This window comes from Dromiciops gliroides, chromosome 4 (genome assembly GCF_019393635.1).
Source record: "Dromiciops gliroides isolate mDroGli1 chromosome 4, mDroGli1.pri, whole genome shotgun sequence".
In the NCBI taxonomy this organism is placed as follows: Eukaryota; Metazoa; Chordata; class Mammalia; order Microbiotheria; family Microbiotheriidae; genus Dromiciops; species Dromiciops gliroides.
The window spans coordinates 280423174-280495262 of record NC_057864.1 but is presented as its reverse complement, the minus strand read 5'-3'; the positions used below and the strand labels follow the sequence as shown (position 1 = coordinate 280495262).

The 72089-nt window shown below is 34.4% G+C and overlaps 1 pseudogene; it reads left to right on the top strand.

Annotated features, from left to right (window-relative positions):
* Positions 1-31061: 31061 nt before the first annotated feature.
* On the top strand, positions 31062-52018 carry LOC122755026 (annotated as a pseudogene).
* The last annotated feature ends 20071 nt before the right edge of the window (positions 52019-72089 follow it).

Sequence of the window (72089 nt, the reverse complement as noted above, 5' to 3'; positions counted from 1 at the left end):
GAGTGTCTGGGGAGTATCTAATGACTAAAATGGCCAGGATTTATATAGCACTTTAAGATTAGTAAAGGACTTTCCATTTCTCAAGTCATTTGATCTTCACTGAGAGGTAGAGGCTATTATCATTACCATTTCACATATAAAAAATACAAACAAGAGAAATTAAGTGACTTGCTCAGATTCACATAGCTAGGAAGCTTCTGAGGGCACATTTGAACTCAGATCTCCCTGAACCCAAGTCCTACATTTAGGGGTGTTGTGAGAATCAAATGACTTGAGATATATGCCTTAAAGGACTATATAAATTCTAGTTATTGTTATTGTTATCATCATTATTAATAATTCAATTTATTATTATTATCTGCCAGTTACTAGGCCTTCAGCCTTGGTAAGTTCATTCTCTAAGCCTTCTTCTGCATTCCTGCTAAGCTCAAGGAATATTTATAGAGCATTACAGGGGTATATAGATAAACGTTTAATAAATGAGCTCCCTGGGGAAAACATAATGTATGTAAACACTTTTCTCTTTAGTATTGAATATTATTTTATTTTCCAAAATATATGTAAAAACAAATTTTTACATCAATTTTTTAAAACTTTGTGTTCCAACCTCTCCTCCTCCTTCCATTTCCACCCCCCCACCCACAAGAACTCAAGCAATTCAAAACAAACTATACATGAGTAGTCATGGAAAACATTCCCATATTAGCTAAGCTATCAGAGAAAACAGTCAAAAAACCCCAAAACATCAGATTAAGGAACCATCAAAGAGGAAAAAAAAATTAAAAATGTGTTTCCATCTGTTTTCAGACACTACCAGTTCTTTCTCTGTAGATGGGTTGCAATCTCCATAAGTCCTCCAGGGTTGTATTGGATCATTGCCTTCCTGAAAACAACCTCATGCTTCCCAGCAGATCATCCCACACTATTGCTGTTATTTTGTATACAGTACATTTCACTCCACTTCAGCTCATGCAGGTCCCTCCAGGTTCCTCTCGTAGCATGTTGTTCCTCATAACCTGTACATAGTACCTTAAGCTTGACAGAGAAGTTTCTTCATAATAGCCCAGCAAAGTAGGTACCGTACATTTTGCCATTATAATCAGTCATCATAACTATTTCCCTCCATCCTATTCCCTTCCCATGATATTTACTCTAATCTCTATTTTCTTTTTACCTATTCCTTCTCAAAAGTGTTTTACTTCTGACTATCCTCTCCCCCACTCTGCACTTCCTTCCTTATCATCTTCCCCTCCTACTTTCCTGTAGGGTTTAATAGATTACTCCTCCCAATTGGGTATGAATGATATTCCCTCCATGAGCCCACTCTGATGAGATTAAGGTCTTTGAGCTAATTCTGTGTTCTAAATTTTTCTTCTTCCCTCCCTCCTCAACCCTCCTTATGAGATCAAGCAATTCAATATGTCATACTTGTGCAGTAATGCAGCACATCTTCTTCCTTGAAAGTGTTTCACTTTTTACTGCACTCTCCCCGAATCTGCCCTTCCCTCCTTCCCTCCCCCCCCCTTATCTCCCTTACCTCCCTCAGGGCAAAAACATATTACTATACCTACTTGAGTATGTATGTTAGTCCTTCTTTGAGCCAATTCTGATGATATTAAGGTTCACTCATTCCGCAACTACTTCCTCCTCTTCTCCTCCCCTCCATAAGCTTTTTTATTGTTTCCTTCATGTGAACTACCTCTTCCCAGACCATCTCTCCCCTTCTCCCTCCCCCAGTCTATTCCTTCTACACTGCAACCCTATTGTAAAGATGTCATCATCGGTTAGTTATGTGGCACAGTGGACAAAGCACTAGCCCTGGACCCAGAAGGCCCCAAGCTGAAATCCGGCCACAGATATGAGACGCTCCACCCTGTCTGCCCCACAAAGAACAAAACATAAATGCTTTACAGATATCATCCCTTCATATTCAGTTCAGACCTGTGTCTTCTGTGAGTTCCTTATTGATAAGGTTCTTGTGAGTTAGAAGTATTATCAGTTTGACCTTTTAATATCCGTCATGAAGGCTTTATCCTGTTTACCTTTTTTATGCTTCTCCATGGTCTTGTATTTGAAAGCCAAATTGTTGTCTAAACTTTTGTTTTGGACATGGTTTTCAGGTAGTCCAATGATTTTCAAATTATCTCTCCTAGATTTATTTTCCAGGTCAGCTGTTTTTCCAAGGAGATATTTCACATTTCCCTCTATTTTTTCATTCAATTGCATTTGCTTTACTGTGTCTTGGTTTCTCATAAGGTCACTAGCTTCCATTTGTTCAATCCTAATTCTTAGGCAATTATTTTCATCAGACAGTTTTTTAATCTCCTTTTCCATTTGGCTTTTCAAACTGTTGACTTTTTTCTCATGACTCTCCTGCATTGCTCTCATTTCTCTTTCTATTCTTTCCTCCCTTTCTCTAAATCTTCCTTCTATTTCTCCTACATTTTTCTTCAAAATCCCTTTTGAGAGCTTCCATGGCCTGAGACCAGTTCATATTTTTCTTGGAAGTTTTGGATGTTGGAGCTTTGACCTTGTTGTTATCTTCTTCTTCTGAGGATGTATTGTGGTCTACCTTTCCCCTGCCTACTTTCTCTGCCTACTCATCCTGGCTTACTATTTCCTGGCTTTTAACTCCTTCTTAAAGTGTAGTGTTGCTTTCAGGACACACTGTTTGAGGTACAGAATGGTCCAGGGGATGATTGGGCTTCTTCACAGCCTGCTTGGCTTCACTTTTATTTGATTTTAAACTCTCCACTGGGGTGGGGGGGGCGGTGGGGCTGCTTCTCAGTTCCACTCCTGTTCCCAGCTTCAGAAGGTCCCAGGTGTTTTGGTTTGAGGGGAGGCAGGTTTTAATCTCACCTGGCCTGTTCTCTGGTCTGGAGATAACCTCAAGCCTACTTACTAAACAACCAACCAGCAAAGCTTTCTGTGGTGTGGTTCTAAGCTTCCATGAGCCTGCTCCCCTGCTCCTCTCCCTGACCTGGGCCACCCGCTGCTGAAGATTTCTTCCTGGTTCCCCACTGTGGTGGGACAGTCAAATTCTTACCCCCAGTCCACTGGTACCCCTGCACTTACCCCTCCCCCTCCTGTGCCAGCTGTGCAACCCGTCCACATGCTCAGTTCCAGAAGACACTGGTGCTGCAGCAAATTCAGAGTCACTGGGGCAAATTCCTCAGGCAGGTGTCTGGTATGTTCAGCCCGATATGTATGTACACACTTTTAAATTTAATCTTCATAATTAGTACTTTCTTAAATATAGACAATCAACAAAACAATAAATCCAAATGTGATTGTAGTGCTTGCTACTTTCTGTGGTGTAAATGCTTACACTGACAATTTAACAATGGGCCATTGAGAGCTGGTTTGAGCTGGCCCCAGCACACCCTTGCCTGCACTCTCTCCATGGCATTTCCTCCTAGCTGGATGGCAAGGTCTCTCATAAAGGCACCATGATATAATGAGTGGATAAAGTACTGAATTCCAAATCAGAAAAACCTGAGTTGTAAACATGACTTAGACATTTCTTTGTTATGAGATTATGGGGACATAGCTTAATTTCTCTGGGGCTTAGTAATTAGTAAATTAGGGAGGTTAAATTTATGACCTCTGAGGTCTCTTACCATCATAAATCTGTGTTTCAAATGATTTTATAACCATCACAGATATCACTGGAACTGGGTTTTTAGGAAAGCTAAGGATTCACTGTGGCACAAAGCTCCATTACCCTTCCTTAGTTATTCCTCTTATTACTGTAGGTGAGGACATCCTCTGGCTTGATAAGCATAGCAAATATGCTAATCCTAAATATGAAGTGGGGGGTTGGGGAGGGATGTATTCCATGCTCTTCTTTTAGCTATTGTAAACATATGAGTAGAAAAATTTAACATAGTCTAGTGTCTCACACAAAGAAAGCATTAAAAATAATTTATCGTTGCTTAGATCAATAAATCCCTTTCCTTTCAGGAATGGATTCAAAAGCTCTCTTTTTTTTGTTTGTTTGTTTTTGGTTTTTTTTTTGTGTGTGGGGCAATGGGGGTTAAGTGACTTGCCTAGGGTCACACTGCTAGTAAGTGTAAAGTGTCTGAGGCTGGATTTGAACTCAGGTAATCCTGAATCCAGGGCCAGTGCTTTATCCACTGTGCCATCTAGCCACCCCTCAAAAGCTCTTATTGAGCCTTCTTCATTTAGACACAACCAGGAATGGAGGCTTGCCCTGGGAAACAAGTTGGAACAGTTCAAAAGAGCTCTTTGCTAAGTCAGGAAATTCAGACTCTGGTCTCATTTCAATGTGACCTTGAGCAAGGTAATCCACCTCTCCAGACCATCCTTCAGTTTCTTCATGTGTAAAATTATAGGGCTGGATTAGATAACTGCTGAGGTCTTTTCTAGCCCTAAACATCTCCTCCATTTAGTCCTTTAAAGCCAGAGCTGTCACAAGAATTGTTTGATTCTATGATGCTCTGGGGACACCAGTTGCTAAGTATAAAAGCTATTATTCCCCTTGCTCAACAGTTACTTATCAGTGTGCTCTCTGGCAAGAGTTTTGTTATGCCACATTCGAAATGACTCAGAAAAGCTACTGGAAGCTATAGGAATAAATGAATAAATACATAAAGCATTTATTAAGTGTTTAATATGTATGCTGCTAAGGAGTGAAAAAGCAAAAGAAAATCAAGATACTATTCTCGAAGAGGTGACATCCTTTTTTTTTTTGATTCTTTAGGATTCTCTAAGTATACCATCATATCATCTACAAAGAGTCAAAGTATTGTTTCCTCTTTGCCTATTCTAATTCCTTTAATTCTTTTTTTCTTCTCTTATTGCTAGACCTAACATTTTTAGTACAATGTTAAATAATATAGGTGATAATGGATATCCCTGTTTCACCCATGATCTTATTGGGAATGCCTCTAAATTATGCCCATTCCATATAATGCTTGCTGACAGTTTTAGGTAGACACTGCTTATTATTTTCTGGAAAGCTCCACCTATTCCTATGCTCTCTAATGTTTTTAATAGGAATGAGTGTTGTATTTTGTCAAACACTTTCTCCACATCTATTGAGATAATCAAATGATTTTGATTAGTTTTGTTATTGATATGGTTGATTATGTTGATAATTTTCCTATTGTTGAATCGGCCTTACATTCCTGGTATAAATCCTACCTAGTCATAGTGTGTTATCCTGGTTATGAATTGCTGTAATCTCTTTGCTATTATTGTATTTAAAATATTTGCATCAATATTCATTAGGGAAATTGGTCTGTAATTTTCTTTCTTTGGTTTGGCTCCCCCTGGTTTAGGTATCAACACCATATTTATGTCATAAAAGGAATTTGGTAGAACTCTTTCTTCACCTATTTTTCCAAATAATTTGCATAGTATTGGAACTAATTGTTCTTTAAATGTTTGGTAGAATTGTAAACCCATCTGCCCCTGGTGATTTTTTCTTAGGGAGTTCATTAATGGCTTCTTCAATTTATTTTTCTAAAATGGGCCTATTCACAGGAGACACAGTAGCAAATGATTTTAGCAATGTACTGTTTGATAAATCTAAAGACTCCAGCTTCTGGGATAGCAATTCAGTATTTGACAAAAACTGCTGGGAAAACTTGATGATAGTATGGCAGAAATTTGGCATAGACCAACATCTTACACCTTATACTAAAATAAGATCAAAATGGGTACATGATTTAGACATAAGAGGTAATACCATAGGTAAATAAGGAGAAGAAGGAATAGTTTACCTTTCAGATCTTTGGAAAGGAGAACAGTTTATGATCAACCAAGAGATAGAGAATAATATGAAATGCAAAATGATTTTGATTACCTCAAATTAAAAATATCTTTGTGCAAACAGAAGCAATGCATCTAAAATTAAAAGGGAGGCAGAAGGCTGTGAAACAATTTTTATAGCCAGTACTTCTGATAAAGGCTTCATTTCTAAAATATGGAGGGAACTAAATCCAGTTTATAAGAATCCAAGTCATTCTCCTATTGAGAAATGGTCAAGTGATATGAACAGGCAGTTTTCTGATGAAGAAATCAAAGCTTTCTATTGCCATATGAAAAATGCTTTAAATCACTATTGATTTCTCTAAATGCGAATTAAAACAACTCTGAGGTACCACCTGACACCTATCAGATTGACTAATATGACAAAAAAAGGACAATAATAAATGTTGGAGAAGCTGTGGAACAATTGGAACACTAATGCATTGTTGGTGGAGCTGTGAACTGATCCAACCATTCTGGAGTGCAATTTGGAATTATGCCTAAAGGGCTATAAAGCTGTGCATACCCTTTGGCCCAGCATTACCACTATTGGCTCTCTTTCCCAAAGAGATAATAAAAAAGGGGAAGGGACCCATATGTACAAAAATATTTATAGCTGCTCTTTTTGTGGTGGCAAAAAATTGGAAATTGAGGGGCTGTCCATCAATTGGGGAATGGCTGAATAAGTTGTGGTATATGAATTTAATGGAATTCTATTGTGTTACAGGCAGATTTCAGAGAAACCTGGAAGGACTTGCATGAACTGATGATGAGTGAGATGAGCAGAACCAGGAGACAATTGTACACAGTATCATCAACATTGTGTTGTTCAACTGTGATAGACTTGATTCTTCTCAGCAATACAATGGTACAAGATAGTTCCAAAGGACTCATGATAGAAAAGACTCTCCTAATCCAGAAAAAACAAACAACAAAACCAAAACCAACCAAACAACAACAACAACAACAACAAAAACCCAACCCCACAACTCTGGAATATGGATGCAGTTTGAATCATATTATTTCTTTTGTTTTTGGTGCTGTTTTTCTTTTTTGAGGTTTTTCCTTTCTGCTCTGATTCTTCTCTTATAACATGACTAATGCAGAAATATGTTTAATGCTATTGTACATATATAACCTATATCAGATTACTTGTAGTCTTGGGGAGAGGGGGATGGAGGGGAGGGAGGGAAAATGCAAAAATAGAAATCTTATAAAAACAAATGTTGAAAACATTTCTACATGGAACTGGAAAATAATAAAATACTTTCATATTTAAAAATAAACAAACAAATAAATAAATAAACAAATTAGCGTATTTAAGGATTTTATTTCCTCTTCAGTTAATCTCGACAGTTTGTATTTTTGTAAATATTTATTCATTTCATTTAGATTGTCAAATTTATTGGCATAAAGTTGGGAGAAATAGCTCCTAATTATAGCTTTAATTTCCACTTCATTGGTGGTGAATTCACCCCTTTCATTTTTGATACTGATAATTTAGTTTTCCCCTTTCTTTTTTTAAATCAAATTAACCAAAGGTTTATCCATTTTATTGATTTTTTCATAAAACCAACTCTTAGTTTTATTGATTGAATCTGTAGTTTTCTTACTTGCAATTTTATTAATTTTTCCTTTGATGATTTTCAGGATTTCTAATTTAGTATTTAATTGAGGATTTTTAATTTGTTCTTTTTCTAGCTTTTTTAGTTGCATGCCCAATTCATTGATCTCCCCTCTCTCTATTTTATTCATGTAACCATTTACAGATATAAAATTTCCCCTAAGAGGTGTTTTGGCTGTATCCAATAGGTTTTCGTATGTTGTTTCATTATTGTCATTTTCTTGGATGAAGTTATTGATCATTTCTATGATTTGCTGTTTGACCTAGTCATTCTTTAGGATAAGATTTTTTAGTTTCCAATTAATTTTCAATCTACCATTCCATGGCTCCTCATTACATATAATTGTTATAGTATTATGATCTGAGAAGGATGAATTTACTATGTCTTCCTTTCTACCTTTGACTATGAGGTTTTTCTGCCCTAATACTTAGTCAATTTTTGAGAATTTGCCATTTATTGCTGAGAAAATGGTATATTCCTTTCTATCCTCATTCAATTTCTCCAGGCATCTATCATATCTAGCTTTTTTTTTAACATTTTATTCACCTCTTTAACTTCTCTCTTATTTATTTTTGGTTAAATTTATCTAATTCTGAGATGGTTAGATTCAGATCCCCCAATAGTATAGTTTTGCTGTCTATTTCTTCTTGTAACTCATTTAACTTCTCCTCTAATAATTTGGATGCTATACTACTTGACACATATATATTTAGTATTGATGTTAGATCATTATTGTACTTTTTAGCAAGATGTAGCTTGCTTTCTTATTTCTTTTAATTAGATCTATTTTTGGTTTTGCTTTGTCTGAGATAAGGATTGCTACCCCTGCTTTTTTGACTTCATCTGAAGCATAATGTATTCTGCTCCAACCTTTTACTTCTATTCCATGTGTATCTCTCTGCTTTAACTGTGTTTCTTGTAAACAATATATTATACAATTCTGATTTTTAATCCACTCTGCTATTTATTCCTGTTTTATAGGAGAATTCATTCAATTCACATTTACAGTTAAGATTACAATCTATTTGCCTCCATCCTCTTTTCCCCTTTGTTTGTACTCTTTTTTTCCTTCTTTTACACTATTCCTTCTCACCAGTGTTCTACTTCTGACCACTGCCTCTCTCAGTCTGCTCTCCCTTTTATCAGCCACTTTTCCTTTGCTTTACCCTTTCTTCCTCTGCTTCTGCCCTCCCTTCTATCTGTACCACCTTTTCCCCTTATCCTTTTGCTTCTTTAAAGAGTAAACTAAATTTCTTTACACAAATGGGTGTATATGCTATTCCCTCCCTGAACCAATATGATGAGAATAAGTTTAAAACAGTGCCTACCCCTCCCCGTTGTAATAGATTTTTGTGCCTCTTCATATGATGTAATTAACGGCAATCCACCTCCCCCTTTCTCTCCTTTCCCTATTCTTTGATTCTTCCCCTTAAGTTTCTTTATATCATCACATCAAAGTTGATTTAATAACAATACCATAATAGAGATACAGATCTCAAGAGTTAAAAGTAGTATCCTCCCTCATAGGAATGTAAACAGTTTACCCTCATTGAACAACATTATTTTCCCTGTTTACCTCTTTATACTTCTCTTGAGTCCTGTATGTGGACATCAGATTTTCTGTTCAGTTCTGGTCTTTTCTTCAGGAAACCTTGGAAGTCCCCTATTTCATTGAATGCCCATCTTTTTCCCTGAAATGATCAGTTTTCCTGGGTATTTGATTCTTGGTTGTAATCTAAGCTCCTTTGCCTTCCAGAATATCATATTCTACGTCTTGAGATCCTTTAATGTTGAAGCTACCAGGTCTTGTGTAATCCTGACTGTGGCTCCATGATATTTAAATTGTTTCTTTCTAGCTCCTTGTAGTATTTTCTCCTTCACCTAATAATTCTGGAATTTGGCTACAATACTTTTTGGAGTTTTCCTTTTGGGGTCTCTTTCAGGAGTTGATTGATGACTTCTTTCAATGATGATTTTATCTTCTGATTCTACAATATTAGGGCAGTTATCCTTGATAATTTCCTGGAATCTGGTGTCTATACTCTTTTCTTGATTGTGGCTTTCAGGTAGTCTGATAATTTTTAGATTATCTCTCCTGGATCTATTTTCCAGGTCAGTTGTCTTTCCAATGAGGTATTTCACATTTTCTTCTATTTCTTCAATCTTTTCTTTCTGCTTGGAGTCATTAGCTTCCATCAGCCCAACTTTAATTTTTAAGGCATTATTTTCCTCAGTAAGATTTTGCACCTCTTTTTCCATTTGGCCATTTCTTTCTCCCACTTGGCCAATTGTATTTTTTAAGAAATTGTTTTCTTTAGTCAATTTTTGTGTTTCTTTTTTGAGCATAACTCTCAATTCTTTCATTTCTTTTCACATTTTTTTATTCTCCCTCTCTTATTTGATTTTTTTAGTGAGGCAATTGGTGTTAAGTGATTTGCCCAGGGTCACACAGCTAGTAAGTGTTAAGTGTTTGAGGCTGGATTTGAACTCAGGTACTCCTGACTCCAGAGCCTTTGCTCTATCCACTGCACCACCTAGCTGCCCTCTCATTTGATTTTTAGAAACCTTTCTGAGCTCTTCCAAGAGGGCTTTTTGGTTTTGACCCCATATCATCTTCCCATTTGAGGCTTAACTTGTAGGCATTTTGACAAACTCATCTGAGTTTGTGTGTTTGTCTTCCCTTTCACCATAGAAGCTGTCAGTGGTAAGTGTCCTTTTTTGTTTCTAACTCATATTGTAGCCAATTTTTAAACTTATATAGTTGAGATCTGCTCCTAGTGCATGGGAGTCATTGTTGCAAGCTTCTCGTGCTAGGGGATAGGGCTTTCTGTCCTGAGGCCTCTTTGGCTTCTGGATTCCTCACCACCCTGGGCTTGTTCACTGTATTGAGATAGCTTGGCTAAGTTGCACCTATACTTTAGGTGGTTCTCTAGCTGGCAGTTTGCCCTCCCAGCCAGGGATGGTGGGTCTCACAAGTGGCCTGTTGTTCCACCAGCCTTCTGAGTCAGAACTAAGAGGCCTCAGTGACTAATTTATGCAGTGTCCAGGAGCCTCCTGATGACTTGCCCAGAATCCTTCCATGGCATGCCACTCTCAGTTCTGTTGCTCTCACCTATGCCGCTCTCACCTATGCTGCTCTCAGCTGTGCAGAGCTGTTGCTGTGCTGTGCTGTGTTGTGTCCATCCCTTTAGTCCAAGTGAGACAAAACTTTTCTGAAGTCTTCTAAATTATCTCAAGTAAGAAGACTGTGTCTCTCTCCTTTTGTAGGTTTTGTAATTGCAGAATCTTTTTAGAGGTTTGATTTAATGTTATTTTTGAGGGAAACTAGGGAGAGCTCAGGCAAATACCTGGCTTCTCTCTGCCATCTTGGCTCCTCCCAACACCAAGGAGTTTAATTTCTTTTAAATTTTTTTTAAGTTGTGCAATGAGTGTTAAGTGACTTGCCCAAGGTTACACAGCTAGTAAGTGTCAAGTGTCTGAGTCCAGATTTGAACTCAGGTCCTCCTGACTCCAGGGCCAGTGCTCTATCCACTTTACCACCTAGCTGCCTCCCAAGGAGTTTAATTTTTAAAAGCAAGGAGGTGACATTTGAAGGAATTATATGCATACACATGTGTCCATGCATGCATACACACTTAAGTGAAAGTGAAGACTTGAGTCATTTCTAGTAATGAAACTATAACATTTGCTACTAGAATAGTTTTGAATTGTTTAACCATGCTGTCTATAGAGGAGTGTTTTTATACACAGATATGATGTCTTTAGAAGGCATCAGAGAGTGGTGGTTTCTGCAACAATAGCATAAACAGCATTGGCAGCATTTGGATCAAAATTTAGAGTTTGAAACATTAGGGGTTAAGTGACTTGCCCAGGGTCACACAGCCAGTAAGTGTTAAGTGTCTGAGGCTGGCTTTGGACTCGGGTCCTCCTGAATCCAGGTCTGGTGCTTTATTTACTGCGCCACCTAGCTGCCCTAATTAAAGCTTTTTAACTCATTTCTTGAATAAGGAAAATGAAGCTCAAAGCACTTAAAAATTGGCAGATGTGCAATATTAATGTATAAAATTCCTGGTTTCATTACCTTCAATATTTCCATTAAACTATTGAGCACATTCCTGTAGTTCAACCATTTTCTTCAGATTTAAATCTATTTGGTAAATATATACTATATTTTACTATATGTCAAATGTTTCTTATAGCATGTCATCCCTTGTTACCTTCCCCAAAACCTTTAATGGCTCCCTATTTCATGAAGGATAAAATACAAAATCTTTAGCTTGGCATTTAAAACTTCACAATTTGACTCTAGCCTACCTTTGCAGTCTTATTTTAAAATATTCCCCTTTGCTTGCTAATTATAGGCAAACTAGTGCTAGAAAATTTAATTGCAATTAACAAGTCAGATGATGGGGTTGAAGATCTGTCCAGAGGATTTTTATAAGGTTAGATAGAAGAATTCACAGAGCTTAGGCCTCTTGCTTACTCCTCATGTATTTTACCAATACTAGACTGTTCTCAGGCACTCTTAGGTCACTGTTGTTCTCAGGAAGTAGCCTATATCTACCTCCTAGTTCTATGCCTTTCTGTGTAGTTGTGATTGTCTCACATATGTGAGTACTTGAACTATGAAGATTTATCTAATCTTGGCTCAGCCCTCATCTCCAGGGATACTCTACCTTATTGTATTCAACTGGACTTTAATCATAAGAGCATGACATAATGCACTTGACCACATATAGATTATCTGTATATAGTTCTTCTTTTTAGAAACAAAAGGAATAAAACCAGATATAATTAAAATGGCATGAGGAGAGGAAATGTGTCATAGTTGATTAGAAAACTGGAAAGATCCAAGTTCAGGCTCTACTTTTGACTCATATTAGCCTTTTGACCCTGGGAAAGTCATGCAACTACTCATTGCTCTAGGCTCTTCTCTAAGGCTAAAAGTTGGAGGTGTTATATGAAATTATGAGTTAGAAAAACTTTCCACACTTGAGAGACAGAAAAAGAACAAGATTATTTAAAGAGCATGATGATTGAAGGAATTTTCTAGGTTATTTAATTTTTTTAATCTACAATTATTTGCCTTTGCTTCTAGTATTTGGTTAGAGTTGCCAGAAATTTACTGAGTCTTTGAAAACTTGAAAAGGTTGAAATCTCCACAATTGTATTTACTTTCCCAGGAGGATCTATGAATAAACAGCTTCCAGATTCTGAGACCAATGATATCAGGCTCTTTCCGACCTGATTTCTATCATATGATGAGTAGAATACTAACACTTGCTGCTGACTCATCACATGGTTTTCCTGAACTTCAGTGAAAAAAAAAGAGAAATACAACAACAAAACTCTAAAGATGGAACTTATGTTTTGAACTCAATACCTAATACCCCATTTTCTTCTCATTTTGAGATCTCTCACACATCTACCTTGTGATTTTTATCCTTAAATTAATTCTTAAAGGTGTGAAACATTTTCCCTCTTAAGGATAATTGAAATATGAGAGTATAACACTTTCTATATAATTTTGAAATTAGGTATCTGCTACTTTCATTAGACTTTTAATAAAGGGTACAATTACAATTTAGTACAAATCTTTATCACAGAAAACTAAGGACTCATATTTAAATGATTTACATAAGAATAAATTGGCATCAGTTTTTCTACAAGATGTCAAAGTCCCCTTCATTTTTACCTTTATGCTTCAGTATTTCCTTAGTGCTGCAATGCTATAGCTTAACAATGGTTTATCATTCATTTCTTCTTATGTTTTTTGTCACATTCCCAATATGTAATCTGTGGTTAGATCTTGCCATTTCCTGTTCTACCATGTTTCACTTTCCAATTGTACAGCAACCTCTCTGATTTGAGCCCTATCACTTTTTGTTGAAATTTCAACAGTCTCATAAATGGACTCCCATTTTATATTTATTTAAATATCCAATTTGTCCTCTATGTAGCTAATAAAATAATCTTGTCTGACCATGTCACTATCCTGGTCAATAATCTTCCATGATATCCTATGACCTCTAGGATGAAATATAAAAAAAAATAATAGTTTGAATCCTTCATGATTTGGCTCTACCTAACTTTCCAGTCTTATTTCACACTACTCCTTGTCACATACTAATTTATAGCCAAATTAATACTTTACTGTGTATACCATTTTGCACCTTCATGTCTTTGCAGAGTTTGTCTACAATGGTTGTAGTGCATTTATTACTCATCTCAACCTCTTAAAATCTTACACTTCCTTCAAAGCTCAATTCACTACATCTTCCATTCAGCTTTTCTTGAACCTCTTATTGATGCTTTCATATTTATCAAATAATTATCTGTTTTCATGTCATAGCCTTCTGATGCCATGTAAATTCTTTGTTCTAAGCATTTGCCTTATATCTCCCCTGCCTAGTACAGTGCCCTGCATATACCATTGGCTTAATAGATTCTTGATGAATTGGATTGAATTGGATTAGTTCATGGAAATGGTAGATGAGATGAAATGAGATATTTATAAAGGTGTTGGGTAAATTCCATAGTATAATATGTTTGACAGGTTCTCACATTACAAAACTGGTATTAAAGGTAACATTGATATAACACTTTAAAGTTGGCAAAGTGCTTCACTTATCTCCTTTGATCCTGACTACAACCTTATGAGATAGATGATATTATCATCCCTGTATTACCAATAAGGAGACTGAGGCTTAGAGAGCTTCAACAATGTGCACAGGGTCACACAGCTTTTAAGTATTTGAGGAAGCTTTCAAACACAGGTGTTCCTGACTCTAAGTACAACATTCTATCCACTTTTCCATCTTAATATGTGTGTGTGTATATACATACATATATATGCATTTATATGTATGTGTGTATGTATGTATGTATACACACATATATGTAAATACATATGTATATATCTATCTATCTCCAACAACAGGGATGCTTTTATTAAGATGCTTTATTTTTCAGAATTCATACTCTTAAAAACTTTGTTAGCATTCTTCTCAGATATCTAAATTTTTTATTTCTATATTTTTTGTTTTCATCTTATTTGGAATTTACCTCTTTCCTGTTGAGGTTGAAAAGGATTGCATCTATTATTGCCTTGATTTTTGACAGGTTTTCTTCCATACAGTTTTTCCTCCTGTTTGATCACTGACTTGTAAATTTTAATGTGTAGGTGCTGAATTTATTAGTGTCAAGTGGGTCTATTTCTTAAGAATTTCATTTTCCCTCATTCCCATCCCTTACTCCCCTTGCCTTCTTTTGGGTTTTCATATCAAACAAATTCCATCTTTTTCTTTTTTTGATTTTTTCCTTTACTATTAATCCTTTTTATTATTTTCATCAAATAAGAATTCATTAATTTTTTTCCAATTAGTTTTACCTCTATTCTAAAGGAGAACAATCAGAAAGGAACTGTATCATGCTATTATTAACAAGGAAATGCATTTTAGGAAGATACTCTGGATTGGTCATAAGTCAGTGTTAGAAGACAGAGACGGAATACTTCATCATGTTGGGAGAGAGTGAGACCCTCCAATCCATTAGGTACACTCTCTTTGTCAAACATATTGAAGAAAATGGAAGAGTTACATGGATGACTGATATGCGAGATTAGAGGGAACTACAAAATCAGTGTGATCACAGAGCCATTTGAGTTTTTTAATATTAACATCTATTACATGGTCAGCAGTGAAAAGAGGACTTGAGTTACCAGTAGCTGAGATAAATGACACATTTTCATAAAATATAGAAGCACTGCTATGAAGGGTTTTATTTCCCTGTGTGATCTGGTAAATTCTATTTGACATCAAATAACTTTTCCTCACTTTAAAAAAAAGGCCATCCATCTCAAATGTATGAACTTCAATAGATTTTCATGCCTTGGAGAAACATGAAACAAATAATTCACTTAAATAAGAATCTGATTCTGCTGTAAAGTTTTCAAATTACACCATATGATAACAGATAATAACATTTTAATATAAATCATTTCATAAGCTGATAATAGTGGACAATACAGAACTACCTTCCTTCCCTTTCCTTCCTTCCTTCCGTCTTTCTTTCTTTCTTTCTTTCTTTCTTTCTTTCTTTCTTTCTTTCTTTCTTTCTTTCTTTCTTTCTTTCTTTCTTTCTTTCTTTCTTTCTTTCTTTTCTTCAGTGTACATAACTCCCAGAAATACAGAAACAGTTTAAGAAATCAGATTGGCAATGGTTTCTATGAATTTTTCCTAGAACGCCGCCTGAAATACTGGAAGTTTGCACAGTCAGTATGTATCAAAAGTAGAATTTAAACCTGTGTCCATGTGAAAATCTCTCTCCATCCACCTCTCCAAAATAACTCTTATGATTATTATCAAAAGTAAGCACACAATAGTTAATAAGCAGCTAAGTGGTCTAGTAGATAAAGCATTGAACTTGCATTAAAAAATAATCCTGAATTCTCATTCTCCCTCATAGAGTAATAGCTATTTGACGGGGACAATTGCTGAAACTCTCAATTTTAAGTTTTTCATTTGTAAAATGGTTTAATGATTGTACTTACCTCACAGATTTGTTGCGAGGATCAAATGAGATAACGTGGGTAAAGCTCATTGCAAACCTGAAAGTGATACATGATACATGATAGCTGTTGTTGTTAATTGGTTAACTGTTAAATAAATGTTAACTAAATCTAATTGAAATGAAAACTCCCTCATTGAATATCTTAAACTTAAAAGAGAAAATATTGATGTAGACATTCACATAGTGAAAATGAACACTAAAACAAGATAGGGAAGCAATGCATGGGTAGATAGCAAGATATTTCTAATATACCTAGATCAAGAGCTAGTGAAGTTTGAGGATAAAGGACAGAGATGAGAACATAGATGTGAACATTATTATGAAAAGCCATGGATGACCAGAAAGATTTTCAGCAAGTAGATATATTTATGTACATAGGATTAAAAAAAAAACTTCCTGGAGATAGAATTTGGCTGATTTCATTATAGATAACACGCTCATATTTTTATTCTTTCTCTGTCTACAATATTGTACAGAATAAAGCAATTGATTACAAGATTAATACAAAAAATAAAAATAAACTATTTTTCTCAATTATATGGATATTTCAAGATAAATTGATATTTTGTGATGATCTACCATGGCAGAGCTCAGGGTTGCATTGGAGCAGTAATTTAATAAAGCGCTAAAAATTCAATGACAGAGCAGTTACCTTTTGACCGTTACTCTCAATTATAGCTCTAACTATCAATTTAAATGACAGTTACTAAAGTGTCATTTAAAACTAACAGCTTAGCCAGTGTTTCTCAATTATTCTCAAGATTAATGATTCCCTGGGGCTCCACCAGAATGGGTAAAAGAAATGTAACTCATGGTATTTTACTAGTTGAGTTGAAAGAAAATCAAACCAAGAAGTTTTAAGACAGAAATTATTTATCTCATGTTCATGTCAATGAAATATTTAGAATATCAAGTTATCTAGTATTTTCACGGATACATAGATATATTTACATAGATCCAAATTTTCTCTCCCCTCCCCAAAGAAAGAGATATTGAGGCATGAACATTTATGTTCAGAGAGTAATTATGGGGGAGTGAAAAGATTAGAATCTATGTCAGAAGAGCTGAGTTTGAGTTTCTCAACAGGAGACAAAATAAAAAAGGGGGTGTGTTTCATACTTCTTTCATTTAAGTATTTATGTGCATATATAGGTATATGTGTGTATACATGTCTATGTGTTATGTATTTTATATATGCATATATACATCTAAGTACATATAGATTTTCCCCTTGAGGGAATCCAGATGGTATAAAACTGATAAGTGAGAAAAAAGCTATTTTAAGTTTTATATTAGGTGGACCAAAATAATGAGTGAGAAAACAAATAGTTTGTATAGGGTTGAGTATATACATACATGCATACATACACACACACACACACACACACACACTCCCAACATATACATGAAAACTCCGTCATTGAATATCTTAAACTTAAAACAGGAAATATTGATGTAGACATTCACGTAGTCAAGATAGGGAAGCAATGCATGCATAGAGAGCTATGTTCATGTCTTACCCCAAAAAGACCCCCCACACACATCATGTGTTTTTAGTCTACTACAAACAAAATTCATTTTCTCACTTATCAGTATGGTGAAATATAGATGTTCTGATCTTCTTAGGGAAAAAAAAACCCAACACAACAGAGTACACTAAAAAACACAGAGTATATTCCATTATGTAACAAATGTACACAAACACACACAAATACATGTATATATGTAGTTTTCAATTCAATTCAATAAATATACTAAATATTTGCTTTTGCTAATAACCGTGTTACTAAGGATATGAAGGAAAAAATGTGTCTCTTCAGGGAAAGAGCTATATAAAGTTAATCAATGAAGAAGTAATTTTTAAAAAACGATGCATTTATTTGTTGGTGATTAGTCCTTCAATCCTGGCTGACTCTGCCTGACCATGTGATGTAGACAATAGCATGCCAGACCCTTCAATCCTCCATTATCTTGCAAAGTCTGTTGAAGGTCATGTTCTTTGTTTCCATGACACTATCTTTCCATCTCATTCTTTGCTGTCCCCTTTTCCTTTTGCCTTTAATCTTTCACAGTATCAGGGTTTTTCCCAGTGAGTCCTGCCTTCACATTATGGGGACAAATTATTTAATCTTCAGTAATTGACCTTACAGTAAATAGCCTAAAGTAATTTCTTTAAGTATTGATGGATTTCATCTTGTTTTCCAAGGGACTCTCAAGTCTTCTCCAGATCCACAATTTAAAAATTTTGATTCTGTAGTGTTCAGCTTTCTTTATAGTCCAACTGTCACAGAGACACATTGCTTACTTAGAAAAACCATAGCTTTGACTAAAGAGACCTTTGTCAGCAAGGCGATGTCTCTGCCTTTTAGTATGTTATCCAGATTTGCCAGACCTTTCCTTCCAAGGAATAAACATCTTTTACTTTCATGACTGTAGTTGCTGTCTGCAGAGGTCTTTGAGCCAAGAATATAAAATCTGACACTGCTTCCATTTCTTCTCCCTCTATTTGCTAAGAAGTGATGGGATCGGTTACCAAGATCTTCAGGTTTGTTTGTTTGTTTTTTTTTTAATGGTAAACTTCAAGTCAGCTTTTTACGCTTTCCTCCTTCACCCTCCTTAAGAGGCTTCTTAGTTCCGCTTCACTTTCTGCCGTCAGACTGGTATCATCTTTACATCTGAGATTCTTGAGATTTTTCCTGGTAACCTTAATTCCAGTTTTTGATTCACCTAGCCAGGAATTTCTCATTAAATAATCTGCATATAAGATAAATAAATGAGGTGATAATATACAACATTGTTGTATTCTTTTTCCGATCTTAAACCAATCAGTTATTCCATGTTTGGTTCTAACAATATGCCAACAAATTTGAAAAACTTAATAGTGGCCATTGGATTGGAAAAGATCAATTTATGTCCCAATCCTAAAGGAGGATACTGTAAAAAGGGTTCAGATTACTGAAAAAAATTGCACTTATTATGCCATCAAGTTTCTGCTTAAGATTCTGCAAATTAAGCTTTAGCAATATGTGAACTGAAGATGAATTTAAACATACATACACACATGCATACATACCTATACATAAGCATGCATGAATATATACATGTATCTATGTACATGTTCTAGGAGCTCTGAATATGCATAGCTGCTTACTTGCATGTGCATATTTATACCTGAACCTATGTATACATAATTTAGGTGAGCATATATATATGTAGTATATATGTACATGCATCCATATTGAGAAATATATGTAAATATACACACATCCATGCATATGTAAATATATCTCTATAAGCATACATGCTCAAACATATCTATGTCTGCATTTATTAGATAGCCATACATATCCATACAAGTACAAGTTGATTCATGACTAACCCCTACAGCCCAGAATGCTATATGAAGGTCACCTTAACTAAATACACAGTGAGCCATCACCAATGGGTAAAATTTTGATGATGAATTCTTAGACCTTGGCAACCCATGAAAACAAGAACATGACCCTTCATACCTGTGCACCAAAATTGACTTGTCCAGCAGCTATGGAAGAGTGGCATGAAAGTTGACAGCAACTTTTCCAAGAGCAATACCATGTTCATTCAGAAACATGTCCATATTATCATAACTTCTTAGGAAATTAAAGTTGATGGTAATCAAAATGCTATCAGCTTCAGTCTAGTTTTTCACTGAAAGTCTTTCCAGAAGATTCAAGTATACCTAGGAAAGGAATGGGAGAAAAAATTCAATGGCAAGAAAGCAAAAAAAGTCATAAAAATGGTGATGATTGGGATGGTAGTGGTGGTGGTGGTGGTGGTGATGATATCCAAGAATCACTTCTTTCTGTGGAAAATAAAATACTTGAAGTCTTAACCTCCTTAAGAGAAATAGTGGGTGAAAAAATCTGCATGAAACCCAAAAAGTTAATTTTGATAAAGCACAGTAGACCCAGGTGAAGTGTAAGGTCGAATAATTTTCTCATAAATATAACAGGCTAACAAGTCATTAATGTTGATTTTCAGAGTTCCAGTTATAAAAGCAGAAATAACTAAAGACATATATAAAAAATAAAATAAAAGGGATAGTTCCAAGACATGTTTTAGATTGACTTTAAACATTTATTTTCCTCAATACTGTGTGTGAAATTCTCATCTAGTGACCATGCTGATATACAAGTGGATTAATTCTTTTAATTTCAACATTCTTGTTGCAGTAGATAGAGGGCTAAGTGGGCTTGGAATCAAGAAGATGAGTTTAATTCCTGACTCAGACAACTATTAGTTGTGTGACATCAAGGTAGTCTCTTGCCTTTTAAGTCTTATTTTCCTCATTTGTAAAATGAGGGAGCTGGATTCAGGTCAATACCAGGGATCCTTTGAAACCGCACATGAAAACAGAAGAAAAAAATAGCTTGAAGGTAAATGGAAGGATCATTTACAGGTGCCTATAGAGATAAGTAAAAGAGTTGCTCATTCTATATTGCAGTGGCAAAGACTGTAACAAAGAACACTAAAAATGTCAGAATTTGTTTGAGGATGAACAAGTAAATACATTTCACAAAAAATTCAATGTGATCTTCTTAATTAAATCATGATATACTTTATTACTCAGAGACTCTGCAAAGATGATTATAGAAGATGACAAGAGATATTTTGAAAAATATGCTTCAGGAATAAACAATGAGGGAAATGAAGGTCTTGTAGACTATAAAGAAGTCTCTTTACTTTTTATGATCAATATTTTTTTTTTCAAGAGGAGAGATGGGAGAAACTGGTCATGGTAAAGAGGAAATATCACATTGAAATTGGTTTCAATAGACAGTCAAATACTGGTTAAAATTTGTACCATGAATCATATTATAATCAACTGCTTACAATCATTCTATTGTTACTTTTTAGAGGAATGATCAAAACAATAGCAAATTAGATAAGAAGATATGGTATAATATTGAAAGATATTGAAATAATTTAATTTTGATCTACTTAAATGAGTTATTTATTAAAAATATGAAGATCAGGAATAAAGAAAACAGACACTGGTAAAGACCAACACTATTTCTTAAGGAAGTTTTTTCAATGTAAATCAATCATCACAGCAAGACTATTGTAGCTTAAAATCATATTAGTTAAAAGGCAGTGAGTCATAATGGGGAAAGAAGTGACTGGAGTCAGATACACTATATTAAGATCCCACTTCTAATGCTACTATCTGTATGACTTTGGTCAAGACAGCCTCTTTAGTCCTTGCTTACTTCATTTGTAGAGAGAGGGAATTGTATTAGATGAATCAGCTGGGTGGTGCTGTGGATAGGGCATTGGGCTTGGACTCAGATGGATCTGATTTCAAATCTGACCTCAGCTACTTATCAGTTTTGTGACTTTGGGCAAGTCATTTAAGGATTGTTTGTCTCAGTTTCCTGAACTGTAAAACTAGATTTAAAAATAGGATTTATCTTGCAGGGTTATTTTGAGCATCAAAGGAGAAATATTTGTAAACAAAGAAGAAAAAAGAAAAGCACTTAGGACCTTGTCTGTCACATATAGGTGCTATATAAAGGTACTATATAAATGTCAGTAGTGGTGGTGATGCTGGTGGTGTAGTTGAAGAAGAAGAAGAAGAAGAAGAAGAAGAAGAAGAAGAAGAAGAAGAAGAAGAAGAAGAAGAAGAAGAAGAAGAAGAAGAAGAAGAAGAAGAAGAAGAAGAAGAAGAAGAAGAAGAAGAAGAAGAAGAAGAAGAAGAAGAAGAAGGAGAAGAAGGAGAAGGAGAAGAAGAAGAAGAAGAAGAAGAAGAAGAAGAAGAAGAAGAAGAAGAAGAAGAAGAAGAAGGAGAAGAAGAAGGAGGAGAAGAAGAAGGAGGAGAAGAAGAAGGAGGAGGAGGAGGAGGAGGAGGAGGAGGAGGAGGAGGAGGAGAAGGAGAAGGAGAAGGAGAAGGAGAAGGAGAAGAAGAAGGAGAAGGAGAAGGAGAAGAACAAGAAGAACAAGCACAAGAACAAGCACAAGAACAAGCACAAGAACAAACTGAGGTCCCTTCCATCTCTAGATCTATGAGACAATCAAAGCTCAAGCTATATGACAATCAATAAGAACTCTGGGAAGAAAATTAATATTATGCTATATCATTTCATAATTACTACAACTCTGTAATCCATTCTTTCCCCCATTTTATTAAAACCCTATTTCTTATCTTACTTCAAAATGACACTTCTCCCAGTCCTAACCAAGGCATGGCTGAGGAATTTGATCATACCTTGCCCCTGGGGTATCCTCTCATTTACCAGTTTAAAGTGGAACTCCTGCTTCTGTTTACTTCTTAAAGAAAGATCTTCCCCACCTCATATCCCAGCCCCACCCCTACCGGCCAAGCTGCCCAGCTACCTAGCTACAGACTAATCCTATTACTTAAGGATTACTCACAACTCATAATCATGAAGTACTAAGGAGGAGCTGAGGTAACTTTCAATGCACATCATTAAAATGTCTACCAATAGGGATTGTTTTACCTTTGCCAGGGGAGGTCCAAATGATGTACTGTTAGGCCAATCAGAAGGAAGACATACTTGAGTTTAAAACACTTTCTTAACCCTTTATCTGTGCCTTCAGATATTGAGAGAGACCACTGAACCAATTTATTAGTTACTGCTAGCAAACTAATAAATCGGTCATTTTTAAGTCCTGGCTTACTGCCGAGGTGCTATCATGACCTGTTTTACTAATGGTATATGCATCACTGTTATTAAAAAGATATGATCATTTGATATGAATTAACATTGTGTTACTGAATCATTAATAGCTGATCATCAATCGACGTTGCTAATACTATGTACAATGTTTTCCTGGTTCTGTTCATTTCATTTTGCAATAGTTTATATAAGTCTTTCCAGGTTTTTTCTGAAATCTTCTCATTCTTAATTTCTTATTGTACAATAGTATTCCATTATATTCATATACCACAGCTTGTTCAGCCATTCTCCAATTGATGGGCATCCCCTCAAATTCCAATTTATAGCCAACATGAATAGGGCTGCTATAAATATTTTTGTGCATGTAGGTCCTTTTCCCCATTTTTATGATCTCTTTGGGATACAGACATAGTAGTGATATTACTAGATCAGGGGGTAAGTGCAGTTTGATTGCCTTTTGAGCATAGTTCCTAATTTTTTTTTGGTTGGATCAGTTTACAACTCCACTAACAATGTATTAGTGTCCCAATTTTCCTACATCCCCTCCAACATTTATCATTTTCCTTTTTATCATATTAGCCAATCTGATAGGTGTGGGGTTGTTTATTTTGCATTTCTCTAATCAAAAGTGATCTAGAGCACTTTAAAACTTTGACTTATTTACCTGAAAACTGCCAGTTTTTATCTTTTGACCATTTGTCAATTGGAAAATGGCTTATATCCTTATAAATTTGATGCAGTTCTCTATATATTTGATAAATGAGTCCTTTGTCAGACAAACTTGCTGCAAACATTATTCTCCAGCTTTCTGCTTTCCTTATAATCTTGGCTGGCTTAATTTTTTTGTACAAAAACTTTTTAAAATAATATAATCAAAGTTATCTATTTTACATTTTGTAATGTTGAGGCATTTCCCCTGAGCTCTTACTGCCCTCTGGAGAATTCTTCCTTCCTGGATGATTGTTCGACTGATTCTCCAGGAAAGGAGTGGTGTTTATTTTTATCTTTTATCCTCCAATGAATTATTTAACATATTCATAGTAAAGTTTATTTTAATTGCATTTTATGATCTACAACTGTCTTTTATTGAATTTTCATAACAGTTAACATTTATGTAGTGATTTAGTGATTTATTTGGCAAAGAATGTTACAAATATTGTCTTATTTGCTCTCACAATGATCCTGGGAGGGTAATGCTATTATTGTCCCCATTTTACAGATGGGAAAAATAGGGAAACAGAGGTTAAAATATTTACCCAACGTTTCGTAACTACCAAATGTCTAAGGTAAGATTAGAAGCCAAATGTTCTTTATTTCAGGCTCAGAGCGCCATCTTAGGCATGGATTCAATAGTTTATCACTTAATGTACAGTGTCTCCCTAAGAATGTGTGTTACCTTGAGAGGTCAGGTTATAGGCTCCTTCCTATTCATTTTACATGAGATAGCTTCTATTGCATTGGAGTACAGAGAGGAGAAGGAATATAAAATAAAGACAGAAAAGCAAAGTGACTCAAGACTATATTTATATACTTATACTTGAAAACTTAGCAAAAGAGTATGGACTATATCTGGTGAGCAATAGAAAGTCATTGAAGGTTTTTCATCACCAGAGTAGTACAAATCAATCTGTGCATAAGAATAATTATCACACTAGTGAAAGATTGATTGGAGAGGGTGGAGGAAGCTGTGGGAAAACTAATTAGAGTAGTAGTACAGTTAAGCAGTATATCCTGTGCATAGCCTACGTTGTTCACATGGAGACAGAAAATAAGGGATGGATGAGGGAGATTTTGTGATTGTAACCTCAAGGTTTCCAACATAGACAATTGGATGAATGGTGGTGTCATAGACAAAATTGATAAAAACAATGGGAAGGAAGAAGGTTGGTTTGGGCTATGTTAAGTTTGTGGAACATTGAGGATATTTAAATATCAGTCATGATAAAAATAGATATATGTTTATGTAGCTGATGGAGGAGGTAAATGGTCTCTTTATTGAGCTGGTTCTGGGCTCTTTCACCCAGTTTTAGTGAATATTTTGCAACAATTAAACTTTTTAAAAGAAACAATGATGTAGCCCATGCCTTTGCTTTTGTTTTTTCTCCATTTTGAGGCAGGAAGGAAGCAATGGTTTGTTTTTTTTTAAAAGATTGGATTGTAATCACTTACAAATTTTTCTTTTTATCTTTATCTTTTGCTCTAATTCAATACTAACCTTAAACTATTCTCTAATCAATTGAAGAGATATGTTGACATACATATAGCTAATTCTAAAATGACAGCTATGTCAATGACCAGCTATTTATTGTATGTGAAAATATAATCAATTCCATATTCTTTTTATGATGCTATCTGGGTTCGCCATATCTAGGGTGAACTTTTCCAACTTTTAGATTAATGTTTTGTAGGCTTAAGGCACCCCCCAAAAACAATCTAGAAGTCTTGTTATCTTTCATTTCCTGATCTCACACTATATTGTACCATAGAATTTTTTTTTTTTTTTAGTGAGGCAATTGGGGTTAAGTGACTTGCCAAGAGTCATACAGCTAGTAAGTGTTAAGTGTCTGAGGCCGGATTCGAACTCAGGTACTCCTGACTCCAGGGCCTTTGCTCTATCTACTGCGCCACCTAGCTGCCCCTCATAGAATTTTTGATACCTTTCCCAGAACATATCTCATTGAATTCAACACATATTATGGTACATATTTTCTAAGGCTAGAGGATTTTATCAAGATCTTCATGGAATTTCTGCATTTCTTCTTTCTCTTAAAAATCTGCTTGTTCAGGGCAGCTATGTGGTGCAGTGGATAGAGTACTGGCTCTGGATTCAGGAGGACCTGAGTTCAAATCTGGACTCAGACACTTGACACTTACTAGTTGTGTGACCCTGGGCAAATCACTTAACCCCAATTACCTCACCAATATATATATATATATATGTATATATGTATATATGTATATATATATGTATATATATGTATATATGTATATATGTATATATGTATATATGTATATATATGTATATATATGTATATATGTGTGTGTGTGTATATATATATATATATATATATATATATATATATATATATATATATATATATATATATATATATATGCTTGTTCACAGGATGAAATTATATTCATAGTGAACTTTTGAAAAAATGGTTTCCATTTATACTGCAAGGTGAAATCAATCAATCAGTATTCAAAATACTTCATAAGGGCCTTCTACCAAATATGTCAGATATGATGCTAAACACTGGTATTACAGATACAAAAAAGAAAAAAGAAAACTCCCTACACTAAAACAATGTATGTGCCATCAATCATGATAAAAATAGATATATAAGAATGCAGACTAAAAAAACAAACAAACAAAAAAACAAAACAAAAGGTGACACATCAGCCCTGGATTCAGGAGTACCTGAGTTCAAATCCAGCCTCAGACACTTGACACTTACTAGCTATGTGACCCTGGGCAAGTCACTTAATCCCCTATAGCCCCACAAAAAAAGAAAGAGAAAAAGAAAAAAGAAAGAATGCAGACTATAAATACAAAATGAATGTCAGGCCAATACAAGGTAGGGAGAACAATAGTAGTAGGAGATTGTGGTAGGTGATTCTTACATTAAGTTACACCTCAAAGGAAGACAGTGATTCTAGAAAAGGTGGAAGGTATGAATTGCAGGTAGGGGTGGTGGACAGAATAAAGGCATAGAACTCAAAGATGGAGTGGGGTATGTAAAGAGCAGAGAAAAGGCCAGTTTGCAGAGAGTATAAGGAATATTTATAATGAATATTTATAAAGACAAGTTGCAGTCAGATGGTAAAAAGTTTAAAAGCTGAATAAAGACATATTTAATTCTAGAGACAATAAAAAACCAATGGAGGGGGCAGCTAGGTGGTACAGTGGATAAAGCACTGGCCCTGGATTCAGGAGAACCTGACTTCAAACCTGGTATCTGACACTTGGCTCTCACTAGCTGTGTGACCCTGGGCAAGTCACTTAACCCCATTGCCTTAAGCCCCCCCCCCAAAAAAAAAAGAACCAATGGAGTTTGTTGAATAAGAAAGTGGTAGGGCAAGATCTGCACTTGGGAAAAATAAATTTCACAAGTATATGGAGAAGAAAATGGCATGTAAAGAAATTTGACTAGCTGTGTGACCCTGGGCAAGTCACATAACACCAATTGCCTCCCAAAAAAAAGAAAGAAAGGAAGAAAGAAAAAGAAAGAAAGAAAGAAAGGAAGGAAGGAAGGAAGGAAGGAAGGAAGAAAGAAATTTGAGACAGGGAGGTAATTAGGTCATTGAATTAGTTTAAGTGAGAGATGATAAGAGCCTGAATTAATGTGATGGCTATAGTCATGTGAGTAAGGAAAAGTGGTCTTAAGTGAGAGATGCTAGGGATATTAGAATATAAATATTGGGGAATTGATTGGATATGAGGAATAAAGGATAATACTCAAGTTATGAACCTAAAAATTAGAATAGGTAAAATTGGAAGAGGGGTAAGTTTAGGGAAAATGTTAAAGAATTCCATTTCAGAAATGTTGAATTTGACATATTTCCAGGTCATCCACTTTGAAAAGTTCAAAAGTTGAAATGTGGGGGCAGCTATGTGGCACAGTGGATAGAGCACTGGCCCTGGAGTCAGGAGGACCTGAGTTCAAATCCAGCCTCAGACACTTAACACTTACTATCTGTGTGATGCTGGGCAAGTCACTTAGCCCCAATTGCCTCACAAAAAACAAAAACAAAAACAAACCAAAAAAAAAAAAACAGTTGGAAAAGTTGAAATGTGGGAACAAAGCTCAGGCCAGATACTTGGGCCTTGAAATATATATATGAGACTCATTTAATAGAAACAATTATTTAATTCATGGGACCTGATGAAGTCACAAAGAAGTTGATTGTAGAGGGAAGAGAGTTCAGGACAGAAACTTGGGAAAGGACAATACTTAAAATGTGTGATGAAATAAACAGAAAGAACACTGAGAAGGAACTCTCAACCAGGTAAGGGAAGAACCAGGAGAAAATGGTTTCTTAAGAATCCAAAGAGTAGAAGATATTCAAAGGGAGAGCAACAGTATCAAATGGAACAAGGATGTCAAGAAGGGTCAAGACTGAGAAAAAGGGCAATATATCTTGTGATTTAAGACATCATTAGTAATTTTGGAATTATTGCTCACTTCTTTTTCCTTCCTTATGTCTGTCACATATTTCTCTGTACCACATTTTATTGTGCCTTCTGGATCCTTATTCTATTGTTAACAACTATCCACAACACCAGGATGAAGTTATTTAGCAATAATGAGCAGACACTGAAAGACCATAAGAAATTAAAGCATAGTGACAGTCACAACAACATTTTTAAAAAGTTCTTTGACAAAAATAGATGATAAGACCAATTTCAAAGGAAAAAATATCCTAGAGCATAGCTTTTTTAACAGAGATGGGCACGTGGAGATTCTGGCACATTTCTGATTAATCTCCTTTTGTTCCCTCTGGCATCCTGTCTTCTGGATTCAGACAATGGAGAAAATTTAAGGGACTTCAACAGCACTAGGAAAATGTTATGCCATTAAAGTTATATCATAGGTAGAGAGCAAGGTGCTTTATCAATGTCAAATAATACTAATAAAAAAGATTGTCAGTTAGTAGATGCTATTTATATGAAGAAAATAAAAGAATGGCAGTTGGGCTGAGAACCAGAAAATCTGAAAAAAAAAAAAAAAACAAACACCACAGGATAAAGACAGATAGGGACACAAAAGAGTTGCTCTTTTAAACTCTATAAAATTGCCCTTTCACATCATGAAATACATCTTTGAGTAATATATTCAGTGTAGTGATAAGGAATAACCTAAAGAAATGAGCATTTAGGGAAACATATCATTGTACTTTTGTATCATTATCTACATACTGTAATCACAGCCACTGTTGGCCATGTAATAGACAACAAAGAAGAAAGGAAATAATGGAAAGGGGGAAGAAAATAAAGGAAAGCAATGAATGCAAGAAGGAAGAAAGTAAAGGAAGAGAAAGGGAATGAAGAAAAGGAAAGGAAAAGAAAGGAAGGCAAGGGAAGGGAAAGAAAGGAAGGGAAGAGAAAGAAGGAAGGAATGAAGGAAGGAAAGGAGGAAGGAAGGGAGGGAGGAAAGGGGGATGTAATATAAAGGATGTAAGGAAGGAAGGCTGGGAAAAAGGAAGGAATGGAAGGAAGAAAAGAAAGATCAAAGAAAGGAAAGAAAGGAGCAAATGAAGGAAGGAATACATAAAAAGACACAAGGAAGTAAGAAAAGGAAGGAAACACTAAAAGAGTGACATATTCCAAGATCTTAAAAAATCTTGAAAAAATTAACAGTATTTCTTCTACTAGAATTTGAAGTTTCCTAACCTTAAAATGAAATGAGCCAAACTTATTTCACATGTATCACTGAGGCACAAGGAATGCAATGATATAGATTAGTCTGGGCATAAAATTTATATTGTTTAAGGATATCATATGTAAATCTTTCCCAGAAAACTGATTATAAAATAAAATGACCATATTTTTCTTTCTATACAAAAAGGATGCTATGTAAAGAATAAAATATGATTTATATTCATGTTTAGTTCTGCTATAAAATCTTTAATTTTTAAAAATAGTCTGTAAGACCAGTAATTCATTTTAACACTGAAATTTAAAGCCCTGCTTTACCATCACAATTCAGAGTCATGGAGAGTTTTTATCCTCACATTAGAATGCAGACCTGGGAACCTTTAATAAAAGAACTGATAGAAATTTCTGAAAATAATCAGAATTAAATGAAGCTACACAATATAATTTTAAAGAATACTTTATCAGATGATTTATGAAATTTGTAAAAAAGATTATATTCCTAGTTACAAATCACAGAAAATATAGGTAGAATACAGCATGGAATCCATCTGGAAAGGATACTGGTTTGGGGAGTCAGGAAGACCAAGGTCCATTTTATAGTTTCACTTATTAGTTTTGTTGTCATGGACAAATCTCCTAACTTCTCTGTATTTGTAAAGTCATAATAATGAATCTTGTTCAACCTGGCTCACAGTTTATGTTTGGAAAAAGCACTTTGTAACTCTTTAGGTGCTATGGAAGTGTGTGGGAGTTTGTATGTATTAGAAATAGTGCCAGGAAACATGGGTTTGAGTATCTAATTTATTACTGTCATTACTACTGCTGCTACAACTGAAATTTCTATAGCATTTTACACATATTTTCTAACTATATAAGTGAAATAACTATTATATGTTATTCTCCCCATTTTAGAGAAAACAAAATAGAGGCTCATTATGAATGACTTGCTTCTGATCATAAATTCAGTATCTGAAAGGGGATATGAACCCAGATCTTCCTGGCTCCAAATCCAACATTACATCCATTATCTTACCCTGCCTGCCTGTGATCATGGGCAACTCATCTAGTCTCTCTGAATATCACTGTCTTCCTTTGTAAAAGGAGAGTATTACATTGAATGACGGCTAAGCTCCCTTCCTTCTATAATAGTCTCTTTTTACTTTTTATACATGTACAAACATATTCAATTCAGGATTATTCTATCATTTCCCACATACATGTTAATAAGAGCAATGGTATTGATTATTTAATGTTTATGTCATATTATGATATCTGACACATATATACCTATGTGTTTATATGTGTGTATATATTCTCATATGTATGGATGTTTGTATATACATATATGTGTGTGAATATATATAAATGTTTACACACAAACACACATACCAATTTTTTTTCCTTTCAAAGTTGTGCCTAAATTAAATTTACATGTGAGCCATTTTTGTTCTGCCCTATAAGGGACATTCTCTTAAAAAAAAAAATCCTAGTCTGACCCTGGTTTCTCAAAAAAGTATGCTTCTGGCAGTCTTTATCAAGCTAGAAAGATTTTAAACAAAAGCCTAGTGACAGACTATGGGCACTCCACAATGGTGGATACCTGACTTTCTCTCCTAAAGAATGCTCTCCAGAACCCTCCCAGGTCTCCTTCTCTTTCACATAGTGACTCTATTATTAGAGCTATATTTCTCTTGAGTACATATTTGATCCTTTTCTATGCTTCCAGGGTTTCTGACCCTTGATCGACTACTTTTATTCATCAATGTCTGTTTGGAATGTGGGTTTTTGCTCTCCCAAATGTGCCTTGAATATTCTTGATTTGACTCTTCAAATGCTAGTTAAGGTATATATTCTGGCCTAGTAATTTAGGTGTGGTGGTGGTTAATGGGAGAATTGGATATAGGCCAATAGCCCCTCATACATACACACACACACACACATACACACACAAGAATGTTGTGTTTTGGCTCTTAGCTCCTCTCCCAAGCTTGGTGCCAGTATCTGCTGCTTCAGTCATATCCCTGAAACAAGATGGTAAAGGTCAGAGTTAATGGATTTGGCCATATTGGATGCCTGGTGATCAGGGTTGTATTCAACTCCAACAGAGTAGACATCATGGCCATCAATGACCCCTTCATTGACCTCAACTACATAGTTTATATGTTTCAATATGATTCCACCCATGGCAAGTTCAAGAGCACTGTCAAGGCTGAGAATGGGAAGCTGGTGATCAATGGAAAAGTCATTACTGTGGAGCAGAACCAATATTAAGTGTGGAGAAGCTGGAGCTGAGTATGTTGTAGAGACCACCAGTGTCTTTACAACCATGGAAAAGGTTGTGGCTCACTTGAAGGGTAGAGACAAGCAAGTCATTATTTCTGCCCCTTCTCCTGATGCCCCAATGTTCATGATAGGAGTGAACCATAATAAATATAATTCCCTTGAAATTGTCAGTAACACTTCCTTCACTACCAACTGCTCGGCCCCCTTGGCCAAGGTCATTCATGACAACTTTGGCATCATGGAAGGAGTCATGACTACACTCCATGCCATTACTGTTACCCAGAAGCCAGTAGATGGCCCCTCTGGCAAGCTGTGGCATGATGGGTGTGGTACTGCCCAGAACATCATCCCTGCTTCCACTGGTGCTGCTAAGGCTGTAGGAAAGATCATACCTGAACTAAATGGGAAGCTCACAGGCATGGCTTTCCATGTTCCTACTCCCAGTGTGTCTGTTGTGGATCTGACCTGCCACCTGGAGAAACCTGCCAAATATGACAATATCAAGAAAGTGGTGAGGAAAGCACCAGAGGGGCCCTTGAAGAACATCTGGGGCTACACAGAGGACCAGGTTATATCCTGTGACTTTAACAAAAGTATTTTGCTTCTGTTTTCCTCTTCTCCCGCTCTGCCCTCCCTTCTTTCACCCTTCCCTCCTTATCTTCTTCTCCTCCTACTTTCCTGTAGGGTTATATAAATTATTCCTCCCAATTTAGTGTGTATGTCATTTCCTCCTTGAACCAAATATGATGAGATTAATGTCTTTGAGCTAATTCTGTGTTCTAAATTTTCTTCTTCCCTCTCTCCTCAATGCCCCCCTCCTATGAAATCAAGCAATTCAATATAAGTCATACATGTGCAGTCATGCAGAACATATCTGCACATTAGTCATGTTGTGGAAAAAAACAAAGTCAAAAAGAAAGAAAAAGTAAAGAAAAAATATACTTAAATCTGCTTATAGACTCCATCATCCCCCTCTCCCCCCTGCACCCTTTGGGGATGGAGCATTTTTCATCATGCACCCATCACAATTATCTTGGATCAGCGAATTGATGAGAATAACTCTCATTCACATATTATGTAATATTACTATTACTGTTACAATATTCTCCTGGTTCTACTCATTTCATTTTGCATCAGTTCTTATAAATCCAGTATATTCTAAGAGCTTTCTTCTTATCATTTCTCATGGCACAATAGGATTCCATCAACATTGAACACATCAACTTATTCAGTCATTCCCCAATTGATGGATATCCTCTTAATTTCCAATTCTTTGCCACCATGAAAAAAAAACAACACTATAAGTATGTTTGTACATATAAGTCCTTTATTTATTTTTTTTTATTTTTAAAGATCTCTTTGGAATACAGACCTAGTAGAGGTATTGCTTGGTCAAAGAATATGTATAGTTTTATAGCCCAGTTTCCTCTACAAAATGGTTGAATAACTATACAACTTTACCAATAGTGCATTAGTTACTAAATTTTCCCACATCCCCTCCAACATTTGTCATTTTTCTTTTTTTATCACATTAGCCAATTTGATAGATGTAGGGTGTTAGTTGAGAGTTATTTTAATTTGCATTTCTTTGATCAGTAGTGATTTAGAGCATTTTATTTTCATTTCATTATATATAACTTTGATTACTTCATCTAAAACTGTTCAACTCAGTTAACTATTGAGGAATGGATCTCATTTTTATAAATTTGACTCAGTTTTCTACACATTTGAGAAATGATTCCTTTATCAGAGAAATGTGTAATTTTTTCATAGTTATGACTATTGTGGATTTTCCTATATCCTATTTCACTGCCTGTTTATCCTGTACTCTCTCCTTTCCTGCTGGCCATCCTCAAAAGTATTTCCTTTTTATCTTTTGTTTCTCCTAATCCACCCTCCCTTCTATCACCACCCCCCATCCCTATTCTTCTCTTATCCCCTTCCTCTCCTACTTTCCTGTAGGGTAAGATTGATTTCTCTCCCCAACTGACTAGGTATGTTATTCCTCCTTTGAGCTAATGCCAATGAGAGCAAAGTTGACTTGCTTCTCCCCCTACCCCAAACACTTACTTCTTCCATGTAGTAGCTCTTTGGCATCTTTTATATGTAAGATAATTTATCCCATTGTTCTGCCTCATTTTCCCCTTTTTCCAATGCATTCTTCTATCTTACCCCTCAATTTATTTTAGATAATCATTACATCATATTCAACTCACATCCATGTGCTCTGTCTATGTATGCTCCTTTTAAATGATCTAGTAATAAGAAATGTTTTAGGAGTTACAAATATCCTTTTGTCATGTTGGCATGTAAACACTTTAATGTTATTGAGATCCTTATGATTTCTCTTTCCTGATTACTTTTTTATGCTTCTCCTGTGTATTGTATTTCCAAGTCTAAATTTCTATTCAGCTCTGGTCTTTCATCAGGAACTCTTGAAAGGCTTCTGTTTTATTGAATGTTCATTTTTCCCCATGAAGAATTATATTTAGTTTTGCTGAGTAGGTGATTCTTGGCTATAATCCTAGCTCCTTCATCTTCTAGAATATCATATTTCAAGCACTCTAATCCTTTAATGTAAGAAGTAAATCTTTTGCTTTTCCAACTGGGCCTCCATGATATTTGAAATGTGTCTTTGTGGCTCCTTTTAATATTTTCTCCTTGACCTAGAAACTCTGGAATTTGACTATTATATAACTGAAGTTTTAATTTTGGGATCTCTTTCAGGAGGTGATCATTGAATTATTTCAGTTTCTTTTTTACTCTCTGGTTCTAGAATATCACAGAAGTTTTCTTTGATAAATTCTTTTTTATTTTTTTAAATTTTATTTATTTTATTCTTAACTTAAGAAGTAAAATTTTTCCATAAAATATAATAGGATATAAAAAAGGTGTTTGCAATAAAACTATAAGTGTATTATGTACCACTTGTTATTTCTTTTAAATACATAATAAAGTTATCATGTAACTTTCTTTTCTTCACCATTTTTCCTTCCCTGAATCCCCAGTCTAGAGATGACTACCAGTAGCCACAAATACCCATGCATATGTATATGTAAAAACATTCTATACATGCTTCTTTTTATGAGTTCTTTCTCTGGATGCAGATATTAACTTCCTTCATTTGTCTTTTGTAGTTAATTTGGTTATTTATAATAGTCAAAAAGACTCTTCACACAAAGTAGTTCTTTTTTTTTTTTGGTTTTTGGATGAGGCAATTGGGGTTACACAGGGTCACACAGCTAGTGTCAAGTGTCTGAGGCTGGATTTGTACTCAAATCCTCCTGAATCTAGGGCCAGTGCTTTATCCACTGCACCACCTAGCTGCCCCCAAAGTTGTTCTTAAAAGAATATTGCTGTTACTGTATGCAATGTTCTCTTGGTTCTGTTCATTTTACTCTTCATTATTTCATGCAGGTCTATTTGTTTTTCCAATATCATCAAGCTCATCCTTTCTTATAGTGAGGTAGAATTCTATCACAATCATTTACCATAATTTGCTCAGCCATTCCCCAATAGATGGGCATCACCACAATTTCCACTTCTTTGCCACTACAAAGGGAACTGCTATAAATATTTTAGAACATATAGTTGAATAAACATTTATTAACTGCCTAATATGTGCTAGACTATACTAGTCCTGGGCATACAAATAAGTAAAAAAATAGTCCCTGCCTGAAAGAAGGTTAAAATCTAATGGGAGAAGGAAGCTTAAAAGGGAAACTAGAGGGTAGTGAAGTTTGTAAAATTGAAAACAAGCAGAATAACTGGTACAAAATGAAGGATGTGTTGGGAAATTCTGAGCCCTCTTTGAAGAGAGACTTTGGGAGGAAGTTATTTTGTTTATTTGTTTGTTTTTTCTTCTACCCTTAAGTCTTCTGATGAGAGGAGAGAGGAGTTGAGGGTAAAAAGGAAATGTTGAGAATTAAAGTTGAAGTAATATGCATGATGAAATTTCTAGTATTTAGATTATCCTGGAAAGCAAGCATGAAGATCCTTTAGATGAAACCAAACATCAGTTGCTCTGAAGACTTAGGGCCCAGTAATTTGGGGAAGCCTATGAACTCATTCACAGTATATATATCTATATATCTATATCTATATAGATATAGATATAGATATAGATATAGATATAGATATAGATATATATAGATATATATAGATATAGATATAGATATATATAGATATAGAGATAGAGATAGAGATATATAGATAGATATATAGATATATATATATATATAGATATAGATATAGATATAGATATAGATATAGATATAGATATAGATATATAGATATAGATATAGATATAGATATAGATATAGATATAGATATAGATATAGATATAGATATAGATATAGATAGATAGATAGATATAGATATAGATATAGATATAGATATAGATATAGATATAGATATAGATATAGATATAGATATAGATATAGATATAGATATAGATATAGATATAGATATAGATATAGATATAGATATAGATATAGATATAGATATAGATATAGATATATATGTATATGTATATATTTAGTCCTTGAAATCAATAGTAAATTTTAGTTAGAGGTTAGTGAAAATAAAAATGTAATTTTCCTGCACTGAGGTACACTGGCTTCTTATAATCCACCCATGGACTCTGGGGTGGGGGTTAGATACCCTTCCACCAGAAGAATGTATGTGGGCAAAACTTTGTATAAACAGTTCAGGTAATGAAGTTCAATCTGGCTTACAACCAAATGTACAGTGTTTGAAGGGAAGTAATGAAAAATGAATCTGGAGAAATAGATGGAGGCAATATATGGAGAGTATTGTAGGCCAGAGGCAATTTGTATTTGAAAATAGCTAAATTGCTTCTATCACAAACTTAATCTGGTTTACTTCCTTGATAATTTATTGAAAGATGATGTCTAGGCTCTTTTATTTTAAATCATTGCTTTCTGGTAGCCCAATGATTCTTAAATTATCTTTTCTGGATCTATTTACTTGATCAGTTGCTTTTCTAATGAGATATTTCACATTTTCTTCTATTTTTTATTTTGGTTTGATTTTATTGTTTATTGATGTCTCATGAAATTATTAGCTTCCACTTTCTCAATTCTAATTTTTAAGGAATTATTTTCTTCAGTGAGCTTGTATACCTCCTTTTTCCATTTGGCCAATTCTACTTTTAAGGAGTTCTTTCCATCAGTGAGTTTTTGTACCTCATTTTTTCATTTGGTCAATTTTGCTTTACAAGGCATTCTTGTTGTCATTGGATTTCTATACTTCTTTTACCATTTTGCCTATTATAATTTTGAAAGTGTTATTTTTTCAGTATTTTTGTGCCACCTTTACCAAAATTGACAGTTTTCATGTTTTTCTTGCATCACTTTCATTTCTCTTCCCAATTTTCTTCTATCTCTCTTACTTAATTTAAAAATCCTTTTTGAGCTCTTTCATATCCCATTACCAATTAACAATTTTCTTTGGGACTTTGGATGTAGCACTTTAACTTTGTTGGCTTCTCAGTGTGTGTTTTGATATTTCTTATCATTAATATAACTTTCTATAGTCAGAATTTTCTGTTATTTTCTTATTTTCCCAGTATATTTTTTTGACTTTTAACTCTATCTTAAGGTAGTGCTCTGCTTTCAGAGTGTAGGGGGTACTACCCCAAGTTTCAGGTTTTTTGTATAGCTATTTTCAAAGGTAATTCAGAGTTGAAATAATAATTTGAAATTTTATTTCTTTCATTGGTTTTCATTTCAGGTATTTTTCCATTGAGGTATTTAACATTTTCTTATTTTTTCTGATTCTGTTTTGTTGCTTCTTGATGTTTCACAATGTCATTAACTCTCACATACCCAATTCTATTATTTAAGGAATTATTGTCTTCTATCGCCATAGCAGTTTCTTGCTGTTGTTTGTCATTTGTTTATTTTGTCCTTTGTTTATTAATTTTGAATTTTTGTTATGATTTGGATCTGTTCCCAGCATTGGGGGGTGGACAAGCACCATCTCACGTTTTAATTTTTTTTAGTACTGCTTCTTTCAGAGCTAGTTCTGGGCATTTTGATATTTTAAGTGTTTCCAAGGTGGTATGATATGAAAAAGGTGTCTTCACTGCTTTAATTATATTATATATCTCTTGAAAATAAATGGCATATAGTGAAATACAAATACTTTCAAGAGAGACAATAGAAGTAGGTTATATGTGGTACCTTATAATTCACAAAGTTCTTTACAAATAATCTCATTTTATCCTCACATAGGATCTATAAGTGTTATTATTATCCCCATTTTACACATGAGAAAACTGAGGCATACAGACATTAAGAGATTTACCATGGATCACAAAGCTATTGAGAGTCTCAGAGAGGAATTCAGGTCTTCCCAACTCCACATCGACAAGGTATTTATGATTAAATAATGTATTCCTGAGGATAAAGTAGAGTGATGCATGTGTATGTCATGTAAAAGTATTAAAGAAAGTAGCGTTTAATGTTCAAAAGAGAAGTAAGACTCCAGCAATGCAACTTCAGCAAACTTATTCCCCATAGATTTTAATTGGAGCTACATACAAAAAATATTATACCTGAAGTAGGAATTGTAATAGATACATCAATATCATGCCTTGTGATCTAGAAAGTATCTTAGAGGTCATTTATTTCAACCCACTTATTTCATAGACGTAGAAATCTAAGCCAAATGTATTAAATGACATGCAAGAAGGTTACTCCGATAGTAAATGGCAAAGATAGAATAGAAACCAAAATAGAAACCAAGATGCTCTGACTCCCAAAGAAATACTTTCAAAGCAGTTCTGTTGAGCACCAAAGAATGCTGTAAAATAGAAATATTTGGGACAAGATGCTAAATTGAAGAATAATATTAACATTTTCATATAGCCTTTCTATTAGGATTCTGACCTAACTACCTGTATTTAAAATGTTCTGCTGAATTTAAGAATGTCTTCTTCTTTCATGTGTTTACAGAACATTACCTGCTAAAATAGATAATGATTTTGAATGGCAGATATATAGTTGTTCATTTTGTTTTTCAAGTCATCTAGAATTGGCAGGTCATAAACCTCATGACACTAAGGAAAAACGTTGAAAGTTTAATTATTTTGATTAAATCCTATAAAAAATCAATACTGAAAAGTAGTTATACTAAATATAGAGGGCATATAAAAAGAAATAGGAAGTTAAATAGAGTTTATGTTTAATATTACTTAGAATTTAATTAATAATGTTTCAATAATAAACATTTCAATGATAAAGGAATACTATCTCTCTTTCCTTAACTTATAACTTCAGGGGGCATCTAGGTGGTACAGTGGATAAAGCAGCAGCCCTGGATTCAGGAGGACCTGAGTTCAAATCTAGCCTCAGACACTTGACACTTACTAGCTGTGTGACCCGGGGTATGTCACTTAACCCTCATTGCCCCACCCCCAAAAAAACAACAAAAAAAACCCTTATAACTTCAGAATGATGCTATAAAGGTAGTTGAAGTATGGAATTATGGACTTGAAATCAGAAAGATGTGAGTTCAAATTTGGCCTCTAATATTTTGTATAACCTTGGGCAAGTCACTTAACCTCTAGGTGTTTCAATTAACTACTACATCAAATCATAGATTATCTATGATCTTTGGAGATGAAGGAAGTTCTCATACTTGGAATCTGAATTCCCTAAAGTAACACAATTAATTATTTCTCCATGGAGTATTTGTTAAAAGAACATTCTCCTGGTGAGACAAATATGTCTATACATAATATGTGTATGTAACTCTATATGTTTGCGTGTATGTATATATTCCTATATATGTATACATATACATATGTGTATATTAATATGGATGTATATATGGATACATATATGTGTGTGCATATACTTACATATATGAGAGAGAAGAGGAAAGGGGAGAAAGGGGGAATAATGAAGAGCATAGGAGAGAGGAAAGGATAAGGGAAAGGAGGGAAGAAGGGAATGGTAAAAGAAAAAGGAAAGGGAAGGAGAAGGGGAAGGGAAATGGGGAAGGAGGGAGGAAGGGAAAGTGAAGAATAAAGGGGAGAGGGGGAGAGATCAATCATCTGGGAAATGGAGAATAACGTGGTCAGGTTGTATGCATATGCTTGTGTATATGTAGAGTCTAAACTGAACTGGTTAACTTTGATAATTTCTCTTTATATTTTTTTTATTTGGCAAAGTATATGGGCAGTAATAGGCATCCATTAACAAATGGATGCCTCAGACATATATTACAAGTGAATTCTATTTCTATTTAATCATTCTGTCCCTGAAGGGGAATAACTCAAAGATAGCTTTTATGAAATCTGAACTGAAGAATACATAAAATATCAAGTCCTTGGATGATTACTAATTATTCTCCTGTGATACTTATAGGTGACCATTCTTCAGGAAACAAATCTGTAATGGGAATGTTTATCTGATATAGTAAAGGATATGACTCTGAATAATTCATAATCACAAAACATAATTGTATGTGTGGCTCAACAGTAGAGCATGACTATTTTCTCTGTATGTAACAAAAGTCATTTATTTAATGTATTGATGTAAACTAACTTCTTAACAATCACTTTTATACTTCTCTTTCTCAAAATATTTGAAACAGAAACCTAGGGATTTCTCTTAGCTACTAAGTGATAAGAATCATCATCTAGAGTGCAATAGATTATGGATTTTCTACAAATGTGTTGGTGACAACCATTGTTATAGAGAGGCTTAAGTAAGAACATCAATTATGCTTGCCAAAGAAATCCCCTAGGCACTGGAATACCTTGTACTGTTTTTCCACAGTAGCAAGGAGTACATATGAAGTAGGGGAGAAAAATTAACTTAATTCAATTCCATTCAGTTCAATAAGTTTTCATTAAACAACTATGGGCCAGGTACTATTCTAGGTGTTTGGATTTTGTTGTTGTTATTGTTGTTGTTGTTTTTTGGATTGTTTGTTTTTTTAGAAATAGTCCGTGATTTTTTTTTCCATTATATACATTTTTTAATAAAGTATTTTATTTTTTTCCCATTACATGTAAAGATAGTTTTCAACTTTTGTTTATATAAACTGTCCAATTTCAGATTTTTCTCCCTCCCTCCCCTCCTCCCTCCCTTCCCTAGACAGCAGGTAATCTGATATAGGTGTTATATATTGTAAAGAATTAATTGTTATTTGAGGTTTTTATGCCTCGGAGCTCACTGACCTGGGGCTCCGAAAACCACACAGTGCTCCACCTACTGGTTGTAGCTGTTGCCAGGGCTCTGGCACCTCACATCTTCACCACTTGCCAACGCCTACATGGGCCTGGCAAAATTATGATTGGAAGCCTAGTGAGGGCAGTCATGTGACTGTCAGAGTGGCAATCCCATTGGCTGGGACTGTGTGGGGTGTTTCTAGGTTTGGGGGAGGAGAAATGGGCATTCTAGGTGGAAGCTGGAAAGCGAGAGGTGCTCTGTTATGTATTTTCAGCTGATTCCTGGGCAGTGGTATTTTTTTCAGGTATTATCATTTTCCTTTCCCCATTTTATTTCCTTTCCCTTGATCCTACAGATCCTGTTTGTGGGTTTTTTTTTTAAAGTTCTTTCTTGTTAAAATAAATCTTGTTCTGTTTTGAGGGAGGCTGCCGGTCTCCTTCCTTGCACCAATATTGTGGTGAGCCGCTTAGGTAACAATCGCCAATTAAAAATTGGTCCCCACAGTTTTTGGTGAGTCAACCAAGAGTTGATTAACCTAGTGAATTTCTTTAACACCCCCCCTTATTTGGCCACAAGCCAACTAACCTGGGGGACCTTCTTGCCCCTCCCCCACTGCCCCCTTAGGCAATCTCCCTTGCTCTTAAAAAAACCTTAGCGTTTATCTTGCTGGTCAGAGAAAATCCAGTTCATTTTGAACTGCACCATGATTGAATATTTGGCTCCCCCCTTGTATACTCTAATTGGCATATTTTGGGACAGCATATTGTCCCGATTTAAACTGTTGGCCTGCTCAATACTTATTCATGGCATTGCTGGTTTCCTCCTTAAAAACACAGTAAAAAATCTTTGGAACAATGGTACGGGAGAGTTTATTTTTCCCACTGAGCATATATACAATATTACTGGAAGCATTACAACTAAATTAGAACTTTACTATACCACTATCATTATAACTCAAATGGCTATAAATTTTATTCTCATTATTGTCATTATTGCAATGTGGTATTTTTCCTACTGATCCTGTTTGTGTGTGTTTTTTTTTTTTTAAGTTAGTTCTTGTTAAAATAAATCTTGTTCTGTTTTGAGGGAGGCTGCCAGTCTTCCTTGCCCCAATATTGTGGCAAGCCGCTTAGCTAGCACTCCCCAATTAAAAATTGGTCCCCACAGTTTATATATATAACATTAAACATATTTCTGAGGGGGTGGCACAGTGGATAAAGCACCGGCCCTGGATTCAGGAGTTCCGGAGTTCAAATCTGGCCTTGAACATTTGACACTTACTAGCTGTGTGACCTTGGGCAAGTCACTTAATCCCCACTGCCCCGCAAAAACAAACAAACAAACAAAAAAACAAACAAACATATTTCTGCATTAGTCATGTTATAAGAGAAAAATCAGAGCAATAAGGAAAAACCTCAAAATAGAAATACAACAGCACCAAAAACAAAAGAAATAGTATGGGTCATTCAGCATCTATACTCCACAGTTTTGTTTTGTTGGTTTTTTTTTTTTCCTGGATTTGGAGATCCTCCTCCATCATGAGTTCCCTGGAACCCTTCTGTATCATTGCATTGTTGAGTAGAATATAGTCCATCAAAGTAGATCAACACACAATGTTGATGATACTGTGTACAATGTTCTTCTGTTTCTGCTCATCTCACTCATCATCAACACACGCAAGCCCCTCCAGGTTTCTCTGAACTCATCCGGCTCATTGTTTCTTACAGCACAATAGTATTCTATTACATTCATATACCACAATTTGTCCAGCCATTCCCCAATTGATGGGTATCCCCTCAACTTCCAATTCTTTGCCACCACATAAAGAGCAGCTATAAATATTTTTGTACATGTGGATCCTTTTCCCCTTTCCATGATCTCTTTGGGAAAAAGATCCAAAAGTGGTATTGCTGGGTCAAAGGGTATGCACAGATTTATAGCCCTTTGGGCATAATTCCAAATTGCTGTCCAGAATGGGTGGATCAATTAATCTCCACCAAGAATTCATTATTGTTCCAATTTTTCCACAGCTTCTCCAACATTTATTATTTCCCTTTTTTGTCATTTTAGCCAATCTGATAGGTGTCCAGTGGTACCTTAGAGTTGTTTTAATTTGCATCTCTCTAATCATTAGTGACTTAGAACATTTTTTCATATGGAAATAAATAGGTTTGATTTCTTCATCAGAAAACTGCCTATTCATATCCTTTGACCATTTCTCATTTGGGAAATGACTTGAATTCTTATAAATTTAATTTAATTCCCTATGTATTTTAGAAATGAGGCCTTTATCAGAAGTACTGGCCATAAAAACTGTTTCCCAGCTTTCTGCCTCCCTTCTAATTTTGGATGCATTGCTATATTTTTGCTACATTAGCTCTGCCTATCCATGAACAATTGATATCTTTCCAATTATTTAGATCTGATTTGATTTGTGTGAAGAGTGTTTGGTAGTTGTGTTCATAGAGTTCCTGGGTTTGTCTTGGCAAGCAGACTCCCAAGTATTTTATATTATCTACCATTACTTTAAATGAATTTCTCTTTCTATCTCTTGCTGCTGGACGTTGTTGGTCATGTATAGAAATGCTGATGATTTATGTGGATTTATTTTATATCCTGCTACTTTGATAAAGTTGTTAATGGTTTCAAGTAATTTTTTAGTTGATTCTCTAGGATTCTCTAAGTATACCATCATATCATCTGCAAAAGGTGATAGTTTTGTTTCCTCTTTGCCTATTCTAATTCCTTTAATTCCTTTTTGTTTTCTGATTGCTAAAGCTAACATTTCTAGTATAATACTAAATAATAGGGGTGATAATGGACATCCCTGTTTCACCCCTGATCTTACTGGGAAGGCCTCTAACTTATCTCCATTGTATATAATCTTTGCTGATGGTTTTAGGTAGATACTGTTTATTATTTTAAGGAAAGCTTCACCAATTCCTAAGTTCTCTAGTATTTTTATTAGGAATGCATGCTGTATTTTGTGAAAAGCTTTCTCTGCATCTATTGAGATAATCATATGATTTTGGTTAGTTTTCTTATTGATGTGGTTGATTACATTAATAGTTTTCCTAATGTTGAACCAGCCCTCCATTCCTGGTATAAATCCCACCTGTTCATAGTGTATTATTCTGGTGATCACTTGCTAATATCTTATTTAAGACTTTAGCATCAATATTCATTAGGGAAATTGGTCTATAATTTTCTTTCTCTGTTTTTGCTTTGCCTGATTTTGATATCACTACCATATTTGTATCGTAAAATGAATTTGGTAGACCTCCTTCTTCACCTATTTTTCCAAATAATTTGTATAATATTGGAATTAATTTTTCTTTAAATGTTTGGTAAAATTTACCTGTAAACCCATATGGCCCTGGGGATTTTTTCTTAGGGAGTTCATTAATGGCTTGTTCAATTTCTTTTTCTAATATGGGTTTATTTAAGGATTTTATTTCCTCTTCAGTTAACCTGGGTAGTTTGTATTTTTGTAAATATTCATCCATTTCATTTAGATTGTCAAATTTATTGGCATATAGTTGGGCAAAATAATTCCTAATTATTGATTTAATTTCCACTTCATTGGTGGTAACATCCCCTTTTTCGTTTTTGATACTGGTAATTTGGTTTTCTTCTTTCTTTTTTTTAATCAAATTAACCAATATTTTATCTATTTTATTGGTTTCTTCATAAAACCAGCTCTTAGTTTTATTGATTAATTCTATAGTTTTTTTTGCTTTCAATCTTATTAATTTCTCCTTTAATTTTCAGGATCTCTAGTTTAGTATCTAATTGGGGATTTCTAATTTGTTCTTTTACTAGCTTTTTAAATTGTATGCCCAATTCATTAATCTCCTCTTTCTCTTTTTTATGAATATAAGCATTTAGAGCTATGAATTTTCCCCTAAGCACTGCTTTGGCTGCATCCCATAGATTTTGGTATGTTGTCTCATTATTGTCATTCTCTTGGATATAGTTATTGATTGTTTCTATGATTTCTTGTTTGGCCCATTCATTCTTTAGAATGAAATTATTTAGTTTCCAATTGATTTTCATTCTACTTTTCCCTGGTTCTTTCTTACATGTAATTTTTATTGCATCATGATCTGAGAAGGATGCATTTACTATTAGTGCCTTTCTACATTTGACTATGATGTTTTTGTGCCCTAATACATGGTCCATTTTTGAAAATGTGCCATGTACTGTTGAGAAAAAGGTATATTCCTTTCTATCCCCATTCAATTTTCTCCAGACATCTATCATGTCTAACTTTTCTACTAATCTATTCCCCTCTTTAACTTCTTTCTTATTTATTTTTTGGCTAGATTTATCTCATTCTGTTAGGGGGAGATTCAGATCTCCCACTAGTATAGTATTTCTGTCTAATTCCTCTTGTAACTCATTTAACTTCTCCTGTAAGAATCTGGATGCTATACCACTTGGCCCATACCTATTTAATATTGATATTACTTCATTATCTATAATACCTTTTAGCAAGATGTATGTTCCTTCCTTATCTCTTTTAATGAGATCTATTTTTGCCTGTGCTTTATCTGAGATAAGGATTGCTACCCCTGTTTTTTTTTTAAATTTAGCTGAAGCATAATATATATAATATAATATAATATAATATAATATAATATAATATAATATAATATAATATAATATAATATAATATAATATAATATAATATAATATAATATAATATAATATAATATTATATTATATTATATTATATTATATTATATTATATTATATTATATTATATTATATTATATTGCATCCCATTCACATTCACAGTTATTATTACTGACTGTCTATTCCCCTCCATTCTATTTGCCCCCTTTGTACTTTTCCCCCCTTCTTTCACCCTATTCCTCCTCACCAACATTTTGCTTCTAACCCCTGCCTCCCCCAATCTGCCCTCCCTTTTTAATACCCCCTTCCCTTTTCTTTACCCTTTTCTCCCTTGCTTTTGTCCTCCCTTCTATCAGTCCCCCGCTTTCCCTTCCCCTTTTACTTCACTAAAGAATGAGTTAGGTTTCTTTATCCCAATGAACGTATATGTTATTCCCTCTTTCCCCTCCATTCTTTCCATCTATTCTAATAGGTTTTTTTTCCACCTCTTCATGTGATGTAATTCACCCCATTCCACCTCCCCTTTCCTCTCCTCCCCATAGACTCCCTTTTTCACCCTTTTTCTTTGTATCATCACATGAAAGACAATTTATATTTATACCCTCTGTGTAAAGTCCTTCTCTCTGCCCAAATACATTTACAATTCTTATGAGTTATGAGTATTATCTTCCTGTGTAGGGATGTAAACAATTTATCCTAATTGAGTAACTTTTTTCCCTCTGTTTACCTTTTTAAATTTCTCTTGAGTCTTGTATGTTAAGATTGAATTTTCTTTTAAGTTCTGGTCTTTTCATCAGGAAACATTGTACATCTCCAATGTCATTGAATGTCCACCTTTTCTGCTGAAAGAGAATGCACAGTTTTGCTGGGTAATAAATTCTTGGCTGCAATCCAAGGTCCTTTGTCTTCCAGAATATCATATTCCAAGCCTTCCAGTCCTTTAATTTTGAAGCTGCCAGGTCCTGAGAAATCCTGACTGTGGCTCCAGGATATTTAAATTGCTTTTTTCTGGCTGCTTAGAGTATTTTCTCCTTCACCTGATAATTCTGGAATTTGGCTACAATATTCCTTGGGGTTTTCCTTTTGGGGTCTCTTTCAGGAGGTGATCGGTGGATTCTTTCAATGATGATTTTATCCTCTGATTCTATAATATCCGGGCAGTTCTAAATAATTTCCTAGAATATGGTGTCTAGGCTCTTTTTCTGGTCATGGCTTTCAGGCAGTCCAGTGATCCTCAAATTGTCTCTCCTGGATGTGTTTTCCAGATCAGTTGTCTTTCCAATGAGGCATTTCACATTTTCTTCTATTTTTTCATTCTTTTGATTCTGCTTGACTGATTCCTGGTGTCTCGTGGATTCCTATCTTCCAACTGTCCAATTTTAATTTTTAAGGTATTGTTTTCTTCAATGAGATTATGCACCTTTTTTCCCATTAGGCCAAATGAATTTTTTAAGGCATTGTTTTCTTCAGTGAAATTATGCACCTTTTTTTTTTCCCATTTGGCCAGATGATTATTTTAAGGAATTGTTTTCTGCAGTCAATCTTTGTGCTTCCTTTTCCAAACTGCTGATTCTTTTTTCATAATTATCTTGTGTTGCTTTCATTTCTCTCAATTGATTTTTTTTTACACCTTTTTCTGTCGGGGGAGGGCATTGAGGGTTAAGTGACTTGCCTAGGGTAGCACATTAGTAAGTGTCAAGTGTCTAAGGACGGATTTGAACTCAGCTCAGGTCCTCCTGAATCCAGGGCCAGTGCTTTATCCATTGTGCAATCTAGCTGCCCCACACTGTTTTTTTTGTTTGTTTGTTTGTTTGTTTTTGTTTTTTGGTGAAGCAATTGGGGTTAAGTGACTTGCCCAGGGTCACACAGCTAGTAAGTGTCAAGTGTCTCAGGGCAGATTTGAACTCAGGTCCCCTTGAATCCAGGGCCAGTGCTCTATCCACTGTACCACCTAGCTGTGCCTCAACTGATTTTTAAAATTCTTTTTGAGCTCTTCCAGGAAGGCTTTTTGTTCTTCAGACCAATTCATCTTTCACTCGTGAGGCTTCACATGTAGGCAATTTGAGCGTATTGTCCTCATCTGAGTTTGTGTTTGCAGCTTCCCTGTTGATGCAGAAGTTCTCAATGGAGAGGGCTCTTTTTTGCTTCTTATTCATTATTGCAGCTTATTCATTTATTTTTTAAGTTGCGGTCTGCTCCAGGGGCACCAGGGCCCCCCTTTTGAGCTTCTTGTGCTGGGGTATCAGTGCTGTGTCACTGGCTTTTTACACCTTGAGGCCTTTATGGTGTGTGCAATTCTCCCACCCTGCACTTCCTGTCTGAGTGTGCTAGGATCAGTGGGCCTAGTCGCGCCTGTCCTGTTCATGGCCCTTCCAGCTGGCAACTTGCCCTCGGCTGGTGCAGGTAGGGTTTTTCCACTGTTCTGCTGGGCCACCAGATTTTTGAGCCAGGATCCACGGGCCTCAGTTGTTCAACTATGGCCCGCAGCTTCCTGCTTTCTTGCCCAAACCCCCTCGGTGCTGGGCTGCTGCCTTGTGCTGCACCTCCCTTTTTCCCTAGTCAGACCAATCTTTCCTGAAGTCTTCTAAATTATCTCTGGTTGGAAGACTGTGTCTCTCTGTCTCTTTGCAGGTTCTGTATTTTCAGAATCCATCCAGCGGCTTGATTTAATGTTCTTTTTGAGGGAACAGAAAGAGAGCTCAGGCAGCTTGTTGATTCCTCTCTGCCATCTTGGCTCTGCCTCTGAAATAGTCTGTGATTTTAAAGAGTTTAAATTCTACTGGATGATCCTCTCCCACCATTGAGTTATCAGAGTTATTACTTGCAGTGGGTTAATCATAGAATTAATCTGACATTTTATTTGTGAGTAATAGTATACTTATGCAACTGGTCACAATGTCCACTTCCAGGTTTCATATAGATGCTACCAAAAGATAGCTTTTCCCTTTTGCTAGTCATGTGTCTTCAGTTACTCACCCTTTTTCTTTTTGCCCCTGGCCATTCTATATTTCAAAGTTTTTGAGAGATGATGAGATAGGGATATAAATTATTCATTTTCTTAGCAATTCCAGGTTAGATTCCCAGGGTTTTTATTAATAAGGCTCACACAGCATTTATTTCTAAGAATAGGCTAAATAGTTACTGGCATTTCACTACTACACATTTTATCCAATAAAGGTAATGGGAGGCAATGTATTACATACATTTTATGGCTATGATATTAATCAGTTGGAGATGAACCTCTACTGTGTCAATGAACAAGCTTCTTGACCAATCTAGACCTAATTTTCCTCCTCTATAAAAATGAGGTAGATGGACTTGATCAAAGGTGTCAAACACATGACTAACAACACTCCTCAGTGTTCCCTGAATTAAATTAAAGTTTCATTGGTAAATATTTAACAAAACAGTACAATAAATATAGAGAACATTAACATAGATGTTTTAAAGAAAATATGAGGCCTGAAGGGCTTCGGTATGGGTTGGTTGCTCCCATTTCTTTCTGAATGAAACACCATTGGACTGAATAATATTTAAAGATATCTCCCATTCTATTTCTATGGTAGTGAAAGAGAATATAAAAATACACTATTATAAACATAATACACATGATAGAACAGAAAAATTGTGATATAATACATGACATAGCATGACATGACATGATATGACAAAAACAACATAGACAAATGTGATATTATATAATCTAATTTTGTGTGATATGACACATTATACATAATATGATACAATTAAATGAAATGATATAGTTCAATATATACAACACAGTATACAATATGATATAATTCTAGAATATTATACTATGACATGGAATAATATAACTTTACAACATTAGCAAAGATAGCAGTTAATTGGTATAATTAGAATAGAGGTTAATATGATTTAATGTGTGCTCTTACATGTTTGTATAGATACATGTGTATATATGTGTTTATATATTTATGTAATAAATACACAGTTAATGCAATATAATTTTTCTAAGAAAGGACAAAAAATTTTGCCAATCACTATGTGATCCTAAATCCCTTTTATACTCCTTAGTGTAAAGTGGCTCTAGTCCAACTTCCTGGGACCCAGCCCTCAAAATAAGTCTGTGGTATTTGGCAGTGTTGACTTCCTGGAACAATCAAGTATGCCACTTTATCTTTCAGAGACTAGCATGAATGAGGAGCCAATTTGCTAGTGAAGCTGATTAGTACATGAATCCATTGAACCTTTCTTGTATGTCTGTGCCAGTGGTAACTTGTATATACCAAAAGATAATTTCCTATTTTCAGCTCTTTGGGCTAAATGTTTTGGTTTTTTAATCAGAATTATTCATGACTCACGCTATCCATCTGTTATCCAATATTTTTGTTATATAACTAGTCTACCCTTGTTTTCTGGTTATATATGTTCTGGATAAAATAACTGAGGCTACTTCTTAATTCCATGTCACCATATATATTTGACTTTGTAAAGCAAAAAACAACATTAAAGGCTTTTTTCCAATAAAAATATTAGTAGAGTCCATGACAGATACAAACAAAAGTACAAATTTATCTTTGATTTCTTTGATCTATAAAATTTATAGTCAGGAAATGACTATAGTAATGCTATTTGGCACTTGCTCTGCAACCCATACTTATATAGACTAAGCTGGGCACTTGAGAAGTCATATGATTTTTCTACTCACACAGTAAACATTTCTTAGAAGATCAATTTGAACTGATACATTCTTTACCCTGAGACTCACTCTCTACTCACTAAGTATAGTGCTACTTCTCATCTTACCATGCAACTCTTGTGTAAAGCTTCCCATATATTTTCCATAAAGTATTCACAATGTATAGTAAAGGGCTTTCTCTAGTACTTTTTTATGCTACATGGTCATCAATAGAGCCCTTATGCTATACATTTATTATAATTCACTCAAAGTACATGACTGTCCTATTTTCCTTACTGAACCTGCATTTCCTTTATATCTCTGTTATATCACAATGATACCAACTCCTCTAATTTATTAAATTTGTCTTTTCAGGGATAACCTATGAACTCTTTCCACCTAGATTCATTTCAATTTCCTTGCATTTTCTATATATCTCCTCATTTATGTTATAACAAGAATATTAAAATTGATGAGGATCAGTTCATCTAGTAGCAAATTAACTTGTTGATTATTCAACAAAGAGGTCTTTTTAAAAAAAGAGTTCTCTTTTGAAATAACAAGTACGTTCATGATTATAGGTGATCTAAAAATGTATAATTCTTAGTAACCTTCTGTTCTTCTTCAATCACTTTTCTACTTTTACCACAGAAGCATAAATCTCCAAGTATCATAAAATGCAAATGCATATACTAACTCCAGGCTGTTTTTACCATTTTCTTTCTTTTCAGTTTTTTCTCTGATAACTAGTATGATATTAACATATTGTGCATCATAGTTGTATTATAATCAAAGATTTATTTCACAAGTCTTATTTCTTTTCTTTTTATTTTTTTATGGGGCACTGAGGGTTAAGTGACATACCCAGGGTCACACAGTGCTCCTTTCTCACTCCATGCCAGGAACAGAGCCCAACTTTAATATAAAGTTCAAAATCAAGAAAAACATAGGGTGCAAAAATGACCAAACAGCAACAAAAGAATCTGACCATAAAATGCTACTATAGTAACAGGGAAGATCAAAACAGAAAATCAGAAGAAGACAATTAAATCAAAATAGCTACAAGCAAAGTATCAGAGGCAGGAAATGTGAATTGGATACAAGTCCAACAAGAATTGCTAGGAGAGCTAAAATTATTTTCAAAATCAAATAAGATTGGTAGAGGGAAAATTCGGTTAAGAAACAAGAAGAAATAAAGAAAATTATAAAAGACAATAGCTTGGGAAAAGAGGCACAAAATACTAAAGAAAATAATATCTTAAAAAAAAAGAATTAGGGGCAGCTAGGTGGCACAGTGGATAAAGCACTGGCCCTGGAGTCAGGAGTACCTGAGTTCAAATCTGGCCCCAGACACTTAACACTTACTAGCTGTGTGAACGTGGGCAAGTCACCTAACCCCAATTGCCTCACTAAAAAAAAAAAAAAAAGAATTGACAAGATGTAGAAAGAAGTACAAAAGCTCATAAAAGAAAATGATTGCTTGAAAATTAGAATTGGGCAAGTGGAAGCTAATGTCTCCATGATACATCAAGAAACAATAAAACAAAGTGAAAATAATTAAAAAGATAGAAGAAAAATATGAAATACCCCATCAGAAAATAGATTGAGGAGAAATAATTTATGTATTATTAGGCTACCTGAAAGCTATGATCAAAGAAAGAGCCTAGATCATATTTCAAGAAATTATAAAGGAAAATTGTTCCCATAGCCTAGAAATAAAGAGTAAAAATAAATTGAAAAAAATACACCAATCACTACTTAAATGAGATCCCAAAATGAAATATTCAAGTACTATTATAGCAAAATTCTAGAAGTTCCAGGAAAAAAAAAAGAAAGTACTTCAAACAGCCAGAAAGAAACCATTCATATATCATGGAGCAACAGTCAGGATCACACTAAATTAAAGGAACTGAGGCCTTGGAATATGATATTCCAGCATTACAACAAAAATAACCCATGTAGCAAAGTTGAATATAATCCTTCAAAGAAAAATGTTATTTTATGAAATAGAAGATGTTCAAGCATTCCTCATGATAAGACAAGAGCTTAATCTGATTTTAAATATGAATCTCAAGAGAAGCATAAAAAAGGTAAACAAGAAAGAGAAATCATTGTTTTTGCTGTTTGTCCTTCTGTCTTGAACAGGATTCATTAAAGAGAATTATAAGAGATGGAGCCAAGACAGCAACACAGAGGAATAAAGGGAGAGATTAAAAAAATGAAAGTAAGAAAACCATTGAAGGTAATAAATCTAGGAGCTACATTTATAATAATCAATAAAATTGATAAACCATTGGCTAATTTTATTTTTTTAAAAAGAAAACCCAACTAACAGCATGAAAAAGTGTTAAATGATATTAAAATAATTAGTTTTTTTTGTTATGTGCCAATACATCTTACTATCTAAGTAAAATGGATGAATATTTACAAAAATGTAAATTGTCCAAATTAACAGACAAGGAAATGGAATATTTTAATAACCCTATCTTAGATAAATATATTGAATGAATCATCAGTGAGCGTGCTAAGAAAAATATCCCTAGGATCAGATGAATTCACAAGTGAATCATACAAAACATTTAAGGAATAATTAATTACATTTCTATTAAGAAGAACATAACGGGGCAGCTAGGTGGTGCAGTGGATGGAGCACCGTCCCTGGATTCAGGAGGACCTGAGTTTGAATCCGGCCTCAGACACTTAACAATTACTAGCTGTGTGACCATGGGCAAGTCACTTAATCCCAATTGCCTCACCAAAAAAAAAAAAAAAAAAGAATGTCAGTCCCCAAATGATAAATTGTTAAACAATATTAGCAGGCAGTTTTCAGAAGAAGAAATCAAAGCTATCTGTAGTCATATGAAAAGAAGCCCTAAATCACAGTTGATTTGGGGAAGGCAAATTAAAACAAGTCTGAGGTACCACTTCACACCTATCAGACGGACTAACATAACAGAAAAATAAATGAGTAAGTACTGGAGATGTGGAACAAATAGGGACTCTAATGCACTGCTTGTAAAGACGTGAACTAGACTAATCATTCTGGAGGACATTTGGAACTCTGTGCCCACAGGTCAATAAAATTATACATTATATTTGACCCTGAAATACCACTTCTAGATCTGTAACCCCAAGAGATATTAGAAGCTAAGGGATTTGTTTGTACAAAATATTTATAGCATCTCTTTTTCTGGTGGCAAAGAATTGAAAATTGAGAAGACACTCACCAAAAGGGGAACATATACATATATGCATATATACATATATAATCCATATTAAATTATTTGCCTTCTTGAGGAGTGGGGCATTAAGTGGGAAGAGAATTTGGAACTGAAATTTTTTAAAAAATGAATTTTAAAAGTTTTTGCATGTAATTGTAAAATATTTAATAAAATAAAAATATGTTTAAAAACAATTAAACCTCTGTTCCCAAAGAAGGCATGGATTATTTAATAGGTGAAATAAAATTAGGTAGGCATATAGAAAAAATTCCAGCACAAAATCATTTACAAATTTACTGTTGCATTCATCCCTTAATTGCATAGTTATGATTACTTGTGATGATGATGATGGTGGTGATGATGATGATGATGCTTTTAATTTTCAATTTGGGTAAGATATTATCCATTATTTATAGATATCTAAAATACCCCCTGTATGCTTTGGGTGATACAAAATATGAAGACATTACATTCCTACCAATCACATTAGTCAATGCTTTATATCCTTTCAATGTTCCCTTGGCTTGGTGGTTCCTTGAGGGACAGTGGCCTATATTCATTTTTCTTTATGCCCTCTATTAGTTTGAAAAAATAGTTCTACCCATAAGGTTTTTTTAGCTTGTAATGTTTGTAATCACATTAGCCTAAACCTTATTGAGACGATCAATTAGTTTTGTATTTGAATTTCTTTGCACCCCTGATATCTGATGGAAGGAAGGAAGGAAGGGAGGAGGGAGAGGGAGGGAGGGAAGGAATCAAGAATACATAGTTAGACAGCAACAAAACCTTTTAATAATTTTCCCTTTTTGCCTTCGTGATTTAATTTTGGCAGAGGACTCAGTGAAAATTTTTTATAAAGGCAAATCAACTGCATTCTGCAGTTTATGATTTTATCAGATTTTATTCAGTTTTTATCAGTTCTGCAGGTTTTCTTTTCCAAGAACTGCATAGAGCATTGAAAGGTTAAGGGACCAGACTAGGGTAACTGCTAGGAGATATCAGGGTAGGGCTTTATAATAGTCCTTAATGACATTAGAGCCAGAGGCTAGCTTGATACTTCTTTGCTGTTTTTTTTCTCTCCTAACCTAGATTTGAAAAATGAATTAAGCAACTCATATTTCTTAGGTGAAACATTTAAGGTTATATTTCAATGAAAATTGTCACAATTGTATTTTAAATTATATTTCAGAAAATATAAACTGCCTAAAACTTATGTAGTAGAGGCAAAAGATCAATAAGAAATTAGGAAATGGGAGATGTAGTTTACTAAAAAAATAATTATATAATCAAAAATAATACTTCTGTTGTCATCCTAAGGATGTACTAATTATGCCTCATCATAGCATATAGATGATATTGGCGTTTCAAAGACAATGATAGGGAGAGCTTTATAGGTTATACCAAACTAATAGATTTTAAGTATCAACCCTGATGTAGGAAGATATCCCTTGCCCAAAGACAAGATTAATTCAATTTGGGCAAGAACACAACCAAGTTTGCTGCAGGAAGGTGATGGAATATTTAGGCAAACTATTGAAGATAAGCTACTTAGTCATAGAGTCCTTGAGATATGTATTTGAGATAAGGAGTAGCTATAACAATAGATTCCTGGAATTATTGAAATATATGAGGTACCAATGGGGAGGTACCAATTCATATCCTAAAACAATTTTCTTAACAGGGAATGTTACTATTATAGGATAATTAAAAAGAAAACTAATGACTTTATTTTTTGCTTTTTTCCCCCTTGAGCAAAGTAGCTCTATTACTCCCACCATCTGCAATAGACCCTTTTCAATCATCTCAGCTAACAGGGTCTTCTCTCTGGGATTACCTTTTAGATACTCTCTATATATCTTGTATGCATCATAATTACATTCATCTTTGTCTCACCCATCAAAATATAAGCTCCTTGAAGACAGGGAGTGTTTTTGTTTTCTTTGTATCACTAATGCTTAATATAGTGCCTAACACATTGTAAGCACATAAATTATTGTTGCCTATTTACTAATTCCTATTAGAGAATATAATAGCTAGAGTGCTGGGTCTGAACTCAGGAAGACTCATTTTCCTTAGCTCAAATCTGGCCTCAGATCCCTATGAATTGTGTGATCCTCAACAAGTCACTTAAACCTATTTGCCTCAGTTTCTTCATCTGTAAAATGCACTGGATAAGGAAATGGCAAACCAAGGCAGTATCTTTGTCAAGAAACCCCCAAATGGGGTCATGGAGAGCTGTACATGACTGAAATGACTGAACCACTACCACTACCACAACCACCACATTAGAGAGCAAGAAGAAGAAATTGGACCAGGTGATTGAGTAAAAATTAATTATTTTTTAAAATCGAAAACAGATATGTTTATGTCAAACATGTAGCTAATAGCTTAAGGACATTTGTAGTGGTTTTCACAATGGTCTTTCAGGTGCCAAGTTTAAGCTGTCTAAAATGAAATAATACCTTTGCTCATTCTCATTCTTTCTATATTGACTTTAGGAGGAGGAGACATTTTAAAAAAAGTGTTTTCAGTTATTTTCTTAAATTTTTAGATGCTAGAACTAAAGAAATCTGTTATAATACTATTCCATATTTAAACCCAATGGTCAATGTGCTAACGGGGGGGGGGGGGCAAACACTATCTTAATAACATATATTAAGAATATTGTGCTTTGAAGGAAAATGCAAATAAATTGAGGATGGTGAAATGAGACCATGAATAAAATAAAATCTATGTTTATTTAAAGATTATTCTTTCTTCCTCAATAACAATCTATAAAACACTGGACTTGGAGCTGACACTGTCAAATGGAAAGTGACTAAATCTTGGCTAGAAAACCTCACAATCTCGAATTAAAGCTTCAAAAATTCAACTTTATTACTTTCTTGGATAATTTGGTGCATAATCTAGATGGCTGTTTATCTGCATTTGTCAAGTGTTTTATATGTAATAAATTTCAACTACTGTGGGTAATATATCTTACTTGCCCTTTATGCAACTTTCAAACAATAACTCTTCCTGTTACTGTTGTATTCCCTCTCAGAATAACAAGTTTCAGTGTTATGACAAATTACAGGTTTCTAATAGCCTTTTTTTGCTTTGTTATCATGTTCACAATGTTTCCTGATTGAACTTTTATAGATATATAATGTATGTTTTGGTGGAGGCATGTATCATCAAGAAGTTATAAATTATTTTCTGAATGAAAATAAATAAAAAGAAAACAATTACATATTCCACAATTTTGGGATCAGAGCCACTAGTCTTATTCATTTAAGTGTTTAGAGTATTTAATCTGCTTTCACATCATGCCTGCTTAATTAGTTTTAATGAAACTCCCTGCAACCGATTTTCTCAAAGGTGAATGGTTAGAGTGGCAATAATGAGCCCATCTTTTGTATCACATGATCTAGGGAAAGAAAAATTAAAATGCTTATTGGGGTTGTTGGCTAAGGAAAAGTTTGTTTTGCAAAGTATGGATTCCAGAATTTCTCTATCAAGGAAATTAAAAGGACAAAAATCACTCAGCAGTTTAGCAATTAAATCCTTAGATTGAGTTGCCAGGTATCAAAAGTCTTAAATATCAGAGATACAATTCAATCCCAGTTTTCATGATGACCAATCCCACACTTTATTCATTATGCCATGTTGCCTCGATTTTGTATAGCAAAATCAATTTGTTAATAATAATAATAACTGGCATTTGTAGAGCACTTACTATGTGACAACTACCATAGTAAAAACTTTACACCTATCTTGTTTGATCTTCAAAAGAAGAAGGTAAGTGCTATTGTCATATTCATTCTATAGTTGAGGAAACTGAGGCAAATAGAGGTTAAGTCACTTGCATAGTGTCTGTGGAATCTTCCTGACTCCTGGCTCAGCATGCTGTCCATTGTACCACTTAGCTACTTAATGATAATAAAAGTAAAAAGTGGGAAGAAAACAAAACAAAATAAACATTAAAGTTAGAGTCTTAAGACCTGGGTTCAAATCCCATCTCTTTCATAGATTAGCTGAGTTACTTTGGGCACAGAGAATAGAATGTCAGACCTGGGGTCAAGGAGATGAGTTTAAATTTACCTTTGGTACTTACTAACTGCGTGGCCTAGGCAAGTCAGTTAACCTAAGGCTGTAGCAATCTGCTTCAGTTTCCTCCTTTATAAAATGAGTATTATAACAACAACAACAAAAACAAAAACAAACAAACAAACAAAAATGGGGGGGCAGCTATGTGGTGCAGGGGGTAAATCACTGGGCCTGGATTCAGGAAGACCTGAGTTCAAATCCAGCCTTAGACACTTGACACTTACTAGCTATGTAACCCCGTGCAAGTCACTTAATGCCCATTGCCCTGAAAACACACACACACACACACACACACACACACACACACACACACATCAAATAAAATGAGTCATATACCTCCAGGATTTTTGTGTGAATAAAATGAAAATAATTCTGTAAAGCACTTTGCAAACCTTAGCGATGCATAAATATTAGTATTGTCAACATTATCATTATAATTATTGGATAAATCAGACTTTCTAGTAAACAGTTTCCTTTTATGTAAAATGAGGAGGTTGGACAAAATGACCTCTAAAATAAGTTCCAGCCCTAAATCTATAATTTTTATATTTATAGCTAAAATATCAAAAAAGTTGCAAAATTAGCTCAACAATTAATATTTCCATTTTCTATACATACTATTTATATTGACTTAAAATTTAGCAAAATATAGAATTAATAAAATTTTAGAAAATGTTTAACATTGCAAAGCTATGCTCCTTAGAAGACAATTTTTATATAGTAAGGAGAACTTCAAAGATCTTGTAAAATTGATTTTGGAGTTGGATTTTTTTCTCCACCGAGACACAGAACACACTTGTATTCACTGAGAGATGGGGAAAATAATCATGAGTAAGTAATTTTTATTTTGGTGACCTAATGGTCAGAAAGTGGGTGGGAGCAGGAGCAAAACTTTCTAGAAATGTCCCATGCAGTGAATTTAAAGTGGCTGTTCTTTATTAGGGGAAGGAACCAGGTCTATAGAAGCAGCCAATGTCCTTCTATGATTCTCATTCCAAATACCACTTTCTTTTGTTGTTGTTGTTTTCAGTTTAATTGCTCTATACTGTTGTAAGGCTTAAGGGTAGCTGATGTTCTCTGAATATTGAGATAATCCTAAGATTTCCCTAGAAGAGGTGTGATTTTCTAAATTCTTCACTTTGTTTATTAAAGGTTACACATGATTGTTCTGTTATAATGAGCTAGAAGAAATTAAGGTGGGATTTGTAAACTTAGAAATCCCAGGGCTGCCGAGTCAAGGAGTAATTTTTTTTCTTTATCAAACAACTATCATCCCAGATTTCCTAGTTTTCTGAATTTTAGGTGTCCCTTCTGACTTTGTTCTAGTGGTCTGGAGTTTTCAAATGATATGCATATTTTCCTTTGTATTTTGTTCCATTATCATTTTCTAGGTACAAGGCTTTTTTTTGAGGGGCAATGAGGGTTAAGTTACTTGCCCAGGGTCACACTGCTAGTAAGGGTCAAGTATCCAATGCCGGATTTGAACTCAGGTCCTCCTGAATCCAGGGCCATTTGCTTTATCCACTGTGCCACCTAGCTGCCCCCAGGTACAAGACTTATGAATGCATTTTTCACCAATAGGACATATATTCTATTTTATTTTTCTATCCCATAGTTGTGATGGATTTATGCTGTTTCATCAATATTCTCTTGTGCAGTTCATCCTTGTTCAGAAGAAAGCATTGTTGAAAATGAAGGGTGTTTAGGAATGAAGGGAAAATAGACAAATAATTCACACAGATTATTGTGACACTCTAATATACAGTTAATAAGGTTTGATTTTTCACATCTCAGAAAACCATCCTTCTTGTTTGTCTATCACTGGAGGTGATCATGAATTTTAGAAAGATTGTATTATTGGAATACAAGCTCTGATTATATAATGCCTAGGAAGGTTTTAAGCATGGTCACAATGAAAGATTGATGAATAAAGATGTGTCCAGCTAAATACAGAAAGATTGAATACCAAAAGGTTAAATCAAGTTTAAATGTAGCCTCTGTCACTTTCTAACCTTGGTCAATTTACTTAAGCACTCTGTGCCTCATTTTCTTTGTAAAATGGAGAAGGTGGGCTGCAAGGCTTCTAAGATCCCTTCTAGCTGTAGATATAGTTAGCATTTATATATATATTTTTAAGATTTGCAAAAGACTTTTAACATATTAACTCATTTTATCCTCACAGCAACCCTTGGAGGTAGGTGCTATTATTCTCCCCAGTTTATGGATGAGAAAACAGAGCCCAGAAGAGGTTAATGGGCTCACTTAGTGTCACATAGTAACTAAGGATGGATTTGTATTCTCATCTTCCTGACTTCAGATATCTCCTGTGTACTCCTCCCTCCCAAGCAGGTCTTTCATAGATTTCTGATTCCATATTAAATATTTTCCCCACAGTTCCATTATTTTATCCATGTGAGTACTCACTGTACCAATACAGATTGCAAGTCCTCCAAACCTTAACAAACAGTCTTTATGAATTCCTGTGGCCCCTCCAAGCAAAATTGCTTAGTAGCCAGGTCTCTGGTGATGAGATTCTCTAAATTAAACAAGATTAGTCTTTGGGAAATACCTTGTGATAAATGGTCCTTCATTTATTATACTTTTAAATATTGTTTTTTCAAATTCTTATTTTAATAATTTTTGTACACATGAGAACATACCATTTTTAATGTTATTGTTCAGTCATTTCAGTCATGTATAACTCTTACTGACCCTATTTGGGGTTGGTTCTCTTGAGAAAGATACTGAGGTGGTTTGTCATTTCCTTCTCCAGTATTTTTTTTAACAGATAAGGAAATGGAGGCAAACAGGGTTGTGACTTGCCCAGGGTGACACAGCTAGTAAGTGTCAACTGTCTTAGGCCAGATTTGAATTCAGGTCCTCCTGAATCCAGGGCTGGTGCTTAATCCATCAAGCTACCCCCAACTCTCATTCTATTTTAAACATCTCAAAGTCAAGGATTGCCTTTCTTTTTCTTTTTTGTATCCGTAGTGTTTAACACAAATACTGACAAGTATTAGGCACTTAGTAAATGTTTAATAAATTGAATTGGATTGAATTTTTGGTTTTATTTTCAATGGATCTATGACCTTATGAGTTCTGGAATTCACTCCAAAGTTGCAGAATAGCAGTGTCAAACTAAAAAAAGAAATGGATCCATAATGACTACATATTTACTTAGAAAACCACAAATTAACATACTATATGTTCAGTGATAACTGCTTTGATCTCTAATATGACAAAGAAAATCATATAACTTGTTTTAACCATTTAAAATGCTTATTATAGGGGCAGCTAGGTGGCACAGTGGATAAAGCACCAGCCCTGGATTCAGGAGGACCTGAGTTCAAATTTGGCCTCAGACACTTGACACTTACTAGCTTTGTGACCCTGGGCAAGTCACTTAAGCCTCATTGCCCTGCCAAAAAACATGCCTATTACATTAGTCAAATATTTAAATATAATGACTAGCAAAGAGAGATCATTAAAAGGATTATATAGACCTTGCATTTCTAAATGTTACTCTATATCATAGAAGAGATTTTTCTTTCAGCTGTAGTTTGGGCTGTATAGCCTCTGTGCTACCTTCCCATCTCTGAGATTCTGTGATATTGAAATAAAAGGAGGGGCAGCTAGGTGGCACAGTGGATAGAGCACTGGCCCTGGAGTCAGGAGCACCTGAGTTCAAATCCAGCCTCAGACACTTAACACTTACTAGCTGTGTGACCCTGGGCAAGTCACTTAACCCCAATTACTTCACTAAAAAAAAAAAAAAGAAGAAAGAAATAAAAGGGAGCTATAAGCTCCAATATTAAACACCATTATCATGGAAGACACCATCATTTGAAAGCTAACTTAATATTAATTGAAGGAAATAACATATCTCATCTAGCCTTCTCTGGGAGGGAATAAATATAACCATATCATATGTCCCAAATAAAAATATGCTAGATATAATTGGATAGCTATTTATTATATCTACACTAAATATATGAGCCATATAGATAAGTATATTGGTAGTTGTAGTAGGTAGTTTTAGGAGGATGAGGAGAAAGAGGAAGAGGGGAATGAAGAGGGAGCAGGAGGAGGGGAGGAGGAACAGAGTCAGCTAGGTGGTACAATAGGAAAGAATACTGGACATTTTTGTGATCAGAATAGACTTAAGTTGAAATATAGCCAGTTACCTACTGTCTGCTTTAGATCCCTCATTTGTAAAATGGGAACAATATTACCATTTACCTCCTTGGGTTGTGTGGATAAGGTGAGTTAATACTTGAAAATGCTTTATAAACTTTAAAATAGATGCTAGCTAGATAGTAGGGACTTACACTAAAACTTCTTTAATGATGTTGTAAATTGAATATGATGAGTAGTATTTTAAAGTACTCTGGGGATTCATGACACATTTTTGGTTGAAAGGGGTCTTAGAAATAAAACTCCAAAACAATGCAAATCAGTTAAAGAACATAGGACTGTATGTAAGGGCAAGTGACTTAAATGATAATTTTCTTAACTTTTGCTACTGGAAATTTGAGAAAATTGCTTCACTTTTAGAATTTCATTTTCTTTATTCATAAAATGAGAGGTCTGCTCTAGGTGATCTCAAAGGTCCCTTTTAATTTTAAATCTCCTGATTCACATATGACAAATGAACTAAAAACATATGTGTATATAAATATATAATATACATGTATGCATATATACACACATACACACAGACACAGACACACACACACATATATATATATATGTTTGTTTGTTTCATAGTGAATCATAGTAGTCTTGTGGGTCCCAGTCAGTGAATATATGGATACTACAAGTTAAACGTGCTTTCTTTACTTTAGGAACCTCCCTTAATTTTAAAGACTTGTTCCATAATGTAAAATTCTGAAGAAAGGATTTAGTTAATAGGGAAAAAATTAAAGAGGTTAAAATATATTGAAATTTGATGTCAGAGAAGAAAGAAGAAAGTTTAAGGATGACTGATCATTATTTTCTGAGATTATTTTCAAGATAATTAAAATAATTAAATTCACCAATATGTTTGCTTGACATTTATTATTGATTCTTTGATGCATTTGTAAGTTTATCAGTTTGTCTATTCCTTCCACTCATTAAGTCAACAAGTATCTATTAAATATTTACTGTATTTCCAAGCACTGTTTCAAGTTTATATTCTAATGGGTGAAAGAATACGAAAATAATTATGTACATATTAAGATATATACAGTGTGAATAAAGGGCACTAGAAGAGGTGTGGGACTGAATAAGGCCTCTTGTAGAAATTGGGATATGATATGGTTCTTGTAGGAAGTCAAGTAAAGAAAAAGGTGAGTTAAGAGGGAAAGCATTCCAAATACAGGGATCTCCTAAAATAAAAGAATGGAGTAAGGCAACTGTTTTGTATCAGGAATAGCAAAAAGACCAGGTGTTTTTGTTGTTTGTGTTACAGCTACTGTTTGCCCTTTTCTCTTGAAAAGGGCCATGACATCAGGGTGATGTCATGACTTGCACTGCACTGGACTTAAGTGAAGGAGGTCTGTGCAAGGTCACCCACCTCACTCTCTCCTCCAGAGCCATCTGAGTCTAGTAGCAAGATATATATATCAGGATGACTGAAGATGGCCCTGGATGTTTTAAGGCAATTGGGGGTAAGTGTCTTGCCCAGGATCACGCAGCTAGTAAGTATCTGAAGTGAGATTTGAACTCAGGTCCTCCTGACTCCAGGGCTAGTGTTTGATACACTGTACCACCTAACTGCCCAGACCAGGTATAACTGGATTGTAGAGTACAGAAATCAAATCTGGAAAGTAGAAAAGGGGCCAGCTTTTCATGCAGATCAAAACTCATCTATTCTGTCTTGCTCTTTGAAAATTTCCCACGTCTCATTGTGGACCTGTTCAATACTTTGAAGGCATTTTTCTACAATGCAAAATAAATATTTAAGCATACAAGTGAACATATCATTTGGACTTTCTATTGTCACCCATGCTTGATGCTCTTTCCATCTTATTTTACAGGTATATACACCATTATTGATGTCTCTAGGTACCATGGTCACCAAGCATTTATCCATTAGCATTTGGCCTACCTATTTGCAATTTTAATTTTTCTCAGACCATAAGGATCCATGATCAATAGTTATACAGCATCAATGGTAGAATATCAATGTTTAAATGGTCATTTTTATTAAAGAGAATTTGGGTATCATTGAATGTATTGTACACTTCTTAAGTGCCATCCAGTTGAAACTTTTTATTTGTAAATTCATTGCCTAGGTGACTGTCAAAGTATAGTGCCCATTTAATATGTACATCTTGCTGGAGTAATTTGATATGTTGCCTATCCTGTTGTATGTCATAGTCTTGACAATTTTTTTATTCTCAAATAAATTTCTCTAGGATGAATGTTTATACCAATCTTATGGTGAATATGGATTTAATTGTGGTACAGTGGAGAGAGAATTAAATTGAGACTGAGAGGATCTAAGTTCAAACAGGTCTCTGCTACATAGTTTCAATGTGAACTTGAGCAATTCACTTGATCTCCCTTGTCTTAGTTTTCTAATTTGTAAAAATGAGGGCATTGGCCTGAACTCATGACATGATCGCTCCAAAAAACATTCAAATAACACCATAGGAAAATGCCCGGAATAGCAAAACTCACAGAAGAATGTGCTGAAATCATCTTCTAACCAAGAACAGCTTGGAAAGTCAGAACAAGGGAGCTGCTGTGCTGATTCGGGAGTCGAGCCCAACCCCACAGTTACCCTGACACAGATCCAGTCCCAGGAAGGCCTCAACAGAAAAGCAGACCCCCAGAGCCTCTGAATCGACTGAAGCACCAGTGTTGTCTGGAACTAAGCTCACAGTCTGGTGAGTGGGCTGAGCCCTGTGCAGGGGGGAGACTACAGGGGTCTATGCTGGTACTAAGGCAGAACTTGGATTTTACACCCCTGCTGAGAACCAGGAGGTAGGCTCGAGTAGCAGTGGCCCAGGTAGGGTAGAGGCACAGGCTCATCAGAGCTAACAAGCACAACACATAAAGCTGGTTGATTAGCAAGTTGGTCTGGGGTCATCTAAGGACCAGGGAATAGGCCGGGCAAATGAAGAACCTGATCCTCCTTAAATCATACCACCTGGGACTTCTGAAGCTTGGGATACTACAGCCTGGAAACAGTACCCCACTTTAAGGAGCTAAAAGTCTAGTAAAAGAAAAGCAAGATGAGCTGACAGAGAAAGGTGAGGACCATAGAAAGTTTCTTCAGTAACAAGGAAGACCAAGGGGCACCCTCAGAGGAAGATGTCAACATCAGGGCCCCTATATCTAAAGCTTCCAAGAGAAATATGAATTGGTCTCAGGCCATAGCGGTGCTCCAAAAGGACTTTGAAGATAAAGTTAGAGAGGTAGAGGAAAAAAAGGAAAGAGAAATGAGGGTGATGCAGGAAAGACATGAGAAAAAAGTCAACAGCTTGAAAACTCAAATTGGCCAAATGGAAAAGGAGGTACAAAAGCTCTCTGATGAAAATAATTGCCTAAGAATTAGGATTGAACAAATGGAAGCCAGTGACTTTATGAGAAACCAAGACAATAACGGAAATCTAAATGAATAAAAAGATAGAGGGCAATGTGAAATATCTTCTGGATAAAACTGCTAACCTGGAAAATAGGTCCAGGAGAGATCATTTGAAAATTATTGGTCTACCTGAAAACCATGATCAAGGAAAGAGCTTAGACACCATCTTCCAAGATATTCTCAGGGAAAACTGCCCTGAACGTTGATGTATAGTGAAGTGAGCAGAGCTGGGAGGACATTGTGCATAGTGACAGCAGTATTGTTCAATGAGCAATTGTGAATGACTTAACTACTCTCATCAGTGCAATGATCCAAGAAAATCCCAAAGAACTTATGAGGAAACTTACTATGCACCTGTATGGAAAGAACTCATAAAAAGAACACTTGTGGAATGTACATATATAACCTGATTGCAATCTTGTGGAGGGGGGAGGAAAGGGAGGGAGGGAGGGAGGGAGAAAAATTTGGAACTCTAGATCTTATGAAAATGAATGTTGAAAACTACCCTTACATGTAACTGGAAAATAAAATAAATGATTATTGCTGAAAAATAAAATAAAATTAAAAGAAATTTAAAAAAATTTTTAAATGAGGGCATTGGAATCAGTGATATGTTTTTTCCCATAAACTTCTTATCTTATGACTCATGTGCATCACCCCAACAACGCTTAGAACAATGTTATAGAGTAAAAATATAATCAATTTCCCCCCTTATTAATCTGCCATTGTTAGTCACAAAATGTACAAACAATATTGGAAATTTATAACTTCCTCCACAAAATGCAATCTAGAAATAAAAAAATTATATTAGAAATTCTAGATTACCTCCATCAGCTTAATGAAAGCAATAAACAAATAATTAAAGTGATGTAAGAAATCAAAGAATAACTCAACATGAAACAGAAACTTCTACAGAGGTTTGAAAAGCATATAAATGGGAGAGATAACTGTTAAAGGAGAATGTGTAAAATTTCTGGTTATCTTTTTGATGAAAAGAAGTGTCACAAGGAAATTACAAATTTGATCCAGCACAAAACAGAAAGATGCCTGTCAAAATAATAAATAACTTTTTATGTCAAGGGACATGACAGAAACTCTAGATTTTCTGCAAAATGGGAAACACAATTCATAATTATTTTAAACAGTTCATATAACATGAATTATGAACAAAGTCATTTACCAACTTCCACTGTCTGATTCTAGCTTGTTTAACAAGGACTTCTCATAGCTTCCACAAAAATGAGATTATTCTCTCTCTCTCTCTCTCTCTCTCTCTCTCTCTCTCTCTCTCTCTCTCTCTCTCTCTCTCTCTCTCTATATATATATATATATATATATATATATGCATACATACACACATATGTATGCATAGATGTACATATGCATAATATAGATATAGATGATAATATAGATTATATAGAGATCTAAATCTATGCTACAGATAGAGATAGAAAGAGAGATACAAACTCTTTCTTGTTCAGTCTTTGAGGTCATATCTGCCTCTTCATGACCTACTTGGACCATACTGTCCATGGACTTTATTGGCAAATATACTGGAGTGGTTTGCCATTTGCTTCTCCAGTGGATTAAGGCAAAAAGAGGTTAAGTGATTTGCCCAGAGTCACATAGCTAGTAAGTGTCTAAAGGTGCACTTGAACTCAGATTTTACTGATTCCAGGCCCAGTGTTCTATTTACTCAGCAGTCTAGGTACCCTAGATCACCTAACTCCTGGATTGTTTCAATAGTCTGCTGTTTGGTTTTCCTGTCACAAGTTTCTCCCTAATCTGTTCTATCCTACATCCACTGCCAAAATCATATTCCTAAAATATAGGAATGTCTATTTCACCCCCAGACCTACTCATTAAATGCAAGTAGTTTCCTATCAATTACAGAATCAAATATAAAATATTTTAATATTCAAAACCCTTCATAACATTCCCCAGAAACCCATATTTATTAGGGAGAAGACAGTCACATCTATGCTTAAGATCAATTAAAATACATTCTTTATTTGGTTATGAATGATTCTCCTAACTATACATTTAATAGGTAATGCTTTCCATGTTTTGTTAGTGTGTTTGTGACATAACCTTTTATATATATAGGTCACATGCCCATTTGGAATTCATCTTTGTACAACTCATGAGGAATTTTACATTTAATCTGTTCCATGTTGTCCAGTTTCTATAGCAGTTTTCTTTTTCTTTTTGTTCTTGTTAGTCAGTTTTTATCCTAGTTACTTAGGTCTTTGTGTTTATCTAATATTAGATAAATATTTTCCTATATATCTTCCAATTTTGTTCCACTGATAGATTTATATGTTTAATGCATACTAAACTATTTTCTCAATAGGTGCTTTATAATATAGCTTGGAATCTGGAACAGGTAGGCCTCCTTCATTCTCATTTCATTTAATAGTTCCTTTTGAGATTCTTGATTTGTTTTACTGTGTGTTTTCTTCATTATTTTTTCCATTTTTATAAAGTAATCCTATGTTAGTTTATTGGTATGGCAATGAGTCAATAAATAAGTTTAGGTAGTATTTTCATTATTATTATTATATTGTTTTATCCTACTCATGAGCAATTAATATTTTCCTGATTTTTATATATTGTTTGTACCTCAGAAGATAGATGTCCAAGTATGTTATAAAGTCTATAATATTTTAAATGGAATTTCTATTTCTTTTACTGGGTTTTATTAAAATTATATAGAAATTCTGATTTGTGGATTTATTTTATATTCTACAAGTTTACTGTAACTATTGTTTGAATGATTTTAATTGACTAGAGTTTTTAAAAAGAAATACATTATATCATCTGTGAAAGTGATAATTGTGTTTTTCTTTATTTGTAGTTCTTTGCTCAATTTATTTTTCTTGTATTATTGCTATAGCCTGCATATTTGACACCATGTAAAATATAAGTAGTAGTAATGGCCATCCTTATTTCTCTCTAAATTTATGAGAAAGCATTCTCATTTACCTCCATTAAAATAATGATAAATATTGGATTTCAAAGGGTTTGAAGCTATAATCATTTGGAATATTGGTTAATTTTTTTCTCCATGACTGATCTATTAAGAATCTTTCCTTGGAGCAGCTAGGTGGCACAGTGGATAAAGCACCAGCACTGGATTCAGGAGTACCTGAGTTCAAATCCGGCCTCAGACACTTGACACTTACTAGCTGTGTGACTAGCTGTGTGCAAGTCACTTAACCCCCATTGCCCCACCCCCCCCAAAAAAAGAATGTATCCTTGGTACCATAGGTAAATTAGGAAAGGAAGGAATAGTCTACCTTTCAGATCTTTGGAAAGAAGAACAGTTTATGACCAAAGAAGAGATAGAGAATATTATGAAATACAAAATGGATGATTTTGATTACATTAAATTAAAAAGGTTTTGTACAAACAGAAGCAATGCATCCAAAATTAGAAGGGAGGCAGAAAGCTAGGAAACAATTTTTATGGCCAGTACTTCCAATAAAGGCCTTATTTCTAAAATATATAGGGAACTAAATCAAATTTATAAAAATTCAAGTCATTTCCCAATTGAGAAATGGTCAATGGATATGAACAGGCAGTTTTCTGATGAAGAAATCAAAGCTATCTATTCCCACATGAAAAAAATGCTCTAAATCATCATTGATTAGAGAGATGCAAATTAACCCCAAGGTACCACCTGACACCTATCAGATTGGCTAATATGACAAAAAAGGAAAATAATACATGTTGGAGAAGCTGTGGAACAATTGGAACACTAATGCATTGTTGGTGGAGCTGTGAACTGATCCAACCATTCTGGAGAGCAATTTGGAATTATGCCCAAAGCACTATAAAGCTGTGCATACTCTTTGACCCAGAAATACCACTTTTGCATCTTCTTCCCAAGGAGATCATAGAAAAGGGAAAGGAACCTACATGTTCAAAAATATTTATAGCTGCTCTTTTTGTGGTGGGAAGGAATTGGAGAGGATAGTCAGAAGTAAAACACTTCTGAGGAGGAATAGGTAAAAAGAAGATAGAGTAAATGTTATGGAAAGGGAGTGGGATGGAGGGAAATAGTTATGATGATTGATTATAATGGCAAAATGTATGGTACCTACTTTGCTGTGCTTTTATGAAAAAAATTCTCTGTCAAGCTTAAGGTACTATATAAAAGTTATGATGAACAGGATACTATCAGGAAAACCTGGAAAGACCTACATGATCTGAAGGAGAATGAAATGTACTGTATACAAAATAAGAGCAATAGTGGGGGATGATCTGCTGGGAAGCATGTGGTTATTTTCAGCAAGGCAATGATCCAATATAACCCTGAAAGACTTATGAAGATTGCAGCCCATCTGCAGAGAAAGAACTGATACTATCTGAAAACAGATGGAAACGCATTTAATTTTTTTTCATTTCCTCTTTGACAATTCCTTTGTCTGAAGTTTTGGGTTTTTTTGACTGTTTTCTCTCACAACTAGCTAATATGGGAATTTTTCCATGACTACTCATGTATAACTTACTTTGAATTGATTGAGTTCTTTTGGATGGGGAGTGGGAATGGAGGGGAGAAGAGAAGGTGGAACACAAAGTTTTTTAAAAATTGATGTTAAAATTCTGTTTTTACATATATTTTGGAAAATAAAATTCTATTCAGAATAATTTTTTTAAAAAATTTTTAAATGAAAAGTTTTTTTTCCTCTTGATCCTTTTTTTCCCTTAAAAAAAATAGTCTTTATTATATAGAGTGGCTCTCATGAAGGAGAAGGATACTAGAAGAAATTAGCAATGTAAGAACAAATTATATCAATACAAATTTTAAAACAAAGAAAAAAGAATGTATCCTTGTTATTGAAGGAATTTGGTAGAATTTCTTCATTTGTTATGTTTGTTAACAATTTATGTAATATTGCAATTAATTCTTTTTTGAATGTTTGATAGAGTTCTTTTGTGAATCTTGAAGACCATCCTTGTTCTTTGGAAGTTAGTTTTTAGTTTGTTTTTTCCCTACTTTTTCCCTAATGAAATTGGTGCTAAAATTCCTTATTTCATATTCTATTAATTTTGTAGTTTATATATGTATACATATATACATGTATATGTGTGCATGTGTGTATATGTGTATATGTATATACACATACTTATACACATGCATGTATATTATATATTGTATGTTTCTATACTACATGTTTATATATTTATCACATATAGTAAATATTAATTTATTTCATGAGCATTATTGTGTGTACTGGCATGTAGTTGGGCAAAATACTTCATAATAATAACTTTTATTTCTTGTTGACTTTTTGTGAAATTTTCTTTTACATTTTCAATACATATTTTTTCTTTTTTCTAATCAAATTAGCTTAATTTTTCTATTGCATTTGTTAATCATTGCTTATATTTTTAAGTTCCTAGCTTTATTAATTTGATTTTTTTTCAGTTTCGTTAACTTCTTTAATTATCAGCATTTTTATTTTGATTTTTAGTTGTTGTTTTGACATTCTTTTGTTTTCTACTATTTTAGGAACATTCGTAATTCATTTTTCCTTTAAATAAATAAAAATGTTTACAGATATTTTCCTCAATCAACTATTAAGACATGATTAAGTTTCCTAAAGGAGATATATTCAACTGTAAAATATCTATACAAATTTCTATTTCCATTGCATAATCATCAGATATTTACCGTAACTTTTTTTTCTAGAATTTTATTCAGGTCCTTAACTCTTTTTTGGTTTCATTTGTCAAGAGCTTTTGAGGATAAATTGAGTTCTCCATTATTGTAATTTGATTGTTTATCCTTCTAACTTTTCTTTCAGTATCTAGACATTCTAATTATTGGAATAAATTTATTATATGTTACCTTTTTAAAACTATAGTTTTTCATTATCTTTTAATTAAACCTATTTTGTTATTGCTTTATCTGAAATTATAATAGAAATCCCTCCTTTTTTGTTCAGCTGAGGCATAATAAATATTTATTTAACTCCTTATTTTAACTCTGTACATATCCTTGTTTCATGCATGTTTCTTGCACATACAATGTTGTTGGAATTTGCTTCTGAATCCATCCTGCTAATTACTTGTGATTTATATGTGAGTCCATACCCTTCACATTCACATTTGTGATGGTTAATTATTTCCCTCTATTCTATGCTTATACTTTTCTTCTCTATATTCTTTCTGTAATTTCATTTTCTTTTCCTTTTAACTTTCTCTTCTAAATCTACTCTCCAATCATAAGGTGTGTTTTTCTTATAAGTAATCTAATCTTGAATTACCCTTTTTCTTATATTTCCATTTTTCTTCTCTGACTGTTCCTATCTGAAAGTTTTTGTTTGAATACATTTCTCCACAAAATTGCCTGTGATCTGCCTTCTTTTTATCATTTTAGATAACAATAAAGTTTGACACTCACTAAGCCCACTGCTCCTATGTATTTTTTTCTGATTATGTGTGTTAACAAGTTACTTCATCTTTTCTCCCATTTTACTTTAATGTATCTATCTACAATTTTTCTTTTTTACATCTTTAACATAATATAAAACTCCTTCTAGGTCATGTATCTCAATTGACTACCTCTATGACAATCTGAAAAATTCAAATTCTGAAAGAATGTGGACCAGTAAGGTGACATTGTGGAGAGTATGACAGGCTAGCAGTCAGGAAGGTCTGAGTTCAATTTTTTCCTCAGATACATTAGCTGTGTAACCCTAGAAAATTCATTTAACCTATGTTTGCCCCACTTTCCTTATCTGTGAATGGGAATAATCATAGCACCTATTTCCCAGGGTTGATGTGAGAATCAAATGAGAAAATAATTATAAAATGCTTGGCATGGTGCCTGTCACATAGTAGTCACTAAATAAATGCTAGTTATTATAATGAAAGAAATATTTGAACATCCCCCCTCTATTACAATGTAAATATATCATCTTTATAATGTTCTTTCTGATTGTTATCATAGTTACTTTGCTATTTTTCCCCTTGAACTAGGATTTAAATTCTACTTTTCTTGATTCCAAGCCTAAACTTAATCCCATTGCACCATTTTCATCACACACACATGCACACACATACAAAGACACATGGAATGTGTCCATAAAAAGTTTATGTGTATATTATTTATGTAATGTCAGTATGTATGCCATTTAATCTTTCAAAGACATAACACTGCAGACATAACACCATTCCTGTAACAAAAAATGTCCTTGTATTTACCTACTTAAAATAATAAAATATTATATCAGTATGTTGTGGACAATTTCAATGTCATGATAGTGGTGACACTAGTTCCTATAGTTACTCTTCACATAGCCCTTATTTATAGGTGATTTAAGATAATCAAACTCATCATAATTTATAATCCATTTAAACCCAAATTTCACACAT